General features: G+C 39.3%; 2 protein-coding genes and 1 long non-coding RNA gene across 4 annotated transcripts; 1 reads left to right on the top strand and 2 right to left on the bottom strand.

Moving 5' to 3' along the window:
* Positions 1-1,377: 1,377 nt before the first annotated feature.
* On the bottom strand, positions 1,378-4,175 carry OTUD1 (OTU deubiquitinase 1). The gene has a single exon (XM_054817831.1). The coding sequence runs from the start codon at positions 3,881-3,883 to the stop codon at positions 2,567-2,569; it is 1,317 nt and encodes a 438-aa protein (XP_054673806.1). The 5' UTR covers positions 3,884-4,175; the 3' UTR covers positions 1,378-2,566.
* Positions 4,176-7,168: 2,993 nt separating this feature from the next.
* LOC129203347 (uncharacterized) lies at positions 7,169-16,449 on the bottom strand. 2 transcript variants are annotated; one of them, XR_008575987.1, is made up of 3 exons: positions 14,791-15,266; positions 12,849-13,033; positions 7,169-11,689 (listed from the first exon to the last, which is right to left on the bottom strand). It is a non-coding gene; the product is annotated as an uncharacterized LOC129203347 (long non-coding RNA). The 2 variants fall into 2 exon arrangements; XR_008575986.1 differs by having other exon boundaries at positions 7,169-13,033; positions 14,791-16,449.
* A 210-nt stretch (positions 16,450-16,659) lies between these two features.
* On the top strand, positions 16,660-55,822 carry C2H10orf67 (chromosome 2 C10orf67 homolog). The gene is given in 13 exon segments (XM_054815060.1): positions 16,660-16,682; positions 17,652-17,719; positions 17,722-17,781; positions 20,060-20,217; positions 20,965-21,039; positions 24,223-24,306; positions 24,309-24,377; positions 33,823-33,967; positions 35,126-35,184; positions 38,760-38,825; positions 52,670-52,773; positions 52,871-52,945; positions 55,756-55,822. Coding segments are annotated over 13 exon segments (1,053 nt in total).
* The last annotated feature ends 5,126 nt before the right edge of the window (positions 55,823-60,948 follow it).

Below are 60,948 nucleotides of genomic sequence, written 5' to 3'. Positions count from 1 at the left end.
ATTTTTAACACTACTTTTTTGTTGATATCTTAATATAAATTGTATCTCACAGAGTGAACACTATGCAACATCAGTCCTTCTTTGCTTAGCTTACTTATGAGTGTTTCTAAGGTTTGTGCCACAAAACACAAAATTTGTGATCACAATTCATGATACAGCTGAAAATGGTAATTCTGAAAGATGTAAAATAATATTTTTTTTTAAAGTTTGGGATGTTGACAACATTGAATGAATTCATCACATCCAGCCCAAAACCTAAGCAGTCTGGATACAAAGTTTATCATCAGTCCAGCACATGACTGATATTTACTGATGGTGTATTAATACTTTTGTGCCTACAGCCACCTGAGTAGCCATTTTCCTCTCCAACTATCTCTCTTCTTCATGAACACATCCATGTCTGCATCTTTGCCTTGATCTCACCTCAGAAGTCAGCTTTCCAGAGATTCAGTAAAGTTAAGCAATACTGAACTAGCAAGACTAGGTTTTTTCTACTATTATTTGACCTTTAAAGAAAAAGCCCATTAAGAACATGGGGGAAAAAACACAGTCTGCATGTACTAATATTTTGGAAATAACATAATGAATTTAATCTACTCTTTGCATCACATAAAACAGTAGCAAATATACAATCCATCCTGCAGCTCTATCACAAGTGTGCTCAATTAAGACTGCTGCATTTCAACTATTTAGTTCCTTTTTAATCCTAATTTTAACCCAGTACCTTTCTGTCATTTAAGGATGGCCTTCTACTATTTTTAGAGATCGGGGGCAGATTTGTAAATGCATCCAGACGCACGCGTAGTACCGTTTAACAGCTTCCAAGGCATTTATATTGTGTAAGGGGAGCAAAGAATGGTATTTTCTCATGACATTACCTGTGTTCAAGTAACAAGGAAAGGGGTGCCGAGCTATCACTGGTGACAGGGCAAATCCCAAGCAACTTTGAGACTGGCTGTAGAATGGAGATTCCCAAAGCCCAAGCGTGCATGGCCCAGCAGCGCTCTAGTTCATCACAACCACCGGTATTACCAGCCCAGGTACTACGCTCGGGAACCCTCCTAAGGCATATTAATATACAGAAGTGTTTCTGATTGGCAAAGAGATACACTACTATCTCTTACAGTTACAAAAGAATTACAGATATTCAATTGTCTTTAAATGCTCGCATTTGTTTGACATATTCACAGACAGCAGAATTATCAGTGGTTCACATTTGCAAAGTACCCTGCCCTTTCTTCACACCTCTTAATTGGGGAAACTAAGGCAGAGAAGCTAAGTCTTGGGAATCCAGTTGCAGTTCTTTACCACACCAGGAATGCAAAGGGTGGGGTGGGGGAAAAAAGCATAAGTAAAATTATATTCTTTATTCATTCCATTTTAGCTGTGAATATTCCTATTATACAAATACAGTATAAATTCCAAAAATCACAATATATTACAAAATAAAAAAGTACAAACTGCATTACTTAATAAATATCTCTAACAAGTTAATCGAAGTAGAAGAGACAGAATTCAGATTGGAAACATTTAAATGTTTGACCCAGCAAACCATACAAATCTCAATTTAAATACTTTTTTCTTTTAAACCATAATGTAGAATACCATTCCTGATTTCTTGATTAGAAAATAATGTCAAGTGAATAAAGTCTTGTGATCAGATAATGATTTGTTGGTGCAACACCAGTGCCAAAAAAGAAGCAGGGCTTATACAAAAGACACCATAACCCAGAAACAAGAACACAAACACCGAGGTGCAGCCAAGGCAATTATTGCCAAAGCAGGAGACTATTATCTAGTCACAACATTCTATTGCAAGTTAATGTTCTGTTATTACAGATAAATAATATAAATGGAGCAGAGGGTGAGCCAACCAGGCAACAAGAGGCCAGTTTACTCAAAACAGTAATTAAATACAGAAGAGTCAATTGCTCCCTGTACTGTTCATGTGTAGCTGCATTCCAACTGGCTCAAAGGACCTGTTCTGTGCTCCAGGCAGAGAAAGCAAATGTTTTGAAAAGCAGTCTGTTCATACTTTGCTGCACTTTTACAAAAAACATTGTTTTAGATTTGCAAGAAAATACCCACGATGCTTTCATCAATTAGGGAGGGTTAGTTTGACATCAACTTCATTTGGTAAAAATATAAGGTTTATGGGTAAAAAACACAGCAAAAAAATAGCTGTTACATCATAAGCCTTATTTACAAAAACTGTTTACAAACTTTTTTTGGCTGTACAGCTGAAAGCCAGATACTAATGTAAGATGTAGAAGATGGAGGTAACAGTTTAAAAATATTGTGCAAAAAATACATTCTTATAGAAAATAGACAGCGGGGAGGGGAGACACAAACATACACGGAGAATCTGCTTGCAAATAATCCGAGGCTAAGTTTTTACAACAGAATACTACAAACACGTTTGGATTTATCCCCCACAATCTACAGTCCATCTTAGTCTGGGGTGCTGCTGCTTCATTAAGGATTAAGGCATCACCATCACAGCCAGCACACCTTCTGTCTGTCCCGGTCCCTGCAGCAAAGCTCCCAGCCTGCAGCCCAGGTGGTCTCAAGAGCAGGCATTCTGCTCAATGTACATCTTGGACAAGGACACCGCCATGGACTTGGCCAGCTCCTCATCCCGTCTGCGCTGTACCTGAGTCTGTCTGCACCACGCCTCGTACTCTGGGTTGGGGCACACGCGGTCCAGCACAGCATCGTAGTGCCCATTGCTAAGCCAGCTCAGCCAGATACTGGGCCGTGTCGGGTCCTCAGGCCCCAGGTAGTGAACCATGGTGGAAACGGTGGGGCTCTCGGGCCGACCGCCCGTGGTGAGGTGGATGTTCACATTCAGCATCTGGCCCATGGCCAGCAGCTCCGGGTAGCCAGCCCAGGCCCCGTCCTGGGCGGCACCGATGAGGAACTCTCCCACGTCGCCCTCGATGATAGGGTTGAAGTGGTCCAGGTGGTCAGCGATGTAGTGCACGGTCTGCTCACGGAGCTCGCTGTGCAGCCGCTGGTCCCCGTACACGGCCTTGCAGACAGCACGGTAGAGGCAGTTCCCGTCGGGGATGATGTGGAAGCGGAACCGGCCCTTCTGCCGCAGGTACTTGTCCTGCTTCTCCACCTCGGCCAGGTACAGCGCCAGCTTCTCGCTGCGCTCCGGCCTGCCGCCTGGCCCCCTGCGCGCATCGGGGCCCTCCTCCTCCTCCTCCCCGGGCGAGGGGCCGGCGGCGGGCTGCGCCTGGCTGCCGCTCCTCTCCGCGGGGCGATAGCCGGGGACCAGCCCGGGCTGGGCGCCGGCGGCCGCCGCCTGCAGCGCCTGGCAGTGCTCGCTGAGGCGCAGGCTGCGGTTGCTGGGCTCCTCGGCGGGCGGCGGCAGGGCGGCGGCCTCGCCGTCCCCCCCGGCCTGCCGCATGCTCTCCAGGATGCCCTCCAGCCAGGCGCGGCTGCGCGGCGAGGCCGGCACCAGCTCGCCGGGGGCCTCGGCTCGCTGCACGATGCGGATGGGAACGATCCGTTCCAGCGGCCGGCGGCGGCTGACGGTGACCTGCGCGCACGGGCTGTACTGCGGGACAGCCGCCGGCCGGCTGCCGGGGCCCGCCGCGGGGCCGCTCGGCATCACCTCCAGGCAGGAGGAGAAGGCGGGCATGGCGGCGCTGCTGCTGCTGCTTCCCCCCACGGGAATAAAGCCGTCCTTGGCGGAGCTCTCGGCGGCCGGGCTTGGGCCCGCGGCGTCGGCGGCGCTCGGTGCCTCCGGGGAGGAGGGTCCTGGCGACAGGGAGACCTTGAAGACACCGGCGGAGCTCGGCGGGGCCGCGGCTGATGCGGCGGTGGCCGTCCCGCCCGCCGGATAGTGGGTGATCACGGAGCTGTAGAGCTGCATCCTCGGCTCCCCGCGGGCGGCGCTTTATAGGCGGCGCCGTCGAAGCCGGGGCGGGGAGCGGCGGCGGGGGCCGCGCTGGGGCTGCCGGGGAGGATGAGCCGCCCGGGTAAAAATAAACAAGGGCATCACCCCCCCGCCGCCGCCCCGCCCCTGCGCACCCCGCTGCCGGCTGGGCCCCGCGGCGGCGGCAATTCCGACTGCGCCACCAGCGCCGCGCGGCCACGGCCCGGCCCCTCCGCGGGTGCGCGCGGCCGCAGCGCTCGGGCCCTTCTGGAAGCTGCTGGAGGCCGGGCCGGGGGGCGGGGCCGCGCCCGTGTTTACCTCAGGGCCAAGGCACGTTGGAATGCGCGGGGGGCGGGGCCGGGGTGTGTGACCTCACCGCGTGTCGCCCCGCCTCCCCCGCGGAAGGGGACGTGGGGCGGGGCCGCAGCTGGGGCGGGGCGCGACGTTCGCTCCTCAGCGGCGCTGGGCCTGGGGGAGGGGGTGGTGTCGGCTCCCGTGTCCCCGGCGGGGGGGGAGGTCCGACCCTGGGGGAGTCTGCTCCCGGGGATCCCCTCCCGTGTCCTCTAGGGCGTCTGGGCCTGTAGGGTTCCCCTTCCCTGTCCCCCGGGGAGGGGTGAGCGGTGTGTGGTGGATCTGGCCTGGCCTGCCTGGGCTGGGCTCTCGCGTGCGGGCCCGGCTTCCCTGCTCTGCTTCAGCCCCGCCGCCTGGGAGCCGGTGCCGGGTAAGCCGGGCTCCGTAGCCGAGGCTGTGGCGGGGTCGTTGGCGCCGGCCGCTGTCGGAGGGAGGCGCGGGAAGGCTGACGGAAACGGGTGCCCGGGTCTGAGGGGTGATTCGCGGGGAGATGCCTGCTCTCCCGTGTCGGGCTGTCGGCACGGAGCTTGTGCTGCGCTGGGCTGGGTGCTAACTATGAAATCGTTTGATAACGGGAAGTGTTGGGGAAACTTCAAAGAGGCGAACACTGCGTTGGGTGTTCTCGGGGGCCAACCGGGAAAATGCCACAGAAGGTAGCGAAAGCAATGTCTCATGAAACAATTTGTCAGCCAAGCAGTTTGATTTTTAGACTTGATCATCAAGTATAAATTATTGGAGATGTTCTACCTACAATGAGCTGATGCTGTATCCATGTTATTGTTGAAGGAATTATGCTTCTGCCCACGTATAATCGGTGTCACGATTCATAATTTGTAGCTGTGGTAGGAATAATATTCATTCATTAGTTTTCTGACAGTCACTGGCTCAAGCTGCTGTTTGTCCACCTGCAGTCCTACTTAGGAAAATGTAATGTATGCATACGTAAAAAGTATGATATAAATCATCACATAATAACAGGAGAGACCAGATTTAAAATACAGGTCTCGGAAAGATCACTGATAATTGGTTTATTCATGCTGGTAGTGTCTTAAAATTAAGCCAAGTCTTTTAGCCTTAGCTGTGGTATAAATAAAGTCATATCTAACCCTTTGTCTATGAACGATGACGTTATCTGTACACAATGGATTTGATTATGTTCTGACAGGCATGCTGACCAAGAAACACCCATTTACACTATGATGAAATGTTAACACATTTATTTATTCCTACCAAAATGGGGGAAAAAAGATATTGATATATGTGATTCAAAGTGATACTTAAAGTATTTTCTGGATTACATCCCACGGTCTCAAATATCTTTGGAAAAGTCTTAGTAATCCAAGCAGATCGCAGAACTTTAAAAAACAACCAAACAAAAAAATAACCCTCTATTTGGATATTCTGAAAAATTTCTTTTCCTTGTTCTATTTATGCTAATTAAAAAGACATAACTAAGAGGATCGCATGCAACAGACTACAACATCAAAAATAATTGTTTCTTTGGAGCCTTAGTTGTCTTTTGGATCCATGTCCAGGGAACTATTTCCTATCTTCAATCTCTGCAGCTGATTCCAAGGCTACCAGCAACACAATATGGAATTTCATTCTCTTTACACAGAAAATGTGTTCTAATCTCCTTGGCTACCTTGCATGTTGAAGGAAAAATGCTGAAATCCTTGGTGATAAAAACTGTGGATATTTAAGGGAACAGTTTTCACCTTATTTTTTTGTTTTGGATAAAATATGACAGCTAATTTAATGCATTACTGAGAACCTCATAATGAAAATTCACAGAATTAATATATTTCCAAAATTATTGCCTCCAAAGTTGAAATGCAAGAGGTATATCAGACATGAATTGAAGCCCAAATCTCCTGACTTACCTGCTAGAGCCAGAAAGTTGATATCTTTAGAACAAATGGTGATGGGTATTAGCCAGGAGCATTTCTGGCAGCCTGTTACAGGAGGATAAGGTATTACAACTGCTCTGAAATTACAGTGACTCTTGTATTTCAGAATGTTCAGAACTTTGTTTTAAATATAGCTTGTGAGATCAGTCAGCAAGTCTTTATTTCTGGACTAATCATTGCTTAGCGAGGAATCTATATTGATCAAATAGTGGTAAACTGAAATCTTCCCTCCTTGAAATGAAGGCTTGGAGCAAATAAAAGATTCCTGTTTATGTTTACTTCTTAGTCAAAACATTACAAGGTATATTTCCAAATTAAAATGTGTTCTAGTGTATTCATAGGTGATTTAATGTAAAATCACTGGAAGCTGCCCCCTCCTAGGGGGTTTTAAACATGCCAGTAGCTGTTCATTGTGGGTTTGTTCGTTGTTACTGTAATAAAGATGTACATTACTTCATGCTAACCAGCCCTTCTGCCTGCTTTTTTTAGTTTAAAAAAAGGTATCTCTGTGGCTTTGCTTAATGAATTGCTCTGTCTGCCAGTAAATGCCAGAGCTGACTACAGGATGGTAGGTTTAAAGTCTTAAATAGTCTGGTCACAGAGAGAAAGAGGCAGCTCTTTCTCTTGGAGAATAGTAAATGGATCCAGCAGAATAAGAGCACTTCTGTCATGAGTGCTGCATTTCGAATACTCAGTACTGCAATTTTCTTTCTTCTAGGATATTACAGAAACTCACACTAATGACTGTGCTGCCTCTCCAGAACCATAGGTTATTTGGAACAGTGGTACATTAACGGATGGGCAGCTGTTTAATTCTGCTTGGTAGTTACAATGAGGTACAATGCTTGTGGTGCTTCATTTGAGGAAAGAAACAGATTCATTATATACGCCCAAATTACCATTGTGTTAGTATTCTGATGCTCTACTATAGCATATTCTGGACAAAAAAACTTGTTTATCTCTGAAAAAAAAATCCAAGGAATATCCTGAAATACACGCTAAATATGCCAGCAGGTTTTGGTAATGGTAGCAGACAGATTGTTCTTTTATTCTCTTTTCATTTATAAACAATGTCTTTCCTATATTTTCAGTTAAAATGCACATAGAAAGCTTGCTAACAAGGTTAAAATACAATCAAAATCTGTTACTAGGTAACTGAGAGACAGAACAAACATTTATGCCACCGTCTTAGTGTTAATAGGATGCTACTACTAACATTTATTACCTCCCATGTGAAGTAAATGGAAAGAGAACCTCACCTTGGTGTGTTTTACCTATGTTGTTATTAAATACTGACAGTGTAACATAACCAACATTTTCCATAACTGAGCACCCAGAGTTAAGTCACACGTACTTGGCCTGGGGGGATGCAGTCTCTCTGGATGATCACTGACAAAAATCCCACTGAACCACTGCAGCACAAGCATTTCATGGCTAGTTTTCAGCTTTCATACTAGCAGTTACCAGAAATCAGCACTTACCTAAAAGGTCATGTTCTTAGTTGTCTGACATCTGATTTTAACAATAATGCCATAAACCATGGATTGTTCCAGAGAGGAATGTTCAAGTGCTATGAATACAATTCTTGTGAAAAAGAAATTTCAAGGAAGAATTTGAATGTCGTCAGTGCAAGGGTGTCTACAAAAGCCAGGGGCAGTTGTGCCTTTAGTGCCTTTCGCTACCAGAAGGTGGGTTTTCGCTGTTGCTCTGAGCTGCATATAGAGCTGCTGTCGATTTCAAGGAAAAACTAAACTTTGCTTTGGTGCGGCCTGCATACAACACAACACACTGATTGATTGCTTCCAGAATATTCCTGCATTTGCCACTTCTGTCACTTTTGCCTGCGTGTTGTGGCCTCACAGGCACTAGAGGGGGCTGGAAAGCAAGGAGAACACAGTATGGAGATGCCTTTCACCGTCTTCCGTAAAGTAATGTTCCTGGGCTTCTGGTTCACTCATTATAGGGTAATGTACAGTCCTTTGCTAATACAAAATAGATCTTGAAACAGTCTCTGTAGTAATAAAGCGTAAACATCTCCTGTGGTTAAAGTTTCTCCTGACGTGACTGTTATCACTGGTTATGCTGCACATTCCAGGAATTGTTCAGATTGTTTAGAAGGCAAACCATGATCACAAAAACAGCTGTGGAACAACAGTGGTATTCACTGACGTAAAACTAGATGCCTGAGAGTGGAACTACTTTTAACTTTAATGTGTAGTAGATACATGATTGACATAGACGGAACAAATTAATTACATCACCAGGAACATTTGTTAGTGAAGAAGGGAGAAGTTAGCTTAAATGGTGTATTGAATGACACCGAATAAGCATTTCCACTGCTTTTTTTTTTTTATGCCAACATAACAGCCCTTCAACCTAAGCTATTTCTGGCTGAAGTATGTAATGAATTAATAGCTCTTTGTACATAATTGGAAAATGGAATGTTTACTTTTTATTAATAATTTGAAGTGGTATATCAAGGACAAAATTTAAAAATTAATAGAAAATAGAAATATATATATCAAGGCTCTTCCAATATAGGGAAGAAATACATATAAGCTGGAACTAGAAGGAACTTCCTGAATCATCAGGTTTATCCTCTGTTGCCTGCAGGTGATCATATCATACCATTCCTTTCATAAAATTACCAAGTTACAGGTAACTTATTTGGGGTATAGTTAATGAACCTGTACAGATGTCACAAGCCAACAGCACTGCTGAAAGAACCAGTTCTGCTCTTTCCCACTCCCAGTCTCTTTTTGCTTCTCCTGATGCCAACTGCTTTGTGATGACTTAAGTGTAGGTATTAACTAGACTACCTACTTCGTCCAACCCTAAATGTACCACCAACATAAAAAGGAGAAAAAGTGTATCCACACTGACTTCTGAGGTGTGAATACACTGCATAAAACCAGGGCTGTGTCTTGGAGAGCTTTGCCTCACAATTTGTTGTTCAACTTCTGCTATACTGTCATGTTAAGATCTTATTAAAATCTTACTCACTGTATGGGTGCCCTAGTCATTAGAGATGGAACCCAGAGTATGACATCATGTGGCAAGAGTTTGTGGAAAAAGGGCTGTTGGTGATAAATATAGATATTTGCTCATATCTCAAGGTCTCAGGTGGTATCCCACTTGGTAAGTGAGCCTCTATATGCGAGCGATGACGCAGGTCAAGTCTCTCATTTCTACTCAGAAGTGTAGATGGCATTTGTGGGGGTCATTTTGCATAGAGCTTTGAGATGCTACCAGAAAAAAAGGGATCTACAATGCTGTTTCCTCTGAAAAAAAAGAAACCACTAGTTGTAATAATGTGATGTAAACAAGCTTTATAATGTATTTGACATTTAGAAAGGGTTATCATCTCTATTTTAATAAACCTTACAAGATATAAAAGTGTTTGCACTGTCTATAGTTTGTTATCAGTTATAGGAAATTAAATAGTCACCTTCTCTTCCTTTCATGTTAGTTAATGGCAAATTTAGGGTTGAGGAAAGTGGGTATTTTGGCTAATACCAAGAGCAGAGCAGAGTTCTGACAAGGACAGAGCTTGAAGGAAGTAGGGGAAGTGGGCAATACAAAAATACCAGAAGCAGGAAATTGCCACTCACAATTACAGGAAATATTATTAATAGATTAATCTTGATAAAAACTGTAGCATGAAATAACTGTGGTAGAAAAGAAGGTGCAATACTGCCTACTCTTGAAGAGAAAACATACTCCGAGGAGGTAGCAAGTAGCCAGCACTTCCATGTGTGGCCTTGCAACGGAAAGGCTTTGGAAACAGACTGATTGAATGGGAAGTGTCATCCCCTCTATCCTCCGCAACCTTGCAACGCACACCTTTCCCCACCTTTCTGCCATCAGCAAGCAGCAAAAGGAGGAATCACCACTTCACACAGAGAGGCGAGTGTCACAGAAAACCACACTTCCCGTTCATGTTTTGAGAGTCATGGAATAGCATGTAATTACATTAACCAGCTTTGTTGTTCCACTGCCGAGTCCTTCCTGTGGGAAAGGGCTGTGGTTACGTGCTACATAACCAGCTCAGCAAGTCTTGTCCCAGCCCTGATGAAACGTAGGGAGAGAACTTACTTCATCACAATTAAAAACCTGCTCTGTTTCCATCCGTATAGCACAGAGCTAACTGTTACGGCAAGGTTGGATCACAGCTATTTAACTCCACTGTCTAACGAGAAAAAATAACACAGGTAGAGCCATTAAAGAGGAGGGATGACAGCAATTCATCCTGACTGATGTCCTCCTACTCTGTGTAAATAATTAAACCTTTCCTAACCTAGTTTTCCATACCTAAATGTACAATATGGAATTATTTTTCAGATTTGACATTTTCAAAGTTCTAATATAGCAAGAGATAATTTAGAAGAGCATTTATAACAATAAGCACAAACCTGAAGTAATTTTCACTGGAAGAAGTCAGGAACAGCTACACTCCAGTTAGTGGATTTATACCAGTAACTCCAATCAGAACGGAATTCTAACTCGATTTGGTTAGCCTGAAATACGAAGTAGTGTTCCTGATGCTTTGAGTGAGTAGCTACAGACATTTTAAAATAGTATTGTAGCAATTTCAGAGTTTCAGTACTTATTCAAGTGTAATTGAGACATTAAAATTGTTATAAAGAAGCACTAGTTGTAAGAGTTACATTATCCACACACGCAAATATAAACATTCTTCAAGTTGTGATTTACATGCCAGCACGATTTTATGAAAATTAATCGTTAGCAATTAGCAATTCGGAGAAAGAATCCCAAATATAATCAGGTTACTATATCAGACCTGGGCCCCCTCAACTGAACAGAGGTTTTTGTGGATGTCTGTCTGAATTTGATATAAAGTTACTACAGGAAATTTAGTATATCTAATCTTGCTGTATCTAAATAAAGTTTCCAATACTGCATAGTAGGAGGCATTACCAAACCAATGAAGATGGGATTAGAACAAGAAATAAAAGGTGGCGATGGGCCTGGCTAGGGGAGAGACAACTGAAGATAATTCAAAGGAGCTGTTACACTGAAAGAAACTTGCCAGTGGAGTTCTTCAAAGATCTGTCTTGGAACTGGCTTTAATATTTTCATTAATTACACTGGCACTTAGTGTGCTATTAACTTTGACTAATGACTCAGAGCTGAGCAGCATTTTTACAATAAAGATTTTTGAAACATCATATGGGAAACTTTTGCAGACTATAGAGATGTAATTGCTTATGTGATTAAATGAAATTCAACAGTGCAAATGAAAGATCATCCGCCTGGTGGCAGGTCAGTATTTCTGTTACTAGCAGAATCTCATCTGTGGGAAACCACCAGGACAGGAGAAAGCCCCACACATGCTTTTCAACTGCAGAACCACTGTAGTTTCTGATGTGATGTAGCTTTCAAAAGGACAAACAGGATCCTGGAACACAGCAGGTGAGAACATATCCGAAATAAGTATTTCCTGTAGAAAGGACTTGTGAGACTTCCTCTGGAACACCGTACACATTTCTGGTCAACACAGCTTAAGGAGGTTGAATTTTGACTGGAATGTGAGCACAGAGGAATTAAAATGATCAGGGCACTGGCGACTGTCTAACGAGAGGAGACTAACTGTTCTTGGCTTGCGTTATCTAATGAAAGTTGAGAAGGGATCTCTATAAATAAATCACAGATTAAATACTAGAAAGTGAGAAGAGCTCGTTAAGTTAAAGGACAGTGTTGGCCAAAAAAGAAGTGGATACAAACTGGCAATGAATAAATTTAGTCTTGACTCACAGCCTTGGCTTTCAGATATGACATAATTGCAAATAATTTTACGAAAGGATTCTGGTAACAAAATACTCGTAGTAGCATGGTGAAATAAGGATGGCCTATGAATGTGAAGACCATTATGGTTTAATGATACCAGTAGAGCAATAGCTTGGTAAAAATTTTGATCTTAATGTGCCATCAAATCTCTCCCACTTCTTTGTCCCATTTATCTCTGTTTCCTGGGGGTTTATGATCTGTCATTCTCTCCCACCTACAAATGCAGCTCTCTTCCTAAAATGCTGCACTTTTTTCTTCCAAATTGTCCAAGGAATTAGTACAATTCATTTAAACAAAGAGCAACTCTCTCTTATGAAGTTTGCCCTGCTTTATCAGATTTGCAGAAGGATCGATATGCCTGAAGATCCGTTCACTTTTTCCAACAAAGCCAGTGAGAATAAAATAGATATATTGTATTTCTCTCAGGTCAACAAACATGGCTCAGATAATGAGGAAAAATAGGAAATGTGTATGGTTTTAATCGTCATACTTGTATTGTGACCCACTCTAACTTAGAAAATTGTTTCTCCGAAATACAGGACTAAGAGATTTTAGGTTGCAAGAAAAACTCTCTCAAGAACTGTTAGCACATGAACATGGTTACCTTGGAGACTCAGAAATTAATGAGCCGACATTAACTCTTGATGACTTCAGTCAAAGGAGACTGAATGTGTAAAATGTTCACAATTAGAATCTGAAGCAAAAACCTGAGGTAGCTGGAAGGGGAGAGGAGCTTTATTGTGCATTGCCAGTTCCATCCCATCACTGAAATGGAACATTTCCAGGCCAAAGAGAGGAACAGGCACATCACAAAAGCCACAGCTTTGTTGTTCCAACTGCGGCACCATAATGGACCTTAAATACTGTGCTTTAGTTAAGCAATAAAAGGGTACCTTGTTTTAAAAAGATGTTATGTGCAACTGTAACCATCAGTTCCTTAGAGGTCAAGTTCATCCAAGCTGAGTGGAAAGCCATGGCGAGAAGGAGCGGTGCTGATGCAGCAGCCCAGTCTCTCACTTGTGGTGCCACAGCGTTCCCTGCACAGAGAGGAGCCCCGGCCAGTGAAACAGCAATGCTCCTGGAGAGACGGGACGCAAATCAGAGGCAAGTAGATCACAACTAAACTCATTTTGCAAAGTTAAAACCAGTATTTCATTATGCTATAAACAGTATTCTTTAAGATTTGGCAGCAGTACCATTCCAAGGGCATTTTCAACAGTTTCTAACCGGGTTAAAATATCATAAAATCGTTTTCAGGGAATTTGGGGAATGAAGACTATAACCAAATAACTTTTGATTATTATCTCAAAAGAATCAATAGGTGGCCTTGCCCAGGCTAGACAGCAAAGACATTTCTAAATAAACAAGATTATTATGACTGCAGTAGGTAATTAGGGTGTGAAGCATCGAGCTACTTAACATAAAGATGGTAGTTAGAATAGTTAAGACCAGACTGTAATAAAAAATAAGCAAACAACCAACACAGGATGAAATATATCATAAACAAAGTGCTGAGTTTTTCAGTGGTTTTCAGTGTTCATAAATAAATGTGAATCTTCTGATCAGATCCTCTAATGGATGCAACTTGCTCCTTTCATTTGCGTCGAAGCAATATGTGGGATTAAGAAAACGAGTTTTCTTAACCTGTAATCTGATTCCTACACATCATAAAAACTTGGATGTAATTTTTTGGCAGTTTTTGACACGTCATGCTACAACCTATGTTAATAAACTTTTTCTCTGTTTCCAATGGCAAATTAGACTTTTTCCCAAACCAAAATGCACTCTTCTCTACATTATTATTGTTGGAAGGTGACCTAAAAGGAAGACAGGATTTACAAATGACCTTTTTAAGCCAAGTAACAATTTCTGCCTTTCACTCAATTACCTTTATCATTTTTCCAACTGCAAAAAGTCTGAGAAGAATACCTGAGTTACAACTATCAGTTTAAACTCAGTACATGTGACTTAATAATGAAATCTTTTTTATATTCAAGTAACATTTGTGAATGTATTGATGACTTATGTCCTGTAGTATATCTAAGTTCTTAAATTTCTTACCAATTGTATTTCACTAATATAAAGAGATCACTGTTTTATCCCTTTTTCAGCTTCAGCTCAAGGAAGAGAACAAATCTAGTATTTAATTTTATCTTGGCTGTCTGTATCGCTTTCCATATTTCTTCTGTGGATGAAATGAGGTAACGCCCAGAGCTTGCAGAAAAGGTGCCATTAATAAAATTATTTTCATTCTTGAAAATAAAGGCACAGTTGTAGCGATTTTTAGTGTAAATGCTAATAACTATTGAGGTCAAAGAGCACTACAGATCAAATAGTGTATTCAAACACAGATTAATAACTTCAGAGTTTTTCTAGCTAGCCTATATTCTCTGCTGGACTTCTATCAAGGGAGTTATTAGCAAATTATGCATAGCTTTTGGTCATCACACTATTTTCTCCTAACCACATGCAAAACTAGAATGTCAAAGCATAAGTTTGTTATTGAATGAAAGCGAACAGGCCACTCATAATAGGTTATACTCATGTTTGACATCACTTTCTTCTAGCCTGCAGTCCTAAAGTGCCTGAGAATTTTTCTTCTTTTACTTCCAGCACTATTCTAAGCTGCTACTCCATATTCTCTTCTCATTCTTACGTAGCTTAAAAAGCCCCCCTGAACTTCTCACCTCCAACAGACTGGAGGAGAGGTGGATGAAGCTCCGGATGGTCAATGCGTGGTGAGAATCATTGCGTTTGGGTGTTGCATTATACGCAGCATTCTCTGAAACATGCCATGACACGGGGAAAACGTTTCTTGACTCAACAATAACTTACCTGGAGTGCATGAACTCTCCTCAGATAGTTAGTCTTCAGTGAGGACCTAACCATTTACATTTTCAACTTAACAGCATTTTTTGCTTAACCAGGAAGTCTCAAGTTAGCCAGATGCTCCTAACGGTAAGGATGTTGGCTGAAGGTGGGGAAGAGGTGACTGAAGTAGGTAAATGAGAAAAATATCTAGAAGGGAGTGAGATTATTTGTGGAGGTTTTCGAGGGTGAACCGGCCATCGCGGTTTGCCCGAGGCGGGCGGGCGGCCCGCTCAGCAACTGCTGAGGACAGCAGCATCGATGTGGGCCGTGGCGGGGCGAGGGCCGGTGGCGGGGCTGGCGGTGCGCCCGTCCAGCGGGCAGGCAGGGGCCGGCGGGATGAGGCGATGCCTCAGCGAGAGGACGGCGCGGCCGGGGAAGCCGCAGAGCCACCGACGGACCCAACCCCAACTGCGGCGCCAAACTCAGCGTCATACACCACGTCCTGCCGCCCGCGGAAGTGACGCATCTTCACTGCCCCGACCGGCGCTGCGTACAGGGCTGTGGGCGGGGCCGGTTGCCATGGTTCCGCGGACCGCGTCCCGCAGCGGCCGCGGCGGAGGGCGGGCCCGGCCCGCCATGAGCGCCCCGCCGGCGGGGGCTGCCGGCTCGCGGCCCTGGGGCCCCCGCCTGGCCCCGCAGACGCTGGAGCTGCTGGCGCTGCCTGGAGGAGCCGGAGCCCGGGCGCTGGTGAGGGGCGGGGCCCGGGGCCTGACCACGCCTCCCGCTGCGCCCAACGCAGCCCACGGCGGCGGCGGGTCTGAGGCCTGGCTTGTGTGGGTGCAGTTGCTTTCTGTGGAGATCCCGCCTGTCTTTACGGCTGCAGGGACTGAGGGCGGTTCCCGATCGGTCTGGAGTGACACCACACGTTGTTAACGGGGCTCCGTTTAATGTTGCTTTCGACCATGAAACTGGACACGTCCTAAATTTTGCTCTTGGTAATGCTCCTGGAGAGATGATACGCTGAGCTTTCACCTAAATACCTGTCTTACCCATTTAACAACGTTCCCTGTACTTTGCTGCTGTTCCAGGGACTGACAACGATAAGACTGGATCTTGTATACACTTCTCTCTTCTGTTTTGGAAGAATCTGCTTGTACTTTTGATTGAAAGTAGCCTCCTTGTGCACTAAATTAAAGTTAACATAGCCCATGGTAATTCAGACTTTTTGGCTGCACTGTGCATCTTACCAGGCAGCCTTACAGCTGGGATCGCAACTGCTTCAGTGAGGAGTTTCACATAGAATCATAGGATAGCTTGGGTTGGAAGGGAACATTAAAGATCATCTAGTCCTCATTTAGTCCAACCCCCCTGCCATGGGCAGGGACACCCTCTGCTAGCCCAGGTTGCCCAAAGCCCCATCCAACCTGGCCTTGAACACTTCCAGGGATGGGGCATCCACAACCTCTCTGGGCAACCTGTTCCAGGGCCTCACCACCCTCACAGTGAAGAATTTCTTCCTAATGTCTAATCTAAAGTTACCCTCCTTCATTTTACACCCATTACCCCTTGTCCTATCACTACACTCCCTGATAAACAGTCCCTCTCCAGTTTTCTTGTAGGCCCCCTTTAGGTACTGGAAGGCTGCTATAAAGTCTCCCTGGAGCCTTCTCTTCTCGAGGCTGAACAACCCCAACTCTCTCAGCCTGTCCTCATAGGAGAGGTGCTCCAGCCCTCTGATCAGCTTTGTGGCCCTCCTCTGGACTTGCTCCACCAGCTCCATGTCTTTCTTGTACTGGAGACCCCAGAGCTGTAGGGTCTCACAAGAGCAGAGTAGAGGGGCAGGATCACCTTCCTCGATCTGCTGGTCATGCTTCTTTTCATGAAGCCCAGGATATGGTTGGCTTTCTGGGCTGCAAGTACTTGGAATATATCTGAATTTTCACAAAATAAAGAGGTCTTCAGAACACCTCTGAATCATAGAATCATAGAATCTTTAAGGTTGGAAAAGACCTCTAAGATCATCAAGGTTGGAAAAGACCTCTAAGATCATCAAGTCCAACCGTTGACCCAACATCACCATGTCTACTAAACCATGTCCCAATGTGCCACATCTACACGTTTTTTGAACACCTCCAGGGATGGTGACTCCACCACCTCTCTGGGCAGCCTGTTCCAATGCCTGACCGCTCTTTCGGTGAAGAAATTTTTCCTAATATCCAGTCTAAACCTTCCCTGATGCAATTGAATGCTATTAAAATTTTAAACTTATTTGCCCTGTTGGGATGACCTGTTAATTAGGTAGACCTGGGTAAGAATTTTCTGACACCATCCATTTCTAACAGAAAGGAATTTTGACAGAGTCAAAGTATTATGTTTTTAACAATCCAATGTTCTAATTCTTTACTGAAAAATGCAACAATGTTAAATGTGTTTTAGACTGTGTTGATAGTATCAATCAAATTTATCAGTGAGACTGAAAATCCAGCTCCTAGCCAAATCTACAGTCCAGGATTTCTGAACTGATACATTTCTTTACGGAACACTGAAAATAATCTGTTTACTGACAGAACACATTCTTTTCTTTAACATTTTCTTGTACATTCTTGAGCATAATGGTTAGTGTTATTTAACCTTCTGTTATTTGTTATGTGAATTAAAAAAAACTTGTCTTCATGAAACAAACATAGAAACAAACTGTTAATGTGTTTATTACACTCTTTTAATTTCCCCTCTATCTTAAAAAAAGTCAAACAAATGAAATTATTAAAAAAAATGTAGGCAGTTTGCCTCTGAATTTCCATTATTAACAGAAGATTGATTAATTTGGTTAATGCAAGTACTGTAATATTGCAAGTATTTTTTATCATTTCTGTCTGGTTTTGCAGGTCTTGCATTTCAGATGACTTAAAAATAGGATATTACAGCACAGATCATGCTACACAAACAGATATCAAATACCACAATTAAAGGAGCTAGCTATTACTACACAAGCTTTAATCAAGATAAATTATGAAAGTATCATAACAGAGTCTTCCTCATGCTATAGAACATGTATTTTTGTCACCATTATCTCTGTTTTGTGTAATTCTCAAGGAATCTGTTTTGGCTTTTCTTTTGTCTTCATATACTTACTTGAGCTAAATTATATAAATTTCTGTTTTCAAAATAGAATAGTATACAAGTATTGATAGATGAATTAGAGACTGGATCACTTGGCTATCTGAATCAGAGAAAATTATGTAGGGATTAATGTTGTTTAACATACAAAAAATGTAAACATAAGTGAAAATTCTGAAGGTTTAAACCATCTAATAGTGGCTAACAGTCTGGAAATAAATGTGGACCTGCCAGTTCCATTGATACTTGCCTGACAGCAGTTATGGGTATGGCTAAGGATACCTTGCACATCTGATAGAGATTAAATAAAATAGTGCAGTTGCAAATCACGTACAAATGCAAATTAGAAAGAAGATCCAAATCGCATTATCTACTCTTGCACAATTATGTATACCTTAAGCGGTGTCTCACTGAAATTTAATGCTTAGACATGGGAAGGAGGGTGCAGTCCATAAGGAGGCACAGTGCCGTCTGCTTAACAGAAATGCCTTAGCAATTTGTGATGGGAGGCGGGTGCCTCCAGAGACCTGCAGAGGGAGATCTGGTCCCTCAGAATGAGGTGTTTCTAGCTGTCCCTTTACTGTGTAAGAAATGACAAAGGAAGGTGCTTCAGGATATAAAATAATTATGTCCACAAAAAGGTTAATTTCCTAGAAAAAAAACCAAACCCCTTTTCTTTTTATTTCTTAGATGGTGTATAGAGAGGTAAGAACTAAAATTAAATGCTTTGGTACTATTTTTAGAAGCAATGTCTCATTCTACCTCACATCGCTGAAAGACTTCAGAGTATTTTGCTCATCTGAGCCAGTGGCAAGCAGAATGCATTTTCTTTAACACCTCCTCTATCACTTCTTGCTAAAATGCAGGTATTTTTATTCTTTTTACCATAAAATACTTTGCAGAGTGTTGAATTAGGATTTATAAACAAGTTTTAACCACTTTCTGGGCTTACATTTTGATATCTGTATTGATAGGTATGTGTGGGTCTCCTTTACAGAATGTGACTAGTTACCATCTGGCAGATACTTGAATGTTCCAAAGTTAGTTGTTTTTTGAGAAAGCTAAATATCTTTCCTGCATAAATATTCTCTGCCTGTCAAATACTGAATCCAAATATCTTTTCAGTATGGAGTACTGAAGGTTTGTGGGCAGAGTTTTTAGTTTAACACAGAACACTCTACATCTGGGTACAAAGTATATTTACATTGAGGGTCAGTTCTTGTTATGCTTTCCTTGCCTGGGACTACTGAAATATATGCTTAATATTGTATATTTGGAGCTTCCATTTCATGAGTTACAGTTTTCTTAATGTCAGTTTTAAATTTTTATCATCCACAGGAGTGAAACAATGGAGTGGTGCTTGCAACAAGCATTACAAAGATGTGACGTAGCAATATATGTTCATTTGGGCACATTTTTATAATTTAAGTTCTGTTCTGCAGAAGTAATTACAGTTTTCTTCATATAATTTTTAATTTCATTAGAGAATATTATGGTGCAATATTTCTTATTTTCATTATAGAAGGCTCCCCAAGACTTTGTTTAACAGTCAGATTTGTTATTTGGGGTGAGAGTCAGCTCATAGATTAAGAAACCTACATTTAGGTGTCTCATGGGGGTATCTTTGTCTGAAGAGGGCATCTAGACTTCCCATATAGTCAGTGCAGATCTGTCTTTGTAGTCAGTGGAGATGTCTAAAGATACGTTACTTGGCCTCTGTCTCTGGTTTCAGAAAGGGACAGGTTTCCTTTAGCCCTGTGTCATGTCTGACAGCCGTGCATCAGATGTCTTTCATACCTCATTTCTTCTGACACTAAACCATGTGTGCATGAGCAACTGAGTCAAGTTCCATTGACTTCATTGCCTGTAACAGAAACTTACCTAGTTGTTGTGTAGACACCTAAATTTAGGTGGTTTACTCTGCAGATGGAAACTCCTGCTGACAGCTTAAGATGTCCAAAGCATGGGAGTGAAGCTGTGAGCTCCGACAGGTGTAGAGACCCGTGCCCAAGCGACTGTTGTAGACCAAAGAGGATTACTGTAGGGCATAGAAATGCATTAGATGCTTGTGTTTAGGTGAAAGAATCTAGCCATCAGCATCTTGAACAGAGAAATGGAATAGTCGTACTTTTCTTTTGACTAGCTTTCTTTGTATATAAAAATAAATAATACTAAGGTTTTGGTTTTTAGCTTGTTCACTCCCTCCAGCAAGATTTGTTCATCTACAAAGGCATCATTCAAGCACAATATCAAAAAAAAATTGAAAAGCAGGCTTCAAATCTTTGTAAATATATAAATGATCAACTGACAGACATTGAGATTTTACATAAACAGGTAAAGAGAAAAATTCTTGTTCACTTACACGTTAATCTTCACTAGATGCCAGTTCTCATTCATATACCCTCTTTGTGCAGATCGATACAATATTTTACTTAATGAAAAGTAATCTACAGAAGTATTGAAATAAGGAAATAAAGAAAAGTGCTAATATAGATGTAAAAGTGACTGTCTAAGGTATCTTTTGCAAATTTGCAATTAACAGAACATGCCATTGTACTTGGCATATTAACAGCCATATCTAGGAAAACTTCTTAAATCATAGTGTGGTTATTTCTAGTAAAATACTTTATAACAGTATTTTAATGGGCAAGAAACATAGCACACTTCCTGTGTGTATAAAGTATTTACAGTTCTTTTCCCATGTATTTCTTTGAAAATACATCGTCAATGATCTTTAGGTAGTAAATCACAGACTATGCCAGCATTAACACTCATAGGCAATCATGTTGCAGCTAGTGAGCACTCGCTACAAGGGAGAAATATGCATAAAGCCTCAATTTCAAGCTTCTGATATGAACACTAAAAAAACCAAATATTAAAAAAAAAATAGATGCAGCAAAAGACGTGATAGAAAAGAAACATGAGCTTACTATTTTTTTAAGTTTGAGAGCTTGATAGCATTTAATTTGCTTAAATGAAAAAGAAGAATATATAAAAATCATTTGGTTTGGTTTTGTAATTGCTTGTGTCCTTTTATTGCACATCAAAGTTCTCAGCAATTTGTTACAAATTGAATTGCAGAAAGAGGTCCAAATTTGACAAAGCTGCAGACAACAGTTATGTGATGCACTGGCTGCTCTCAGAGAAAATATTGAGGTGGGTTTTAATCATTAATGTGGTAGTAGACTACTGGTCTGAGTATTAATATGTCATAAAGTAATTACAAAGAATAGCTTTGCACTTCAAAACCTGGAGAAGGGTGTATTTGAATTTTTTGTGAACTCAGTATTTAAACTATATTAAATAGAAACAAAATAATTAACACAAAAATATAATTGTTCTTATAAGTGGTTTATTTTCCCCCTTTATGCAGTTTAGCATACTGGAGTATAATTTTAGATGAGTAACATCATAGTTACTACATGAATGAGATATGTTAGTAGGTATCAGTGGAAGAAAGCAAAAATTGCAGAGTTTTTAATTTCTTGACTAGTGAAAAACAATTGACCACAAAATACTCAAGCAGTGGAGGATTAGACCCAAATATGCAGGCAGTGCTTACTTTTCCATGTTATACAGGGTAGTCAAATCAAATGAGGGGATGAGCATGCTTTAATTCACAGCAGATGAAGGGAACTTGCTTTAATTGACAGTCTGTGATTGGGTCTTTTAGGAGGCAGAAACATAGTAATCACATAAAATGCTGTTTGGTTCAATAAAAAAAAATGAAAATGTCTTGATAAATTTGGGAATTGAACTCTTAGGCGACCGAATAGAGAACGATGACCAATCTGGGCTCTCCAGCTGGCTTCCTGCTGCCCTCTAGGGACTATGCCGCAAACTTTCTTATTAACAGACTTCGGGATGTAATTGGAACAGTAAAAATAATCCAAATTAAGAAGCATGGAACTTAAATTTCATCTTTCTTCCCCGACATGCAAATGGGGAGCATGCAAGTTTGTAGTTCTTGACAGAACAAAGTCAGTATTAAAAAAAAAAAAAAGATAAAAAAAATAAACCACTTTTTGCTCACATGTCTAGTTGGGAAATGCAGTGGGTAAAAATATTTAGCTATAATTATTCTACTGTTGTTTGTACATAGCACAGTCAAGTGGAGCTATATCGTGTGAAGTGTGTACAGTATATTAGCAGCATCTACTGTATAATACAGTATGCAGAAAATCATAGAGAATCCTGGAAGGAGACAAGAATGTGGTTTTAGAGAATGAATGATCTCTTAGACATGTGAAGGGACAGGAGAACAGGTGCATTTGTGAATGGCTTCAAACCAGCATTAATCATGTGGATGTTTCAGAGAATAGGATAGAGAAATGTGATGCAAAGGAGAAAAGTTCATGGAAAAGATATGAGGAACTGTGAGACTGAGGAATTTTTAAAAGATGTGAGAGGAAATCAGAATGCTGAAAACACTGAGCAAGTGCCAGAAGGTGATACGCATTTCAAGGATGTTGCATAGCTTGAAGTGGGTGATTAGAAGGCAAAAGCTAGGCTTTAGCAGTGAAGCAAAGGGTAGCTTCTGTAAAGAAAGAAACTACAAGATTTATTAAGACTCCACAGAGAGTAAAGAAAGATGTTAATTTTTCTCTTTTGTGCCTCTTCATTTCTGAATAATGTTATGTGGCACCATCACTTGAAGACAGAAATTCTGCTCCAAAACCAAGTGTGAAATTGGTTTGGTTTTTTCATGAGAATTGTGGAATCTTCCTAGCAATGACTTAAACGTTTTAAGCAGAGTTGTTTTAAAAGAGCACTGTAGACTATATAGACTATTTGAAGAAAAACTATGTTCCCTTTTAAAATTAGATAGTGAAACACTCCTTTTGGGCAATAGTCACTTCTGATAAAAATTAAGAGAGTGGTATTTGTCTCCTGTAACACTTCATCAATAATGTAGACGTGTTTATGATGCAGCTGTGCTGACCTTGCTTTCTTGATAGTCAAGGCAGAGAAATAGGTATTTTTTAGGACACAGTTCATCTGGTCAATTTTAGATACTTACTAAAGGGTGAATTGAGCTGTCCTTCAGGCTCATCTGACTTTGAACTAAATCTCCAGACTATTAAAAAAGCAAAGCGTGACTGCCTAAAACGTGAGTGTCTACATGCGATCAAGTACTGCTGCACAGGCCATCTGGAATAATGCAGACTTCATTTTCTCTGTGAAAAGTTTTCTTTCCCAAATCCAGCTCATGTAATCACTCCATAGTAAAAAGCGCGTATGAATTCCATGGAGTGTACGGTAGCAGTGTTCTCACCACGGGATTGCAGGGTCAGGTTCCCTTTGCTTTGCTTTCTCTTTGGAAGATCTTGCATTACTCTTGGATTCTTCTAGTCCAGCTTCAGCAACCAGGGATTCGCCCCACCCCAGGGATGTGTATAGCTTTGTAGGTAGGGTGCTCTGAGAAAGGAGAACTGAGTTTGACTCCACTGTGGCTGAGGAAATAATTGAACCCTACTTTTTTCACCTCCTCAGCAAGGACTACAAACGTTACTGTATAACACAAGAGATAGTAGTTTCTGCTAATATTAATATTTTAAAGAAGTTGACCAATATTTAACCTTGGAAAATAACTTAAACTAGGTAGCTAAGTAACACACTTTTGAGTCTAGTGTTTGCTAATGGCTAGTTGTTGGCAGTACACCACCTTGGAGAGACATTTCTCTATAATGGGAGGCTGCACGTGTTGTTTTTCTTTGAAAGTCTTATTTTGATATTTTGACTACATAAGAAGTAAATCATCCATTGTAGGTGCTCTTTTTTTAATCATTTAATGCAATTTAAACATTTGCTTCTGCAATCAAGAAGATGCACAAGGTGAAGGTGCAAAGAAGGTGAAGGTGTCCCTGCCCATGGCAGGGGCGTTGGAACTAGATGATCTTTGAGGTCCCTTCCAACCCAAACCATTCTATGGTTCTATGCAAAAATAAATGCCAGTAATGCAAAGTTAACATTTTAATAGCTTATTTTGTTATTCTGTACTTATGCTTTATTTTCTCCTTATTTTATTTCTTACATGTTTTAAATATATTCTTTGAAAGTTTTAAAATATATAGGATATGCAAATTTTTTCCAAATTTCCTTTTTATTTGCTGTGCATTTGAATTCTATAGATTATTTATTAGATATAACACACTTTTTGTTTAAGTATTGGAAATGTCAGATACAGTAAAATTTTATTTTCAATACCAGAACAGAACTCTTGAATGTAAAATATGCATTATAGTACATTCAAATTACAAAAAAAAAATATTCTATAGCTTTCAAAAAGGGTTATGTAGTTTATCAAGAGTGTCACTGAAGAATCTTTTCTTGTAATAGAAGTGTCACAACATAAGTGGAGAAAACACAGAATGTTCACCAGGAAAACTTTTGCAGCTTTTACGTAATAAGCTACACGAGCTATTTCCTCATCTGTAATTGATGATCTGGAGAGAAAATTGCAAGAATACCAAGAAAAAGGAAGGGCTAAAATGGTATGGTTTTGTAAAAGGTCATAAACTCATTATCCAGTTGTGGATATCTTTAAACATATTCAACAAAGTCTATTTCTAGTGCCATTATATTTATAGGAAACATTCGGTTGGGAAGGTACTAGAATGCTATTTGGGATTATCATGTGCTATTGTGAGAATTTTGACTAAAATAATGTATAGTACTCTATTAATGTCACACAATTTTATATCAGTGATAGTCTGACCAAGAGTTGGTAGTTCTACTACCTTTTTTGATCTATTTTTAAATAGAATAAAATTAAAATATTTTATAAAATATTTTTGTAAAAATGTAACAAAAAAATCTGAAAACAATAAACTCAAAGTTTTGTAAAACTTTTATAAAATATTGCTCTCAGTGCTATTCTTACTCCATGTATGAACACCTCAGTTACAGAAAAGTCCACCTCTGTTCTACTGCTGTTTACAGAAGTACTTACATTACATCTTTTCATGTTTCTCTTTGTCCCTACTAAATAACTTCTAAAATAGATATTTTCTTTTTTTTGTCAGAATTGTGTTGTTAATCATTTAAATTGGCATTTTGAGTATGCAATGAAGATATATCTTGATATAAATAGAAAAATAAAATACAAAATCCTTCATGTTTGATTTTTCTTAACTCCTGCAATAGAAGTTCATGGAGTATGCCAGCTACTTGAGTACAACTATTAATAGTCATAAGAAGCCCTTTTCAATTATGAATCTTTTTCCCCACCCAAATGCAGATATAAATAGCTAGTTATAATGACTAAGAAGTATCCTACTTACTCGGTCTGCAGTCTTCAAATGGGAAGCATAACTCAGTTTCATATGTCCATACATCATCTTTGTATCCCTTCTGTAACATAAACATGTCCTTCTCCTACCCAAATTAACTACACTCATCTGCAGTTCGCTGAAATGTGAGGAATCTGTAACACTTTTTCAAAACTTCACATGTGCTTTAGTCTGATAAAAAGCAGTCTCAGGCTCTAAAGAGGTTCTAGCTAAGCCTAACACTGGATTGCTTTTTCATCTCTGCTCTCTATGCATCATTGAGATGTACAGTACCAATGAGATCTGAAAATGGCATCTAACTGTGCTGGCAGCCACCTAAGGTAGACAGTATGGCCTGTGAAGGAGAAATATGGGGTCTATGATGTACCCTCTGAGGAAACACGCTATCTCTCCCCAGTTGGAATTCATAGCTGTGCGACCAGTTCTAGAACTGGATCGTTAAGCCAGGTCACTCATTCCCGTGTGTAATTCCTTCTTGCAACAGAATGTTAGCTACAACAGTCAACAGTGACAGAGCTTATTTCTCTTTTGCTTCATTTGGGTAAGTGAGACTGTTTTACTTTATGAAAATACATATATTTAAATGTTCTCTGTGACAGGGGCTGCGACATAGTCTCCCATGTGAATATACTAAGAGGCTGTCATTGCATTCTTTATGGCTCAACTTTCTTCTCCAAAAAAGGAGGAGGCTGAATGTGAATGAGGGTTTGGCATTATGACAGTAGGCTGTGGAATTCTAGGGGTACAGAATCACCTCCTCACTATCTTTTAAAAGTTCTGCTTTGGTGAGAGTACTTTTACAGCACCTAGCTGGATCCGAAAGCAGCTTGTAAGGAAACATTTGTAACTTCCACTGGAAGTTAGATGTTAAACATCTAACTTCCACTGGAAGTTAGATGTTTAACATTTAGTTGCTATTAGAGTTCAAAATACTTTGGCAGCAGTACTTAAATTGTCTTGCATCTTTTAGTGGTACAAGTTTGGGTAGTTGTAGATTTTAGTGCCTGTAGGGCAGAATTCTTTAGTGCATCATCAGGAGTTTTGATGCAGATTTTAGACTCTGCCACTTAACCAAATGGCATGTGTATACCCACTGTAATGGCTGAGAAGCCCACTGTAAAGATACCCAAGTTGTCAGCTGGTGGTCATTCTGGAGCCAGATACAGTGTCATAGAATTGTAGAATGGTTTGGGTTGGAAAGGACCTTAAAGATCATCTAGTTCCAACCCCCCTGCCATGGGCAGGGACACCCTCCGCCAGACCAGGTTGCCCAAAGCCCCATCCAACCTGGCCTTGAACACTTCCAGGGAGGGGGCATCCACAACCTCTCTGGGCAACCTGTTCCAGTGCCTCACCACCCTCACAGTGAAGAATTTCTTCCTAATGTCTAACCTAAAGATACCCTCCTTCATTTTACACCCATTACCCCTTGTCCTATCACTACACTCCCTGATAAACAGTCCCTCTCCAGTTTTCTTGTAGGCCTCTTTAGGTACTGGAAGGCTGCTATAAGGTCTCCCTGGAGCCTTCTCTTCTCGAGGCTGAACCACCCCAACTCTCTCAGCCTGTCTTCACAGGAGAGGTGCTCCAGCCCTCTGATGATCTTCATGGCCCTCCTCTGGACTCTCTCCACCAGCTCCATGTCTTTCTTCTACTGAGGACCCCAAAGCTGGACGCAGTATACTGATATGTAGGCACACATCATATCTAAAACATTGAGGTTTGCCTCTAAAAAACCCAGCTCATACTTGTAGATTCTTACTAATAATATAAGTTGAGAAGGTAAGCAGTATTCCAACTTTTTATGTTACAAAGAAATGATGTTAGTTTGAAATGGCAGAGGATGGGAAAAGAAGCAAAATGTTAATTGACTATATACTAATTATAGGATTTAAGCGAGGGGAAGGGGAAATGGGCATAGTCATACTCCCACCAAGAAATGTATTGTAAGGGACATTATTCAAATCTGGTAGGACTGTATCTGTAAAGTTGAAATCTTTGACTAAAAGAGCTTTATAGAAAAGATGAAGTAGTTAAAAAAAAAATGAGAGGAATGGTATTCAACATCGAAGAACAATTTGTTTTTGAAATTGTTGGTAACTGTAGATTAAGACTCTCATAATCCTGAACTTGTGCTAGCATAACTCTCTGGTGAGGTTCTATTACAAGTAACAAACTGTAGAAGAGGATGAGTAACTCCTGAAACATTCCTTCATATCATTTGAAGACACAGGTAGTGTGTTTCTTTCTGAAATTTATTCGGGAAATGAGAATTTTCTATAAAACTTTTTAACTTAGCATAACCAAATGCTGCTTTTGATCTCCTAATTTATTGCTGATAGTAGTTTTCTAAGGAATGAGTAGAGGAGTAGAGTAAAGTAGAATAGACCAGACCAGACCAGACCCATTCAGGGCTGACCAAAAGTTAAAGCGTGTAGTTAAGGGCGTTGCCCAGATGCCTCTTAAACACTGGCAGGCTTGGGGCATCGACCACATCTCTAGGAAGCCTGTTCCGGTGTCTGACCACCCTCTCGCTAAAGAAATGCTTCCTAACGTCCAGTCTGAACCTCCCCTGATGCAGCTTTGAACCATTCCCACGTGGGAAATCGTGGATCCCAGGGAGAAAAGCGCAGCACCTCCCTCTCCACATCCCCTCCTCGGGAAGCTGCAGGGTGCAATGGGGTCGTCCCTCAGCCTCCTCTTCACCAAACTAGACAAGCCCAAAGTCCTCAGACGCTCCTCACAGGGTGCTCCTCACATTCCTTCCAGCCCTTTCATCAGCTTTGTTGCCCTCCTCTGGACGCATTCGAGTACCTTCACAACCTTTTTAAATTGCGGAGCCCAGAACTGCACGCAGTACTCAAGGTGAGGCCAAAGTGAATAATTAAGTTAATAATTTATGCCATAAGTATATCAACACATTTATGTATGCACGTGGCTTTGTATGCATATACATGCAATGTTTCAAAAGCTTGCTTTACATTGGTGAGGGGAATTGACTGAGGCTTTAAATCTGAACACAATAATATGAACAAAAAAGCTGAAATCTTAAGAAAAAAGTATTACATGACCAAAAAGCTATAGTCACATAATCAAGGAAGAGGACAGCTTTTACTAAAGTCCTTTTTTCAGTTCCATGCCAAGATGACATTAGCAAATGATAGAAATTAAAGCAACATATAATAAAAGTGGGAAAAGGGAAAAAAAAGGCCAATTAATATAATTAGAAGTTTTTGAAGGGTATAAAATGGACAATGTATCGAGGAAAGAACTATAAATGGCAACCTTAAATGTCCATTAAGGACAAAATAATGTATTGGGAGCAAAGGAAGTGGCTGCAATTGCATGAGCTTACTCTTAGGTAAAAATTGCAGAATCATTAATAAAGTGAAAATCCTGGGGGCAATTTTAAAAAGGATGTCCCGTATATAGGAGGAGGCAGAACAAGGTGCTTGTACCCCAGGTTAACAATTACTTTCTGATTTATTAACCTCCAGGAAGGATTTTAAGTGTTTACAGAGAGTACGTATTTCTAGATGAGGAAACCCAGATAGCTTAGATCCAGAGATCCCCCAGAGACTGCTGCCCTGTTCCTGTTAGATGTGTTAACAAAATGGAAAACTTAATACGGCTTTTCTTAATCAACACAAAAGGCTTTATACAAAATAAATCTTTTCCAACAAAGCCGATTTCTTTATTTCAGTAGAATACAAGCTTGGTTGAGTGGTACCTGTGAAGACAAGACTTTTGCAAGGTGTTTGAGTTAGTAGCACTGTTTGAAATACAGTATTCAATATGCTACAATAAGATATGTCATGTCTTAAAATTCAATTTTATGATCTTCCACTAAGGGGTGGGAAGCACCTAACAGGCTGTGGTTTGAGGCCACAGGCAGAGGTAGGCATCCATGGATGAGGCCCTTTGCCTACAGGGCAAAACCAGGAGTGAAGTTTTCGCTTCAGTTCAAGAACTTGAGTCAAAGTTACATTATTTACATAGACTGTGGAGCTTGTAGTGTAAATATCTACTGTTGCCATTTGTCCTTGTAATTCCAATAACATGGGATGCTCTCCAGGTCCTGCACTTTGCACAATTTATGAACCAGGTAAACAGATTTTGTTTGAGCAAAGCTCCTGATCAACAATGAAAGATTTCAAAAAATACCTGTAAATAAGGAATCAAGGTCTTGTTTGTTTGTTTGTTTAGTAAAGTTCTGTAATGATTAATAAAGGTTCCACACTATTCTTCGGTGACCTGGAATTAAATTAAAACATTGCTGATTAAACTTGTAGGCAACACAGAGTGATAGGTAAGTAATGACAGCACGTGGCAGTTGTAGTAATTTGTGGTGCACTGGGTCCATTGAAACAAATTATTAATTACACCTCTAAATGCAGCCCGTACCTACAGAATGGGGGGCTATCTTCAGGAACTCAGTATCTACCAAAAAAAAAAGGGGGGGTGTGCATTGGAGTACACTGGCAACTGAACACAGACTCATCGTTTGCAACAGTTTTTAAAGGGGTTGATATAATACTTCAATAATTAGATAAGTGTAAGTAGATATTTGATCTCTGGAATCTTGTGAGTACTAGTCCTAGTCTGCACAGATGGGGAAGTGACCAAGAAAAAGTCCAAACATTTTTAAGAGCTGGAGAAAATGCCTGAAGTTGAAAAACTCAGCTCAAGTCCGTTGATGAAATAGTTTGAGATTACTTGATTACAGAATCTGAATACCTTGCCAAGGAGAGGACTTCGGGATATTTGCATAGGGTTTGGGATCTATACAGCAGTCCCTTAAGATGTACTGTACACAAAAACTTCAGTCTCTCTCCAGGTGACAAGAAGTATTCTAACAGTTCACAAAAATTCTCTACTTGATCTTTGTCCCAGACATGTTTCTGAAAGGATGGAAAAAGGGAAAGTAGAGAAGGCTGGTTGGAATAAACAATTAGTGTCAAACTGGCTGGCTAACCCTTCATCCTGAGGGTGCGCATCAAGGCCTCCGTCAGTGTCTGTGCAATCTTTAGCTGATCCATACAGCCAAAGTTTGTCATCACCAGCTTCTTCTCAGAGAGTTCTGCATTTATACAAAAGAGAAACAAGAAACATTCACTGTTTTCCTCTGTCAAAGAATTTGCAATGAAATGCCTATTTTCCCTTCAAAGCTATAGTGTCTTGAATCTTTTTTCCAGCTCTGGCATGCCTTGGAAAGGTAAATGGAGCTATTTGAGCCAGTAGGAACTTTTTGGTCCCTTCTGGCTGGTGTCTACATTCGGTTACATTGAAAAGACTTCCGTGGATGACAAAATCAAATGCAGTGGCTACAAGATGAATCCACTATGAGAATGATTGCCTATTAGAGCATACTGTCAAAGGAATGATGGCATCTTGATCTCCTGAAGTCTTCAAGACTGGAAGTCCTTATAGAATACACATGTTAGCTGAACTGAAGATACGGGTGTCATAACAGGGTGACTGACTGAAAGGTAAAAGCTCGTATTCAGCCAGTGGCCATACTAGAGGGTCTCACGTTCAACTTAAACTGCATGTCTTTGAGATGTATAGATATAATCTGTGAAAGAATTAAAATTCCAAACATACGAATGTAACAAATTATGAATAATAACAATAAATATAAATAAATGTCAAAAAGATCGTTTCCCTTGTGATTCAAAACCGGTACATTTGTAAATGAGTGTTTTTCATGACAGCTTGTACAATTGCACCCTCTTGTGGTGTGCATAATGCGGACTATAAATACCTAAAGTAGAGTTTAGAAATGGAAAGGTATGTGATAATTTGGATGACAGATTTTTGAGAATGGATTTGTTTTCAAAGCAAATTCCCAATAAAGCAACAACAGTAACAACTTCAGTTTATAATTTTAACTAGAATATGCTCAAGTATTTTCTTCTTTGGAGTCATGGGAGAGCATCAGAAATTTGCATCATATTTCTTTGCAATAAGAATGCAAAAATCACAGCTGTTATTCAAAAAGCCAATTAATTATTTTGGGCATATCTTAAATACCAAACGGAAATGCATATTTCTCAACTGCATAGTAAATGGCTATATGCTCTCACCTTTACCTATTTGGCTAGAATACTATGAGTATAGGTGGATGAATGTAGTTTAAGTTCGTTATATTCCAAAATTATGTATGCACATCTGCCTGGTATTATTGGAAAAGTAATCATAAGAGTCTACAGTACACAACCTTAGCAAATATATAGTAGGATTTATTAAGGCTAAAACATGCTTTATTTTTACTTAAAGTAATAAAACTTAGAATGAAGGCAACAAAACAGAAAAGGTGAGAAATAGTGAAGCCTCCTATATAAGGCGTATTATAATCGCCTTCCAATCTCTAGCCCTTTTTTCTTACAACTTAGAAGTTCCCTAGTTTAAGCAAGCCAAACGCTACCGCTGTGGGCAGATGGTAGAGAGAACATTGCTACAAAACCTGCCACTCAAAGTGTAACAGATGACTGTAGCTACAGAAAATTGTCCCTTTGTTCATTTTGCTAATGAGTGTCCTCATTGCAGCAGGAGCCTGAATAGTTAATTACTTGCAGTTCTTGGCTTTAGCAGATGGCGGAGCTAGAGCTAAAGGTTATCCGAGTGATGTGCAGAGTACGCGTTCGCGAAGAAAGTGGCGGGGGGGGGGTATGCCCTTTCCTTAAAACAGTGAAAGATTATGATTACGTTTATATTTGAGAGGCCATTTAAAACTTAGTCACAGGATTAATTAAAATCTTTTTGCTTCTTTTATGTAAAGGTTCTTCTTTGAGGATCAGCTGTTGATGCTCAAACACAGCCAGAGGAACAAAACTTAAGCCTATTAAGAGCTGTAGCAGTTACTTAGAAGGTCTTTTGAAATTCTAAGTTTGTTTTGCAGTGGTTTAGAGCTGACCACTGCCAGAGCAGCATTTAATTACTTCAATATTGCATGTGCTGTTTTCTTAGCGCTACTGTTTTCCCTAGAGCGCGCTCCTCCGTCTACACGAGCCGGTAAAAGTTTTCAAGCAAAGCATGCACTCTAATAATTGCCTCAGAGAATTAATTTTAAAGCTGTTACTGCATAAAGACTGTTTAAAATGAAATGCTGTTGAAGTATTTCATTAGAATTTGTAAGACATTTACATTATTAAAAGTAACATTTTTGTTAATAATTCTTGGTCTTTATGTAAACTGCTGTGGTTTCTTCAGTAGAGGAAGGGGAACCACAAACTAATATGAATTACTTTCCAAAGCACTTTGCATTTTATTTACATGATTTCTTAGAAAATCTATGAAAACTTTGTGTCCAAAACTTTATGTAATACATTGGGAATTTGTTCTGGTAAATTTGAGATCAAAAAATGTCTTTTTTTGAGGAAAAACTAAAAGTTATGGACTAAATGTTATGCATAAATATATTCTAGTTTAAGTTTATATGTCATTTGAAAACCTTGGTGTTCTATTTTCAAAGTCCTTTAACATTTTTTTTTGAAGTGATTTTTAAAAAGCATTCATATTTTTACCAAGCAAAGCAAATAATATCCTAAATTGTCTTTAGCAAGCAAAGCAACTGCTTTCCGAGCCTCCTCTTTTGTGTTAATATTGTAAATGGTTTCAGGAGTTAGTTAATATTCTGGTATTAGTATAAAGATCTGTGCCAGCTCTGAAAGCTTTTCTATAATTTTAAAAGAAATATGTGGCAGTAAAATCTAGACAGCCATAAGACAATATATTCAAATGTTTTCAATAGCTTTGAAACCAACAAGAAAAAAAGAGTAGCTGTCCCAATAAGCTTCAGTTGCATAAGAAGTCTTTTCCATAATGGACGTGGCAAGATTTAAACAAAGGACACGCATAATAAAAATGTAAATGAGTTTGCTTTACTAAAACTATAACTTTAAAGTCTTTTGTTGCATGTTATCCTGGAACCTTCTTACAAGGTAATCACTGTTTGCATAGAGATTTAAACCGTAGTCTTCAATAGCATTAAACCCCTGCACGGTCTATGTGTGACAGGCATGCAAAGCCATGTTAATGTTCAGAATATGAATTGCCTCTGGGTGGCTCCGGCACCAAGTAGAAAACCAACTGTGTTGATATCAGAAGGCCTGATGGACTCCATGCGGCTCCCAGCCTGAAAACTTCACCGCCTTGACATGTGATGTGCTCCTCATGACACTGGCAGCACTGTCACTGGGAAATGGCACAAAGGCAACAAGCCCCCCTCCTTAGCCGTGCACTTTGCAACCCCCTGGTGCTGCCTGTCCGCAGCCTCTCCTCCTGCCTAGTTACGGACAGCGCTTCATAAACACGGGGGGAAGTGTGGGTGGATAGGCCCCAGCTGCCTTCCTGGACACAGCCTCCATAATAAATTGACCTGAATGATGAGGGCACACAAACAGTATGATATGCATTATTCCTGTCAATAAAATGTCCCCATGTGTTATGGTCTTTGTATATAATGTACTGCAGCCTTTCTTCTAGCGGGGACCTATTTAGAGGCTCGACTTTTTTCTATTCATATTATGACTCTCTAATTAAATTCAGAAATTATATGATACTGTGTTGTATAATATTACACCAGTGCAGCGCATTTAAATCCCTGATTCCTTACTTATAAATTCAAGGCATCGCAATCTTTCAGGTTGTCTTTGAAGATGATAACCATGAAAAAAAAATTCTTGCAAAAGAGAATGAGGATTTCAAAGAAGAGGTTTTTAAACTGCACAGTGAGATTTCTCGTCTCGAAAATGTTCTGCAGCGCTCTGAAAAAGAAAAATATTTATTAGGTAAAACTTTAAGCTGATGTTAGATCAAGACGACTAGTTTAAATGCAGCGTGTAAGAACCGTTACTAAAGTTGGAATTAATTGTTAACATGCTTCAGAAGGATGGTGACTTGCTTCTGGACTGTTGTCTTTTTCTGGTATTGAATGCTAATTTTGTATGTATTTGTAGAGAAATTCATACATATTTATTCTAATTTTAATGCATATATTTACATATTTTTATTTTATGACAAAGGAATATTTGCTGTGGCTTTTGAGACTTCTAATATTGCTTAGCAATGTGGCTAGAGTTCACATTTTCTGACAGATACGTGCTATAAAGTTACTGAACTAGAAAAGTGTCATATGTAGATAGTTATATAGTTGTATTTTTAAATTACAGTCTACTGTTTTATCATAAGGGAACTATATTAAAACCTACTCTCTCTGTAGAGAGTAGTTTCTGAGTTTCTGCAAAATATTTGAATGTGCATTTCTTCATATAAGTAGTTTTGTGTTTCTGTGGAAGTTTCTAAGAAAATCAAATAAGCCATCACCGCTTTTGATACCCGCGCTTTATTACAGGTCTTAAAAGGAGGGGTTTTCCTGATGAGTACAATGTCCAGTCTTTACCTGCAGGTTACTACTGGTATATTGCCAGAGTGAAATATTTACTGGAGGACCAGAAACTACAGCGATAGAGTAGAATTTGGCCGTTCAGCCTAGTAATGGCCATGTAGATTAGACCCAGTATCACCCTTAATAGTGGCAAGATGAATTTGACACAGACAGAATTCCTGATTCCTGCTTATCATGTGATCCAATGTGCTTCTTATCTTTTGGTCATTTTGTATGAGCAATAAAGAACCACCTGCTAAAACACTTTGTATTGGCTGTGACTAACAGCAAGGATGTCCAGAATTAGTATTAATGAAAAGCTGTGGGCACTCAGTCACACTTGGCTCTTGAACTTACTTCTTCATCTCTATCTCACCAGCCGGCTGAACAGCAGGAAGAAGGCTGTGAATGTCAAGGGCAGTGGTGAAGGTCACGGTTCTGCCAGGACTCTCGTCCCCGGTGCATTCCGCTGGGTTTAGAGACTGACCTGAAGTAAACATTTTGAATACATTAATGTAGGCATGTAATTTCATGGGGTTTCTCTTTCCCCTCTTATTTTCAGATAAACAAGTTCAAAGAAGGTGATGAAGAATGGAAGCTGATGAGCAAACTGTTCAAAAGGTACTGTAATTTTTACTTTTGCAAGCTACGCTCTTGGCAGAACAGTAACGAGCTTGGACTGTTGGCAGTGTATCGTCCAAATAATGTCAGAAAGCTGACTTTAACTTGAATTATGTCACATTTTGGTTTATGGTAGTATAAATCACTGTAGAGTAATAATGAATTGGTATTCCTTTAATGAACATCATGATTTTGATTTTCTCATCCTGTCATATTTCATAATGTTGTTAAAACACAGTGAAAATTCTGAACCTCAAAAAGCTACAGTAAAATGATAGAAAACTTTAATTTAAAAAGTAACGCATTCAGTAAGCTTCTGAAGGCACGGAAAAAAGATTTGTATTGGCGAATAGCTAGTAACTTCAAAAGAGAAAATGGCTGGGGTTTGTAACCTGTGACTTGTTAAATATTCCACTATTCCTGGACACAGCTGTTAGTATATATGACTTATTATTTATATGCTATCTGGGCAAAACAATAGCTGAACTAGGTATAAAAGTCAACTTTTTAAAAAAAACTTTCCAGCACCGATGTTTATTAATTAATAAGTGATCTCCATGAAAGGTTGACACCTCTCAGTGTTTTCCTGGTATAACATCTAGATATCTTTGCAGTGGGCTTCCTATCTTGTGATGGTTCACAAATTACTTTTTTCTACAGTATATAGTTGTCATTCTGAAAATTAAGAAATAGATGCGGATCTTCCTATAACAAACATTCCTTCTGTGAAACATTTCCAAAATATTTTGTAGATAGCTCACTACTTTGTGGTGAAAAGTAAGGGAAATATTGATACTTCTGCATGCTAATTCCATGATCACTAAATTCTCATGCAAATTCATCTGTTTAAAAAAATATTTTGTGGGGACTAAGGTGCTGGATTTCTAAAATCATCCCTTTCATTGCCTTTCCTCGTGACCTTTGATGAATCTCTCTTCTATGATCGATTTTCCCACTCTGAAAACAGTGATACCTACTTATCTTTATAGGAGCATTGAAAGGGTAAGTTCATTAGGATTCTGTACATGAAATACAAAATCAGAAGGAGAATATGAACTGGTCTAGTCTATCAAAGAAGGGATGTGTCTTCTGCTAGTTTTTCTCTTTTCTAGCCTGACAGTGCTCAGCAATCCTGCTTAGGTTTGGTCTCATTATGCTGGAAAGAAAGGGTCCGTTGACTGTTCCTGTACTGAACATTTCTTCTTAGTTCATTTGCAAAGTCCAAAGAATACAGTTAATAGTACATTTTCTTCATCCTTTCACTCACAGGAAGTTTTTCCTGAAACTTACTCTATATTTTGCTTTCCTTCCCTTCATCTCGATACAATGGAGGACATTGTCTTACATCTAGTATCTTCCCATTGATACGACCTCGGTCTGTGGAATTGAGCAGTGGCATAGGAACTCTTTTCTGTATGCCACTCACACAATGTGGAAGTGCTACATTTGTGCAAAAATGGATCGCACACCTTCCTCCCAAACTGCCTCAGCTACCTGGACAGGTAGCCCTTCACCGTCACTGCTCAGGCTGTCCACTGAGCTAAATTGTAAAACTGAAGTGCCGTGGGAAATCTTTGGAGCAGTCCTTCTCTTCCCATTATAATTCTGACAATAAATCTAATTATATTTCCATTCCTGAAAGAAAAGCTACAATTCTAAAAGATTAACTACATTGATTGAAGTTTCTGACTTTCCCCCCCCTCCTTTGCATATGTCATTGAAATATGTTCTCTTGATAGCCAGAATGTACCTAAATTCTTCTTCGATCTTTAAAAAGAGGAGCTGGCCATGACGGCACACACTGCTGTAGTGCCCAGCAGTTGGACATTTCACTCCAGAAATGGAGTTCACAAAGTTGGTACAGACATCAGCATCCAATATACACTGTATAAGGAAAAGTTAACACTTAAAACCAGGATTCAAAGCAGACACGGTCAGTAATAAGTGATGATGAAACACCTTGGAAGCACTGTCTGGATTAACTAGAAATTACCGGTTGATTTCTTGTAGATGGGGCTTGTAGTCTGGATCTTCCTCCTGTGGCCCGGCAGCCAAGCTGTGCACTAGCTGTGGGCAATTGCCTCTCTAATTTCTCTCAAAGCATCGCAAGAGATGGCAAGGACTGAGTTTTTCATAAGGACCAGAGCACTTGCCCAGGGTTCTGATCATGGATGAACTGGAGGACCTTTGAACCCATAGTTCTGTATACCAACGATGTAACTGGTAGTTTACGCTGTGTTCTGGTGGGGAAATATTCTCTTTAAAGCTGAATACAGGGAGACCAAGCACAGAAGAGTTGTAATCTCTAAGCTACATGTTAGGATGCTCAACACAGAGGAAGGGACTTTTTTCTAGATTTGTTCTTATTTTCTTCAATTTTTTTCTGGGTATTTTTGCTTAGATTTTGGGGGAGGGACTGTTTTGTTTATTGTTTTCTTGTCATTCATAGTCTAATGTAAAACGCATGAATGATCGAGCGAGTCAAAACACAAGGTTGTCCCTTTCTCATGCAGTCACAGCTTTGGTATGTCGTCAAGCTCGTGCATGAGTATTCTGTATCTAGTCTCATGAATTTCATATTCTTTGTGTCCAATGGCACAGCTTGAACAGAACTGGTGCCTTATTCTCATCATAGAGGGGTAGTTAGGCTACTTTTTCATTACTTGGGATATTGTAATCAAGCCCCATAAAACTCCCAGCGGCATACAATGTCGGCTGCCCTGATTTGTGGCTGAGCATTCTAGCTTCTAGGTTATTATGCTGAAGGGGAGCGTTTCTCCATTTTCATGAAAGAAAATGAATGTCAGTGTTGTACTCAACATTGTCTGGCTTTAAATATATTGTAAATGCAAATACAGTAAGTAGCAAACTCTGCTCCTGGTGATACTGAGAAATATAGATGTTTAACTTGCAAGTCCCAAGTGCCAGTAGCTCTGACAGAAGTCCCAGACAGCTCAAACCCAGCAGAGCCAAGGAAGCTTTGCCATGCAACAACTGCTGAAGGGACGTCGGTTCTGGAACTTCTGAAGAATTCTTGCAGAATTCTGCTTAAATTGCTCTTTAGGCACAATCCTTTGTCCTCCGTACGACTAGATGTGTAATTTGCCTGACAATGTTTGTCCTGCGAGGCTATGTTAGAAATTGCTGCAGATGACGCAGACGTCTGCTGATCTTCCGACAGATTTACAGCAGAACAGTGGAATTGCCCTTGCAGCTCCAAGCTGCCACTGCTGTTTGACTGTAACAGGTTTACCACAAATACTCACTTTTCTGAGAGTTTAAGTCAATGAAGTTGCCGTTCCTAATGGTTTTGTCATCCTTGTACCTCCTGTGACATCACATTCTGCTTATGTCAAAATAACTTGATATGTGTGACTCTCGTGACATTATTAAGCCCCACATAAAAGTATCTAACGATAAGTGAAAATGTCGTTCTGTTACCAATTGTCATACAAAAATGTGTGTGTCCCCATGTAGTGTCTTGATCAAGAAGGCTGTATTTAGAAAGGATTTTTGGAGAGTTACACCTGTTTGTAATATGAAATCCAACATTGATTCTCACGTTTACATCGTAGTTGATTGAAATTCAAGAACAAATGAAGGCAAAACTTAAAAATGAAAGATCATTAGTTAAAAACCTGGTGAGATACTTACATATACGTTATTTTTTTTTAAACCATCATTTATTGCAAATCTAATAAAATATGCAAAACCCTTTTAATATCCCATAGATTGAATAAATTTATTTTTAAGTAGAGAAGTTCTTTTACACGTGAAAAAAAATAGCAAAAATACTTTACAGTTTTATTTTGTTCTTACTGTGTTTTGAGAGAACAGATGTAAACAATGCTACTAGAAATATTTTTTTTAAAAAACCTACTATTTTGTTTTAGGAGGCCTTGGAAAATATTTAATAAATGCAACATTATTTGAAAAGATTTGCTGCTGCTGTTTACAAATGTCATAGGCAATGATACAGAGTTTTGTCTTAAAATATTTTTGTATTCTGCATTAGTCTCATAAGAACACTGCCTTTTCTTTTCTTTTTACATGATCCAGGAACTTTCCAGACGGCTGGTCCTTTATTTTACCATTTGACTTTTTTTTTCTTTTCCTAGCCTGATTTCGTACTGGCTTTCACACTGATCACCACTAGTATGTCTTTGTTACAGTAAGCTGACTGGGTTTATTATAATAAAAAATAAAACACAGCTTGACTTGCAATCTAAATGTGCTGGAAAAGAATATGATACTGTTTAGAAGAGAAAAGGTTGTGAATAGAAAATCAGTACCACTTCAGTTATTTAAACATTTGCTTTTCTGCAGCTTGTCAAACTTTGTGCCAAGTCATAGCTGCTTTACTTTGTTTTGTTAATCTCAGCACCATGTGTCTTGGGCTTTTTTAATAGGGGGCCAATCCTGCAGTACTTACGCAGTTTTCAGTTTCAGTGAGTCTGGGTAAGTACTGTAGAACTGTATTTTTTTGAAAATTAAAGAAAAAACAAATTGTAATGTTGTAGGGTAGGTCTTTCACAGCAGTTTGTGAACGTTAAAAAAAAACTACAAAATAAGTTGTCTATTGAATAAATTTTGATAAGCACTTTCATAATGAAAATGGTTTATAAATCTCATCACATTTTAAGAAAAATTTTTGACCTGAAGATGTAAGCAGGACTGTATGGGAATTAGGAAATTATGAATACAAGACTTTAAAATGTGATTGTCTCCATTTAGGCCATGGTACAGACTTTGCTCTTTCAAGGAAAACCTTTTGGGATACAACTGTGCCAGCAGAGAATGCTAGCTAATGCTAAAAATTACAGTCTGGTTTGTATATTTACCAAAAGCCTTTGAAGGTATTTTTATGAGACGATGTATCTGAGGGTTGATTTGGCTCATAGTCTGGTTCTGAACTGATACGTAACATGAAAACAGCTTAGACAGACTTCTGGATCGTAGCTGAGACACCTGGAAACATCATTTTAAGTTACAAATTGAGTTGTATTAGTTCTAGAAATCCCAGTGGGACCTTTAATATCAAAGCTTAAGTAGTCAGATTTTATATATCCTTAATGCATGTTAAGAAATATCTAGACATTAGAAAGCTTTTATTAATTCAGGAGAAAAATAAGTTTTCAAAATAAAATTATTTTTAAAAATAAATATTGATTATGAGACATGTTTACTTCTTTTTTATTATTATTATTCCAGAGTTAGTTCCAAATTTTACCTAGAAATGCTTCATCTAAGGGGATCTTCTTGGATGAATTGGGAAAATGTTTCTTTGCGCAGATGTAGTAATAGTCTGAGTTCAAAACAAATGAGTACATAGGAGTCCAACCTTTGCAAAGGCTGTTGTATGAGATTTGGCCTCACTCTTCCCTCTCCTCCTATTTGTAAAATTAAGCACAAAGTTGCCAAATATCTAGAACATACTTACGAGGCGGTTTCTAAGGTCATTTAGTGCCCCAAAATACAGAGTATGCATTGCAATTAATTGTGAAATGTGATGAAGATACCTTGAGTAATCTGCAATACCTAAGTATTTAACATGCAGCTTTTTGTGGCCTTATCTTTTGATTACGTATTATCAAACAAATCAGTGTTAAACATGAAAGAAATATGGCAGTAATGCAGTTAAGTCAGATAGTCAGAGCAGTAATGTGCAGAGTGAATGGGAAATAACATTGGAAGTGGAATGCTCATCCTCTGGGAAACAGCAAGGAAGGAGTAGGCTCAGTGAGAACTTCAGTGCTTTGCTCGTTGAGACTTCTCGTTGACACTCTGAGTGCATGCAAACGTGGAAATGAAAGATGGACAAACAGGAGAATAAAAACACTCTCAGAGTACATAGTGCTCAAGAGGAAGAGGAATGAACACTGAATGTAAAAAGTAATTTGTAAGCAAAGTTGAATTTGAAAGTATAAATCCTCTGACATATGATTGAAGTATTTATGCTCTCAAAAGATCTTCTCCAAGTTTTAACAATTGTTTAAAAGAATTTCATGAAGATTATTACATAAATATAGTATTTTCTGTATTACCATACAATTCTGCATATTTTGACGTTATTACAATAAATAAAAATGTTAGTGATATAAAATGACATTTCCTAATAGTTTAAAGCCCAGAAAATGTAACAATGTTAGATGAAATGAAACAATTACAAAATAGAATCATTAGCAAAGTAGTCACAATTGAATCAATAGTAAAATCCTGGAATAAATCTTAGGGGGGAAAATGTCAATTGATTAAATGTTCCCCTTTTGTCATCTTTAATGATTCTGTCAATATTCAGTTTCATTTCATTGTCTATGACCAATATTTTTGCTTTCCCATCATGTGAGTAGTACAAATTTCTGAGCAATGCCGGGCAGTAACACAGGACCGGCTGGCTTTGTTACAACTCACTACAAGCCAAGGAGTTGCTGTCACTTTCTCATGTTGTTGACAGTCCCAGCTTATATCCAATGGAGTTTTCAAAGAAAAAGCGTAAGTATTTTTCTCTCCAGTTATTATGTCCCCAGATGGAGAACCGAAAGACAGGTGTTCACTGTCATAGATCAAAGTGCTAATACAATTAGCTTTAAATCCGCAAAACGTTGTATGCCTTTTGAATATGCTATTTACAGATGACTACTTATTTTCTCATTTTAATACAATTTTTCACTAAACTATAGTTCTGGGTTAATATTAGATTTTTTCCAAAAGTTTATGCCTACTGTTTAGTTCATATTTCTTGGTGATTCCTTTTAGCAACAGAAGGAGAAAAAGAAGACACCGAGACAAAGGTGCAAAGTGTCCCAGCTGTGGAACAGAAAAATGTATGCAATTAACTTTATTTCCTAAGTAAAATGCAGATTTTATTAGCTAATATTGCAAAGTGCTCTGCTAGTGTCATACCTCTGTTTTATTTGTCTTAGTCTAGTTTTTCTTTTTCCACTGGCTTCTCTTAAACCTCTGTGTTTTAAATGAACGATGACGTATGCTCCTTACACTGCACTAATAACTACTATTATTGCACCTATACTTTTAAAAAGTAACAGTCTTTTTTTTTTCAGTTAATCCAAATGGAGTTAAGTAACATTACTACTAGACTTGGTCCTTCTACTCACTACCCTTTCAAACTGAAACACGTACTCGCTGTTCCTTGTCCTTCAATCTAGAGAGAATGAACATGGCAGATCACAGGGCATGATGTCTGACCGCTGTCATTAGTGGGTAAGCACAGCTCAGGGTTTGTCCGGCTGAAATCAGTTCAACTGACAAGGTAGGAATCCGGTGGAAGAAATCCCTTCGTTAGCATTGTACCTTATAGATAGCTAAAAATACTGAAAAACATTTAAACACTGGACCCCAAATCCCAGTTTTGTCCACAGGCAGCAATGCTGTACCAAAAAATACAGTGCCATGAAGCACAGGGACAGAAAACTAGGATTCTTGCTGTTTAACATAATACCTACATATTTCAAAACCAAAAGCAGCACAAATTCTACCTTAAACACATGCCAGAGTATTGTAGAAGACCAACACTTTACTGTGCTACAACAGTGTCTTCACACAGCAAGTTTTAAAAAAAGGTAGTCCAGGTATTGAATAAATTTTTATTTCTGAAGCTTAAGCTGAGAATCATGTTTATCCACATGTGAAAAATATTTCCTCTACTTCATCAAGATTAACTAAGTAGGATGTGATCTTAAAGGGACTGTGGAAATAGAAGCAGAATTTAAAATGCTGCTAGGGCATTTGGGTAAAGCTGGCAGCTGAGTTAGTAACTAGCAGGAAAATCCTAAGTATCGAGGTCCTAAGTGGTGCTAAGAGGCTCTTGAGAAATGACCAGAATATCTGCCATGGAGGGCCTCCAGTTCCTCTACATTTTTATACCTGATATGATGTATGGTTGCTTATTCCTGCAAACATATGCACTTAATCTGTCCCAGCCTTCAAGGAACAATAACATATGCATCATAAATACACACCGCTGAAGGAAATCTGACAAACAAATATATAGAGAGTCATGAAGTTATAGAATCATTTAGGTCATGAAAGACCTTTAAGATCATCAAGTCCAACCATTAATGTAGCACTGCCAAGTCCAACCACTAAACCATGTCCCTCAGCACCACATCTACACGTCTTTTCAACACCTCCAGGGATGGTGACTCAACCACTTCCCTGGGCAGCCTGTTCCAATGCTTGACAACCCTTTCGGTGAAGACATTTTTGCTAATATCCAATCTAAACCTCCCCTGACACAACTTGAGGCCATTTCCTCTTGTCCTATCGCTTGTTACTTGGGAGAAGAAACCAACCCCCGCCTGGCTACAACCTCCTTTCAGGTAGTTGCAGAGAGCGATAAGGTCTCCCCTCAGCCTCCTTTTCTCCAGGCTCAACAACCCCACTTCCCTCGGCCGCTCCTCATCAGACTTGTGCTCTAGACCCTTCACCAGCTTTGTTGCCCTTCTCCAGCACCTCAATGTGCTGTCTCGTAGTGACAGGCCCAACACTGAACACAATACCTGAGGTGCAGCCTCACCAGTGCTGAGTACAGCTCACTTCCCTACTCCTGCTGGCCACACTGTTTCTGATACAAGCCAGGATGCTGTTGGCCTTCTTGGCAACCTGGGCACACTGCTGGCTCATGTTCAGCCAGCTGTTGACCAACACTCCCAGGTGCTTTTCCGCTGAGCAACTTTCCAGCCACCCTTCCCCAAGCTTGTAGCACTGCCTGGGGTTGTTGTGACCCAAGTGCAGGACCTGGCACTGAGCCGTGTTAAACCTCATACAGTTGCCTCAGCCCATCAATCCAGCCTGTCCAGATCCCTCTGTAGACCCTTCCTACCCTCAATCAGATCAACACTCCCTCCCACCTTGGTGTCATCTGCAAACTTACTGAGGGTGCATTTGGTCCCCTCATCCAGATCATTGATAAAGATATTAAACACAACTGGCCCCAACACTGAGCCCTGGGGAACACCACTGGCCACCAACTGGATTTAACTCCATTCACCACAACTCTTTCAGCCTGACCAGCCAGCCAGTTTTTTTACCCAGCGAAGAGTATACCTGTCCAGGTCATGAGCAGCCAGTTTCTCCAGAAGAATGCTGTGGGAAATGGTGTCAAAGGCTTTACTAAAGTCTAGGTAGACAACATCCACAGCCCTCTGATCCTCTTCATGGCCTTCCTCCGGACTCGCTCAAGTGTGATCTGCTTTACATAAGTCATCCTCCTTTTCCAAAGACTTAAGCTTGTAAGTCCTTCTGCACACTTGCCAACTTTTGAATCCTTTAAGTAGAAAAACCTGTAAGAATAATAAGGAAAAGTAGTTTAACATTTAAATCGGGTTTGAAATTTTTCCTTTAAAAAATGCCCTTTTCTCCTTTGTAAGAATAATTAGCACTTACAAATTTCCATTAGTTGTTTGAACTATTTAAAAACTCATTCTGCTAGGAGGTTTCTGAATGTGACCACAATAAAAAATGCAAATTGTCATCTGTAGCTACTACTACATCCTGTCATTTACCAAAAGTATGAGCAAAGTTAAACTGTTTGGATTTCTTTTTTGCTATGGATTATATTTTAAACATTTTAGGCAAATAATGGCTGGGAAAACTTGAACACTCTTTAACTTTTGCAGAATATTTTTATAATACAGAATAAATGTAGTGAACTATTATAAGCACAAAGGATTTTTATATTGTCTTATTATTCTTAAAGTTAGATTGCATTTAATTTTCAGAATGCCTTTATTTGACTGTTGATATCCCTGATCTTCCTAAAACTTCAAATAATAGAAAAAAAATTCAATGTTTGGAAGTTAATGTCTAAATCAATGTATTAATCAGCCTCACTTTTTGAAGCTAGATTTCCTTCAACAGTTATTTGACATATCCTATTAATCATAGTTAGATTTGGAAATCTATGGCATGTGGTGAGAACAAGCCATATGCTGAGATAAACTGAACTGGAGCACTTCTAGGTTAGTAGAAATATGTTTGTATTAAAACAAAAATTGGCATACTGTTGGTAATTAGTTGTTACTGAGACCTATAGCTTGAAGTGTTATAGGCATAGAGGAATATCCTTTCTTGAAGAATTTAATTTACATTCATTTTTAATGGATTCTGTATCATTTAAACACTACTTTGACACTTACCCAGATGTCTACTTGCCCTAATGCTTCAGTCATACAGTGAAATCACAGCAGCGGTAACATAAAATTTCAAACTCAGTAGCAACAACATAAAATTTTGACAAAAAATCAGCCTTCACACTACTTCCAAAACCTTTTTCTCTCCTTTTAAGGACAATATCTTCCTCAAGCAGGAGGAGATTTTTGTTTAAAGCCAAAAAAGATGCTTAAATACCGTAAGAACAGCTGTGATGTTGGGGATAAAGAGCTGTAGCCAATAGTTATGTCATTTCTGTACTCAAAAAGCCTACATTCAAGTGTTTCTGCATGCCTAGACTCTTGCTGAAGGGTTGTTATTTTTTCCAGCAAACCTTTCCCAATGTTGTTTTCCTGTTATAAATGTGTCAAAAATCCACCATCCATGGACCAAGTCTGTATGTGTCTGAAAACACCTGAGGAACCGAAGGAGCACTTGACTATAGTCTCACCTTTAAAATGACCTGGCCTCGTTCTTCTCTTGTTCCAAGTGTTTTGAGGAGTTTGAAATACGGCTAGCATTTATCTGTGTTCCTTTAATACCTGGTTCTCGTCTTCTGTCATCATTGTTGCTGTATAATATTTTTTGACCAACTTACTGCTGCTATTTCACAATCCTTTTTCCTGTTAGCTGAATTTCTAAGAATATCCCATCCATAATAACCATAGCTCTGTTATGTTATTACTAGTGCTCATACTATTGTTCCTTCTAGTGCCTACAACCTTCATAATTGCTATTGCGCTTTAAAACACATCAGAGAAACTAGGATTTTAACCTGGTGAATTAAAAATTAATTTATCAGGGCTGTATGGTTTTGTATTGATATTGATCAATACTGTATCGGTCACGTGGGTTGGCGTAATCCCAGGCACAAATACAGGCTGGGTGGGGAATGGATTCAGAGCAGCCCTGAGGAGAAGGACCTGGGAGTGTTGATTGATGAGAAGCTCAACATGACCCAGCAATGTGCACTTGCAGCCCAGAAAGCCAACCGTGTCCTGGGCTGCATCAAAAGAGGTGTGACCAGCAGGTCGAGGGAGGGGATCCTGCCCCTCTACTCCGCTCTTGTGAGACCCCACCTGGAGTACTGTGTCCAGCTCTGGGGGCCCCAGTACAGGAGAGACATGGAGCTGTTGGAGCAAGTCCAGAGGAGGCCACGAAGCTGATCAGAGGGCTGGAGCACCTCTCCTATGAGGACAGGCTGAGAGAGTTGGGGTGGTTCAGCCTGGAGAAGAGAAGGCTCCGGGGAGATCTAATTGCAGCCTTCCAGTACCTAAAGGGGCCTACAGGAAAGATGGTGAGGGACTGTTTATGTGAGGGAGTGTAGTGATAGGACAAGGGTTAATGGGTTTAAACTAAAAGAAGGTAGATTTAGATGAAACGTTAGGAAGAAATTCTTCACTGTGAGGGTGGTGAGGCCCTGGAACAGGTTGCCCAGAGAAGCTGTGGATGCCCCATCCCTGGAAGTGTTCAAGACCAGGTTGGATGGGGCTTTGGGCAACGTGGTCTAGTGGAGGGTGTCCCTGCTCGTAGCAGAGGGTTTGGAACTAGATGATCTTTGAGGTCCCTTCCAACGCAAACCATTCTGTGATTCTGTGATTCTATGATCCTGCAAGAGTACATGAATTCTCCTCCTGCATGCACCCTTCTAAAAAGAGCAAAGCACATTTATTCCTTTCAGTCTCTTAAACAATTGGATCAATGCCCAGACTTGACCACTCCTCACCATCCATCACAAGGGGGATGTGGGGATGTCCAGGCCTAACCTGACATCCTGCCCATAGCTCTACAGTCCTGGGAGGATAGTGCCTCTCAGAAACCATGTAGACTTGGGCATGGCCTGAAGTGCTTTCAAGATACGATCTGCTGTTAATGAGTAAAACACTAAATGATATTGGTACGGTTCTGCTAAATAGTGTTTTTCTTTAATTTTGAATATGGGTTTGAAGGACCACACGATAACAGATTCAATAAAGTTCAATTACTTTTCAGTTACTATTCAATTACTATTAAGTACACATACAGGGTTAGCTGATATTTTGCTTGGTGTTTGTACTGTAGCAGATTTGGTTGTGTAATTTTGTTTTGTAGATAGAGCAGAGGACACCTGCATTCACCTCTAGAAATTTTTATGTATCTAGATAGGGATTATATTTACACTGGAAAATCCATTTGGAAGATTTTGAGAATAATAGGATATCTGATCATACTCTGTTTCAGCTGATGATTGCATACTGCACTGTTGATAAAAAAGGATATATATGCAAGAAGAATTAGTGTTTATTGCAGAAAAACACTAATTCCAGAGATAAAAGAGTATGTTGGAAGCAGAGAATCATTTAGGTTGGAAAAGACCTTTAAGACCATTGAGTCCAACCATAGATCATTCTAGCTAGCCCCGTCAAAGGATAGGTTTTTCTTATTGAATGTTTTTCATTATTTTCTTAATATAGAGCAAATAATTCATAACCAACTAATATCATGATGGGAAGGGTATAATAGTGGAGCAGAAAGAGTGTCACAGATAATAGGATTGCCACAGTTGCCCTGAAATCTGTTTCATCGCTTCATGTCTCTTACTTGTAGTTCCATTTTTTGGTTTCATTCTGTTTTCTAATGTCCCTAAATTAATCCCTTAATTCCTAATATGTAGTACAGACTGAATGGTTTTCTTCCTTACTATTTATATGCTTCAAGATTTACTCCTTGTTATTGTAAACCCTTATAATAATAGCATGATTAATGGGAAAAATATTTATTAGGTTTTAAATCTGTCCTGTTAATACTGTTAAGGCTCATTCAGGTTTGCCAAATGTTTCTCAACTGAAGTAGACTAAATGGAGTGAATTTTCTGTATGATCTCAACAGACCATGAAACCATTTTGATGTAGTGGAAGCTATAAATATATCCAGAAAAGAGGATGGTAACCTTTGGCTTGCACGTAAATCTTAAGATTCTAGATTTTTTTTAAAATGGCTCAAGTAATCGTAATTTCAGGACTCAAGAAAGAGGAAAGCGTATTCCTGAACTTCCCCAAAATGGAAGATTTTCAGTCAGGTCACTGTGTTTGATATTTACGACACTCTTCTACATTAGGCATAAAGTGAAAATCCACCAAGCCCTTGGAGCAAGTCTATAAGCACATTGTGTCTTCACCCATCTCCAGGCCTCCATGGCTTTTCAGCCAACAGTGAGTAGTTTAGAGCCTTTTAGGCAATTAGGAGCCTTGTCCAGGGTGAAATCTAATCATATTTTGAAATGTAGTAGTTAATAATTTTTAGCTATATAGCTGTAAGTAGCTTTTTGTACTGAGATAAGTACAATATGTTGTATTTCAAACTTTCACCTTTTAAGATGAAAATGAGATTGGGAGGAGGGGGAGATGTTACCAAAAGACTAGTAGCAGAATGCTCTTTCCTACTCAGTAAGTTACAGTTCCAGTGTCTGAAAGCTAAGTGTGTTTGAACAGTGGATGAAAAGCTTGTGAACATGAAACTTTAGGTATTAGATTCTGGCTATGCTAATTTGCTAAAAATTAATTATGTATTTGATTACATATCTGAAATATAGGACAGGTCTTTCCTGAAATATAGTTCTTATAATAACCATGCTAATATGCAACATCCTAACTTATGCTACAGAGGAGCTCAACTTCCTTACCAAAGTTAAATTTTGGAATCCTGTTCAATAGGATTCATATTTTGATTTCCAGGAGGCAATAGACTTTATTTGCAAGGTTTAGATCAAGGTTCAGTTCTTTTACGTTGTGTGAGGTACTGAGGTATTGCAACCATGCTGACACACTAACTAGGCAATAACTTCGTCTGTCAAATGTGTGGCTAGCTTTCATCTGTACTAAGAGGTGTATCGAGCAAACTTATCCAATGAAATTTAGTAATTTTTGCAAACTATTCATTTGCTAATAACATGCCCTCATAATTCCTATTACATAAAAGCTTATATAAGGAGACAAATATATAGTTATGTGCTGGGAACACTTCATTAATGACACAGAGAAAGGATTTCCTGTAGAACAGATGGCCCTCGTAGTGTTAACCAAACTGTTCATCTAAACCAGCATTGTCTGGAACCTAATGCCCTCAGGCAAGGATCCGACCCAGTTGTGGAGAGGCACCATGCAATCATGACAGATGGTCATGTGTTGAGGCAGTCCAAAGACCATGCATATGTACCAAGGGTGGTTGTTGAGAGCTGAAGCTCACAGTGGAGAATATTCAGTAGGCTTATGGTTATGGGTGTCCTGGTGTCCTACTCTGAACAACATCAGTGTAAAAAAAAAAATAATAATAAAAGAAGGCACGTGAGACCTCAAATTGAATGGAAGGAAGAAAGCAATAGTTTCTTAGCCCTTCACCTGGGTTCCATTGGACAGATCAATAGGGGGCAGAAATTTGTTTCATTAGTTTCGGCCAGCTTGAAGAGGATATAAAATTTAGTCCACCATTCTGCAGTGAGTTGAATGACAGTAATAAATAGAATTAGGCATTTCCAACTTTTGAAAATAAAAAATTTCGATACATTAATGCACTAATGGTTGTTACATTAGTGTTTAGTGTTTCTGATCAATGTTATATATAAATCTGAGTAAAATCTTAATTAGGCTTGCCGGAGGTTTTAAAGCTGAAGGGTGTGAAATACAGTTTAAATAGCAAAGACTTTTCTGATCAAAAGATTGATCAAGACTCCTTCTGTGTTAAGAATACACTTCAATCAGGTGGAGATGCTCTTGAAAAGGGCAGTAGTCTCACTTGTCTTCAAAAGTTGAGTTTTAATCCGGCTTATGAATGCTTTCCACATTTGAAAAGTGATTTGCTCTTCTTTTCAACCGGGAAGAGCATAGTTTTGAGATACACATGATGACAGAGATTTCAGAGGAGTAAATAAAAACTAGTGAAAAAAAAAGTAGTAAGAATATCAAAGCACAGAAGGGACTAAAGTGATCTAATGAGAAACAGGGTAATGGTTTGCAATGAGGAAAAGGAGTGAGCTGGAAAAATGTAATGGAGGGAATTTATGTGTTTAAAATTGAACTGGTTGAAGCCTAGAAAGTAGCTGCTGTTAGCATCAGTTTTAAAATGAGGGGGGGTTACCATCTTTTCACAGAAAATGTTACAAGAAGGACAAGTGCAACTGTCATTCATTTGTTTTTGACTGCCCTACTGAACTGGAGTTTGGAAGTGCCAGTGCTTCGTCAGGGGACCATCCCAAGAGCTGGGGATCTTCAGATTGTGGAAAGTCTTTAGACGTGGTCTTTTCTACCCTGCCACATCGCAGAAGTCAGTGATGGTATCATTATGGGTTACGGAAGTCCTATTATGCTTATATTTCAAGCAGCTGGGAATGAAATCTTGTGGCTTTAGAGCTGCTTTGCACCATCATCCCATGGCTTGAGATCTACTCCATTTTGTGTACAGCTGCAATGGGCCTGAATCTGCTTTCACAAATTCTCCATTTACCCAGTTATATTGCCACTGAAATCTAGGGTGTTACGCCAGTATAAAATCCATGTGTGGAAAGAGCACTTGACCATGCAATTGGTATTGTAATAATTAATATTTGCAGTTAATTTCATTTGCAGCTTTCATAGTATGTAAATAAAATGATTTTTCTTTATTTAAAAAGGCCTGATACTATAATGTATCTGCAATACTATCTATTCTTTAACTCTGGTGTTTACTCCTCTGAACTGGCCACATAGCTACCAGTGTGTGTTTGTGAGAGAAAGTGGAATGTGTCTGCAGCTGAAAAAACAAAATGATGATTTGATCTGGATAGGACCAGGGTTTAATACAAAACACTACCGAAAGCTTGGGAGTTCTGTTCAAACAGACGGGTGGGTAATGTATTTGATTTACCAGGTTCGTGTCCAGTGTGTCTGTGTGGAGACCTGTGGAAATACAACAGGGATGAAATGTCTCTTGGGGGAGGGAATGTGTATTTGTGTGAGGTGTGAAGAAGCAGGAGGAGGTGGCTGGGGACATGACTGAACAAACATCTCATCTTTGGGTTTTTTTTCAGATTTGCTCTGTGCTGTGTAGAATATAATTTACAGTTGGAAAAGTAATATATATGACACCCTGCTGAGAGAGAATGGAAGGCTTGAGATTGCTTAGTTTCTTTCAGATTTCTGATATGGCATGCCTAGTCAATGGTGCTTTCTTTTCCTGAATGATAAAAGTATTACAGGAAACTAAAACAGGTTCGTGCACTCATGAGACTTCATTTGTCAGTTTTCAGCACTGCAAGTAGAAGAAAAAGTTATAATCACCGATCTGCCAATGCAAAGTGAAACTGGAACAATAATTCCCAAGGAGAAAAGAGAATTGGAAAAGGAACATCTGATGAAAGAGCAATATCTTAAAAGAAAAAGCTTACTGACCAGGTGACCTTTAATTATTGCAAGCTAATACATTTAGGTATATATTTTATATATATTTTTATACACTGACCTTTTTTAAAGTCTATCAATCTCACAGAACTACTGTCTCTCTAACCTTTTAGCTGCTAAAGTAATGATACTAGTAGGCATTTATGTAGCAGCTTTATCCCGGGATTTTACAGAATTTCTCATGACATTTCTCTGAGAGAAATAGGAACCAGACAGGAGAGTGAAGATCCACAGTCACACAGGCTGTGCCCAAGTTGTATGGCATGGATGCTCCGTGGGCACAGGTACTTCCACCCAGTCACCCAGACTGGAAATGTGCCACAGCCCCCTTCTAGTCCGTGTACCCGGGTTTTCCTAACTCTGACACTTGACATGGGACTGATTTGAGTCAGGGCATCCACACAAAAGCAAAGAGTAGGAAGCATTCCTGGACGCCAAGTGTAGACATAATCATGAAAATCAGAGTTAGGTCTGAGGCAGGAATTCAATTCTTTGTTTTAATCAGTTGACCATATACTTTTTTTTTGCCATGGGGAGTTTATAATCATAGGTCTTGAGTCCTCATCCACTTAGGCAATGGCAATTTTACCATTAATAGCAGTAAGATGAGGTTTAGACACATATACATAGGACAAGATTGCATTTAATTTCCACAGTATTGTTTTTATTATGGTTGTCAAAATGCCTAACTGTCGCAGTCTTTAGAAACAAAGAAAAAAAATGAGCCGACTTTGAACTACTGGCTTAGGTTACAAAACCTTTCAATTTTTAACAGGATACTGGAAATATCTAACAGCCTCAAACAGAAAAACTTGTCCCAAGAATAGCACTGTGTATGAGCAAAACTTTGTATTTGTTTTTGTATGGTTGATGAAGAAAATAAACACTCTTTTACTTACTTTCAGATAACATATGTAGTACCTGAGCAGCAAGCTGCTGAAAGAACCCTGACTGCTGAAACTGAGAAACTAAAGAAACATAAAGGTCAAGTAAGGCAAAGCACAGAAAGGCAGTGGCCAAAATGTTTAAGATGTGCTTTGAAGACATTTAAGAAGGCTCTGTGTTAATTTAGCTTCTTCTCTTTACATTTTTATTTTCTATCTTAGAAAGGAAGCTGAACAAAGCAATACAATATGGAAAAAGAAAATCCAGGTTCTACAGAAGAGGTTTAATATTATTGCATTGATTGCATTGATAAAATACTTCAGGCCTATAGATGTTGCAAATTATATTTGTAAAAATTAAGGTAGTTATATACATTATTCCATTACTTAGTCATTAGCATTTAAGGATGTAATACCTAGGTTTAAAAGATTGGGATTAAATATTAATAGACTGAATAATATACTGTTAACCTGCTTGTAACAATGATAAACACTTCAGACAGGTAATTTTTACGATTGTGTTAATAGTACTCTTAGTACTTAAAACCAGAATTTGTTCTGCGTGCTGTTAGACTACATTTTTCTTTAATGTCTTTCTTACGGCAGTCTTGAAATAGATTTTAAGCTGTTAATACTATTTTTAGCCTATTTGTTTATCGTCTTCTTTCCTAATGCCCCTCTTTCCCAGAATTCTTTTTCATCTCCCTTGTTTCATACTTCACCATTTTCTGTCACTACACTTTCTCTATCCCAGTATCACGGGGCTTTCGTCTGGTTTTCATGTGACCACAGTTCTCCTTTATGTACACTTTTTTCCTCAGCCAGTTTTGTCCTCTGCCCTATCCATCCTCTCTAGAATTTTCATCTTCTGTATATTCTGAAACATTTTGGCTGAAAAACACTGCTAGTCAAAACCCACAGAATCCCTCTAATCATTAAATGTAATGAACTTCCAGCAAAAGAACAGCGGCTCCCATCGAGCTCTGCTCAGTCATAGAGGCCGGCTGAGAATTGTAGTGCTTCTAGGTCACACAGCTCCAGCACAACTACTCGGGACATAGCTTTCTGATTCGCCATGAAGCTGCGATTGAGATTGAAAACCTTGGAAAAGTTATGAATTCCCTTGGTCTAAAGCTGGTCCTAGCATAAATCTTGCCCGTTGAAAAAGCCTTATGCTGTTTCTTGGGCAAGTAGCACCTGCACAGCTTGATGAGCTTAGGACTACATCTATACTGACAAATACTTTTTAATGGTGTAGATACTCACATTTGTCCTTGGGTCTTGGTTCTCTACCAACCTCAGTGTGTCTGTATTGCTTCAGTCATATTCTTTTTTGGAATAGAGCAACCAGTTCTTCGAGACAAAACCCTAGAGCAGTTCTGGTGCTGGTTTGTTCCCTATAGGCAGTACAGATGGCATGCCCACATAACATCAGGCCATATCTCAGAACATGCAACATATGTGTTTGGCATCATGCTACAAAAACACCTCTCTCATAGGCCATGACATAGCCCAGTGCTATTTTAGGCAGAAAACTACAGACTAAGAATATCTAAAATCTGATATTAGGTCACTAGTACTGATCAGCGTGGACAACAAGTTGTGCAGCATGTCTTAGGTCTATGATTTTTTCTCCCTGCAGCAAAATATTTCAGTAGTGCATATCTTATGCAGAGCAATAAGCATCTTTATTGTCTGAAGAAGCATGCAGGATTTATGAAGATTGAACTCAACGGCACGCAAATAGGGTGGAAAACCTTGGTCGTCTTGGGTTGTCAGAGCTTCCAGAGTTTGTATGTGAGTGTTGCCTGGAAAGGCAGGAAAGGAGAGCCCTAGCAGATGCCAAATGACTTTAATACGTTCTCGGTGGTATCTTTGCTACTGTTGTATGGATGAATCACACAAATTTTAATTTCAAATTTATGGAGTCCTGATGGAATCCATTTAATCTTGTAAACATCATATTTCATTTTTTCCAAGATTTTTTTCAGAATTTCAAGTTTATTTCAAATCCCTCTGGACTGATACCAAAATTTAAAGAACAAGATTTCCCACCAACTGCACATTCTACAGTATTTCAGAGAGTTATTTTCCTGTATTTTTTATCTCCATGACACCAATCAAAGGTGTGGAAATGCAGTAATTCCTGTCCTACAAATGGTGAACCGTAATGAAAGTTCATCCGTTGCACAGCAAACTCTCTGTATTGTACTTCATGCTTGTTCAGTTTGATAGAGTATCTCTAAGGTCAATGGATAGTTTCTCATTAAGTTCAGTATTCATTGAAATAGGCCCCAAGTTATCTTCTCATCTGTAAATGGTGAGAATAGACTGCGTTGATAATATAATGACAGTGTTATCAGTGTTTCTAGTAATAATGCAAGTCTCTGTAGAAAAATAAAGTTCTATTATTCTTACCAAGTTTACTTTAATGAGTATACACCGTGTTACCTGAACAGATAGGTACTGGAGGGTTTTTTTGGACAGAGACCATTAAAATTACTTGCTTAAACAACAGATTCAGTTGTTATTTTGTACGTAGGTAATCGTTGTAACATCATAGAAACACATTCATTTTGATGAAAAGCCAATTAATGGTGAGATTTAAATAGCCTATAGGAACATTCTTATTTTTGCTTCATTTTTTTCTGATATTTATTAAAGAACCACACAGATTATTTTTTCATGACAGTGTGACTATCTGGGCAGTCTTGAATTTAGCCTGTGTATTATTATAATTTAATTATACTCATATTTTCAAAAAAAAAACCAACTATAAAATATGTGAGCCCTCTTGTGGCCAAAATATCTTCTATGTGTCTTCTGAAATCATCGAAGACTGTGTGGCCACTGATGGTGAAAGGGCTCTGAACTTGAATACAACCAATTAACAATCATAAGAGAAAGGCTGCGGCTACCCAGAACTAATATGCTCCATCTCTATTTCAGAGTCTCTGGTATTTAAAACTCTCAAGCAAATATGAATCAAATGACTCCATTAGAGTTATTTTGATATTTTGGAAATTCAATTTCAGTATGTTTTTAATTATGTATTGTAGCTCTTAAGAATGACAACAGCCTAACGTAGGTTAATTGAATGTGAAAACCTTATGGATGTTTCTTAGACAAACCCTGCAACGCCAGCTACTAGCACTTAAATGTACATCTCAGTGAGACAGTCGTTACTGACAAGGCAACTGGTTTATTTTACTTAATGCTTCATTTCTATCTAAAGAAATCTTTCTAATACAGCAAGACATAGAAGCCAGTTCATATCATAAAGTCAAACAGATTTGATAGTGAAAATGAGAAAAGGGTAAGTCCAACAGAGGCAGATAGTCAAAGTTGGATATGCTCAGCTGCACGCAGTACAACCTTGTGTACATAATTTGCGTGTACAAATAACATACAAATTGTGCCTTCACTGGCATACATCGCTAGGTAAACATAACATCCATCTGCAGTATATGAAGGAATCATAATGATAAATTTTTGGTCACCCCCTCATCCTTCCTCCCTGGGCTGCAGGGGGACAGCCTGCTTCACCATGGCCTTCACCACGCGCTGCAGGGGGATCTCTGCTCCGGCGCCTGGAGCTCCTCCTCCCCCTCCATCTGCACTGACCTTGGTGTCTGCAGAGTTTCTTACATCTTCTCACTCCTCTCTCCGGCTGCAAAAGCTCTCTCTCCAAGTGTTTTTCTACTTCTTAAATATGTTATCACAGAGGCGCTGATTGGCTTGGCCTTGGCCAGCGGCGGGCCCGTCTTAGAGCCGGCTGGCATTGGCTCTGTCAGACACAGGGGGGGCTTCTAGCAGCTTCTCACAGAAGCCACCCTGTAGCCCCCTCGCCACCAAAACCTTGCCACGCAAACCCAACACAACTAGAATAAATGGGAAGCCCAAAGTTACTTATATGAGAAGTGAATGGGTTTCTAAAGTTATGAACACCACCAGCTGCCTAACTGGTAAGAGTTTAATTTGCCTTGCTGTTTTTCAAACCTAATCTACCTGAGTGGGTAGATTATCAGATGACTTCAGGGGATGGAGAATTCTATGCCCAGTTCGTGAGCACAGGTAGAATCTTCATAAGAAATATATGCCACTCACCTAGGATTATTGTTTGAAATGCTGATATCTAATGTAATATGAACATAAAGACCTATATGATACAATTATTTATGACAGAAAATGACAGGGATCGAGGGGCCATCGTAGCACCAGAAGATATTCAAGTGGAAAAAAAAAATTACATTTAAGTAAAGGCTAGGGAAGAATAAGATATTGTTCAGGTGACTATAGGTAATTACGGAAAAGATACCAAGGTTACAAAAATAATGAGCTTTCCATTTTAACCATCAATTCACATAAAGTTAATAAAGAACAATTTTCAGTGAAAAGCATCCTGAAGTATCTCTTTTCAATTCTCTAAACAAGTCTCTGCAAATAGCAAAGGATAAATTGACTTTCAGATGCTTCTCTCAGAAGAGAACATGAAAATATCTTAGCAATTCTTTAAAAAAAGTGAAATTATTTAAAAGGAACATTAAATGCTTAAGTGCTTAAAATTATGGGTATTAATAGTCTACATAGTGTGTCTAGTGTGTCTGTTTCTAACAGCAGTCAAATTCACTGTATCCATGATTACATGACCTTCTGCAAATTATTGCACTGAATAAAACTAGTTTCTTAAGAAAGATGATAGAAATGTGCCTTTTTCATGTCATAACAAATTGCTGGTCAGAAATAGATGTAGATTAGATGAGAGAGAGAGAGAGAGAGAAATACAGACTGGTCTGTATATATTTGTCTGAAATATATAAATATATGTATGTAAATATGCATGCAAATATTAAATTCCTCATGTTTTATCCTGCAAAAAGGGCATGCATGAAACTATTCTGATTCTCAAAACTCAGTGGAAATATTTATGCTTATTTTAATTAAAATTCGCCCTAAAATAGTCTCTCAAGTATTAAGGCCATGTTAGAATTGGCTTAAATGCTGGTAGCTGATATATCTCTCAGCGGGTTTCTTCAAGCATTACTAAGCTAAGCATGAGAATTGTTTATATAAGTCTCATTTTTGCATTTTATAGTGTTTCTTTGTTTTAAGAACAGTTTTAATTTTATTTCTTTTTCCTGTATGCCAGATGAACTTAAACATAACACTGTGACTTGGCTTTCTGGTTATTTAGTCAACCAATAGCTTCTAATCAACCTCAATAAGAAAATAATCCTCCTCTAGCCCCTAATATATTCCCAGTCTACAGAAGACCAGAAAGAAGACAAGGATTTATCTCTTAGACTTACTTCCAAATGCAAAAAAAAATGGACAGCTTTTGAAGATGGTGAGTCTGAAATTTGCGATGCATAGTAACCTACTCTGCAATTTCAGTGCTTCTTTCTAACTGCTTAACATATAGTTGAATGCAATCGTATTTCTCCAGATCTCTCTCTCGTAGGATTTTATAAGAGTTTGATGTATTGTCATCTCTTTCCATGAGAAATCACAGATGAACATAATTCCATTTTGATACTGAATTCTAATAATATCACCATGAAATTCTGTATTGGAAGAACATTATGAGAACTTTTTTAACCTCTACTTCTGTTTGCTATGAGGTGGGTATCAAAACCATACTTCAACAATAATGCATCAAAACCGTGATACTAATCTCTCTTCTTTTCAACATCTCTGCTATTAAGAAAATAAAAAGCATAATAACCACTAAGCACAACACTGTTCTTTCCATCTCTTAGAATGCTAGTTAGCAGGTTTTTTGTTTTAACACACAATGTCACAGTTTCTTCATTCAAGCCTTATGATTCCTTCTCCAGCAAGGTGTTTAAAAGCACCTGCTTAATATCAACCCTGTGGATAACGCTCTTTTAGTCCAATGTCTATTCTTACGGTCAAAACCAAGTATGGACTCTTAAATCTTCTGTTGTAAGTAATTCTTTGCATGCATATTTCTCACTGGCTTCATAATTTTAGAGAATTGCTACCTTTTCTACATTTGTATCTCTAAATGCACAAATATCGTTTAAACAGTTCTCTTTCATTTTGTTATATACTTTAAGCAATGTCAGCTTTTACCTTGGGCATTGCTTTACTCCTTGTGTTCTGTTTCTGTAGCTCTTCTTCTGATTCAGTATGTAAAAGCTGTCTTTTGTTCTGGAATGAGTTGGTACGGTGTTTGTTCTGACAGGCTCGGTCCCTGGGACAGTCTTGGTCCTGGAAACATTTAGTCATCTTTTCTGTTTTTCAGCTAGCATTGGCTGCGCTGTGATTGATTAATAATAGCGATAAGGGCAACCACGAAGAAAGAGATAATATGTTGTACATCACAGTACCTTACCTTTCTGATTAACCATCTTCTTTTTCCTTCTTCTAGTCAGCTGCTTGCTGAGGCTATGAACAAAGAGCTAAGTTAGCTCCGCATGGTTCTGGAGCACAATTTCAGTGTCAGTCTCTGTAAAATGTTTCCCCATGCAGAAGATCAAGAAAAATTAAAGAGAATGGAGATGGTTACATTCAGAAGGACTTGGATCTATTACATTTGGCAACATTCGTGCCATCAGTGTCTATTTTATGTGACCCAGAATTCAAGTGAAGGAGTCTTTGGGGAGCAGGGAAAAGAGTTCCTCATTTCCAAATTTTAAGTTAAAGTATGGTTGTCTCTGAGACACAATTCTGTTATTCAAGACACAGAATCAGAAGGCTTGGAGGCAACTTCTAAGAGAACATTTTGTTTTGACTAGGTAAGTGGGGATGTTTGAGTGTTTGTGACTCATTGCAAATGAGGTGGTTTCTGTTCTTGATATGCAGATAAAAGTCTGATTGCTTCAGTGACTGGAGGTTTCACACGAGTTTCCTTTACAAAGAGTAACAAATGCATAAGCCTTGCAGATACCTACCAACCAGGAATTTGTCCAACTAGGCACTAACATTTCTTGGTAATTGTCCATGTTTCTGGGAATTTGAGCCAAATATTGTACCATCTTTTCTCAAAAAAAAAAAAAAAAACCCACACAAAAAAACAGTTCATCTATGTGAAAGAACTTCTGAACTGTCTTCCTTCCTTCTCTCTTTTCTTCAATCTCTAATGTATACAGCAAACTTCCAGTCTTTTGAGACTGATCTGGAGAGTTTCCTGACTGGCCATTACCTTCTTTCTACCACCATTACTGCAGTAATTTCCACCTGACTTTTTCATGGATGATGAACAGTGGAAAACCAGGCATAACAGAGCCTGTGATTCTTTGGTTTTCCAAGTGCGATCTACAACTCCATCCCATATCTAGGTGACAAATGTTATTTGGCAGTCTTCACAGTCGTCTTCTTACCAAAGTCTCAGGGGAAGAGGGAAGCTACAGGGCTTCAGACAAAGCATAGCAAAACATAAATGCAATTGTATTTCAATATGTGATCATGAACTCATGGAAAATCTTCTCCATTCCCTTTTAACAAGCCAGATGCATGTTTCAGCTTACAGAATATGGACTTGTTTTAATTCTTCAAACTTGTCACTCTTACTGAATATTGGCTGAAGGAATAAAAAATTTAGATTTTTTTTTTTTTGAGATACTGAAAGGTGATCAGCTGAATTGTAACTGTTAAAGTAGAAAGAAACCATGCTTTCAGCAACAAGGTTATTGGGTTTTGCTGGTGGTTTGAAAGAAGTGTTGCTAGCATCAGTGGGGCAACATGGAGCACAAAGGAAAATAACATGACTGAGAATATTCCTATTTCTGAAATACTTCAGCAATTGTTTCCTTAACAAGACCAACTTGTCTGCTCATCCTGTTCTGATGATGTTCAATGTTTATATTATATGAAGCTATTTATAGCATTCATAGATACTTTGTAAATGCCTGGTCTAAGCTACTTTAGACCTCATGTACCAAGGTCCAGTTAAGAGTTCAGGTTACTTTAGTAACTTGTTGGACAAGGTGACCAACTGAGGTAGAGGATGAATTGATGCCACTGTTCATAGGACCCACCTCTGGCATCACAGCAGTCTAGAACATAACATGTTAGTATGCATTGCTCTGATTTTTTTAAAGCAGCACACTATTTGTCACTAGGTAGTAGTGGGAAATGTTCCTGTAATCTGAATGATTTCACTGGAAAATGCTTCTAAGGTCTGAGAAACTTTGAGTTTCTACATGCCACCCCAGGGACTGACTTTCTTTGATGCTGTACTGTGGGTTTTATTCAGCACTTTTGAAAGGAAAAAAAAAATGCATTAGTTAGCCAAACAAGAATATTTACTGCAGCATCAATTTTACTGAATGGAA

The sequence above is a fragment of the Grus americana genome, chromosome 2 (genome assembly GCF_028858705.1).
Source record: "Grus americana isolate bGruAme1 chromosome 2, bGruAme1.mat, whole genome shotgun sequence".
Classification (NCBI taxonomy): Eukaryota; Metazoa; Chordata; class Aves; order Gruiformes; family Gruidae; genus Grus; species Grus americana.
Note: the sequence above shows the minus strand (reverse complement) of the source record. Positions and strands in the feature narration are given on the sequence as shown.

What these genes read in the sequence shown, in the direction of transcription:
- OTUD1 (XM_054817831.1), bottom strand. Translation starts at nt 3,883, where the DNA reads ATGCAGCTCTACAGCTCCGTGATCACCCACTATCCGGCGGGCGGGACG.